General features: G+C 40.3%; 1 protein-coding gene across 2 annotated transcripts; it reads left to right on the top strand.

The window, feature by feature from the left end:
* Window positions 1–20,308: 20,308 nt before the first annotated feature.
* Window positions 20,309–54,981, top strand: kitlga (kit ligand a). 2 transcript variants are annotated; one of them, XM_061916992.1, is made up of 11 exons: window positions 20,313–20,699; window positions 20,818–21,006; window positions 29,866–29,976; window positions 35,573–35,629; window positions 38,367–38,519; window positions 41,188–41,365; window positions 43,405–43,464; window positions 48,709–48,806; window positions 48,917–49,017; window positions 52,299–52,342; window positions 52,428–54,981. In XM_061916992.1, the coding sequence occupies exons 1-10, from the start codon at window positions 20,445–20,447 to the stop codon at window positions 52,327–52,329; spliced, it is 1,233 nt and encodes a 410-aa protein (XP_061772976.1). In that variant the 5' UTR covers window positions 20,313–20,444; the 3' UTR covers window positions 52,330–52,342; window positions 52,428–54,981. The 2 variants fall into 2 exon arrangements, with proteins under 2 accessions (XP_061772977.1, XP_061772976.1); XM_061916993.1 differs by lacking the exon at window positions 43,405–43,464 and having other exon boundaries at window positions 20,309–20,699; window positions 52,299–54,979.
* The last annotated feature ends 2,176 nt before the right edge of the window (window positions 54,982–57,157 follow it).

Genomic DNA, 57,157 nt, shown 5'->3' with positions numbered 1-57,157 from the left:
CACATCCATGGTGTTAATATCCACATCCATGGTGTTAATATCCACATCCATGGTGATAAAATCCACATCCATGCTGTTAATATCCACATCCATGGTGTTAATATCCACATCAATGATGTTAATATCCACATCCATTGTGTTAAAATCCACATCCATGGTGTTAAAATTCACATCCATGGTGTTGATATCCACATCCATGGTGTTAATATCCACATCAATGATGTTGATATCCACATCCATGGTGTTAATATCCACATCCATGGTGTTAATATCCACATCCATGGTGTTAATATCCACATCCATGGTGTTAATATCCACGTCCATGGTGTTAATATCCACATCCATGGTGTTAATATCCACATCCATGGTGTTAATATCCACGTCCATGGTGTTAATATCCACATCCATGGTGTTAATATCCACATCCATGGTGTCAATATCCACATCCATGATGTTAATATCCACATCCATGGTGTCAATATCCACATCCATGATGTTAATATCCACATCCGTGGTGTTAATATCCACATCCATGGTGTTAATATCCTTATCCATGGTGTTAATATCCACATCCATGGTGTTAATATCCACATCCATGGTGTCAATATCCACATCCATGATGTCAATATCCACATCCATGGTGTTAATATCCACATCCATGGTGTCAATATCCACATCCATGATGTCAATATCCACATCCATGGTGTTAAAATCCACATCCATGGTGTTAATATCCACATCCATGGTGTTACTATCCACATCCATGGTGTCAATATCCACATCCATGGTGTTAAAATCCATCTCCATGGTGTTAATATCCACATCCATGGTGTTAATATCCACATCAATGATGTTGATATCCACATCCATGGTATTAATATCCACATCCATGGTGTTAATATCCACATCCATGGTGTTAATATCCACATCCATGGTGTTAATATCCACGTCCATGGTGTTAATATCCACATCCATGGTGTTAATATCCACATCCATGGTGTCAATATCCACATCCATGATGTTAATATCCACATCCATGGTGTCAATATCCACATCCATGATGTTAATATCCACATCCGTGGTGTTAATATCCACATCCATGGTGTTAATATCCTTATCCATGGTGTTAATATCCACATCCATGGTGTTAATATCCACATCCATGGTGTCAATATCCACATCCATGATGTCAATATCCACATCCATGGTGTTAATATCCACATCCATGGTGTCAATATCCACATCCATGATGTCAATATCCACATCCATGGTGTTAAAATCCACATCCATGGTGTTAATATCCACATCCATGGTGTTACTATCCACATCCATGGTGTCAATATCCACATCCATGGTGTTAAAATCCATCTCCATGGTGTTCATATCCACATCCATGGTGTTAATATCCACATCCATGGTGTTAATATCCACATCCATGGTGTTAATATCCACATCCATCGTGTTAATATCCTTATCCATGGTGTTAATATCCACATCCATGGTGTTAATATCCACATCCATGGTGTTAATATCCACATCCATCATGTTAATATCCACATCCATGGTGTTAATATCCACATCCATGGTGTTAATATCCACATCCATGGTGTTAAAATCCACATCCATGGTGTTAATATCCACATCCATGATGTTAATATCCATATCCATGGTGTTAATATCCACATCCATGGTGTTAAAATCCACATCCATGGTGTTAATATCCACATCCATGGTGTTAATATCCCCATCCATGGTGTTAATATCCACATCCATGGTGTTAATATCCACATCCATGGTGGTAATATCCACATCCATGGTGTTGATATCCACATCCATGGTGTTAATATCCACATCCATGGTGTTAATATCCACATCCATGGGGTTAAAATCCACATCCATGGTGTTAATATCCACATCCATGGTGTTGATATCCACATCCATGGTGTTAATATCCACATCCATGGTGTTAATATCCACATCCATGGTGATAAAATCCACATCCATGCTGTTAATATCCACATCCATGGTGTTAATATCCACATCAATGATGTTAATATCCACATCCATTGTGTTAAAATCCACATCCATGGTGTTAAAATTCACATCCATGGTGTTGATATCCACATCCATGGTGTTAATATCCACATCAATGATGTTGATATCCACATCCATGGTGTTAATATCCACATCCATGGTGTTAATATCCACATCCATGGTGTTAAAATCCTCATCCATGGTGTTAATATCCACATCCATGGTGTCAATATCCACATCCATGGTGTTGATATCCACATCCAGGGTGTCAATATCCACATCCATGGTGTCAATATCCACATCCATGGTGTTAATATCCACATCCATGGTGTTGATATCCACATCCATGGTGTTGATATCCACATCCATGGTGTTGATATCCACATCCATGGTGTTAATATCCACATCAATGATGTTGATATCCACATCCATGGTGTCAATATCCACATCCATGGTGTTAATATCCACATCCATGGTGTTAATATCCACATCCATGGTGTTAATATCCACATCCATGGTGTTAATATCCACATCCATGGTGTCAATATCCACATCCATGATGTTAATATCCACATCCATGGTGTCAATATCCACATCCATGATGTCAATATCCACATCCGTGGTGTTAATATCCACATCCATGGTGTTAATATCCTTATCCATGGTGTTAATATCCACATCCATGGTGTTAATATCCACATCCATAGTGTTAATATCCACATCCATGGTGTCAATATCCACATCCATGATGTCAATATCCACATCCATGGTGTTAATATCCACATCCATGGTGTCAATATCCACATCCATGATGTCAATATCCACATCCATGGTGTTAAAATCCACATCCATGGTGTTAATATCCACATCCATGGTGTTACTATCCACATCCATGGTGTCAATATCCACATCCATGGTGTTAAAATCCATCTCCATGGTGTTAATATCCACATCCATGGTGTTAATATCCACATCCATGGTGTTAATATCCACATCCATGGTGTTAATATCCACATCCATCGTGTTAATATCCTTATCCATGGTGTTAATATCCACATCCATGGTGTTAATATCCACATCCATCATGTTAATATCCACATCCATGGTGTTAATATCCACATCCATGGTGTTAATATCCACATCCATCATGTTAATATCCACATCCATGGTGTTAATATCCACATCCATGGTGTTAATATCCACATCCATGGTGTTAAAATCCACATCCATGGTGTTAATATCCACATCCATGGTGTTAATATCCACATCCATGGTGTTAATATCCACATCCATGGTGTTAATATCCACATCCATGGTGTTAATATCCACATCCATGGTGTTAAAATCCACATCAATTCCCTTTGAGTGCAGAAAGTTGAGCACTTGTTGCAGCAGCATCCATGTTCTCTGGTTCTCTTCTGCTCTTGCACAGGATGGAGGAGAGACTGCAATGATGATGTCATCGTGTCGTGTAAACTGATCCATTTCCTCTTTGATGTTTTCCATAAGAGTGATACTCCCCAGCTTGGTGATATCACTGGGCTGCTGTCGCTCCACAATTCTGCTCTTGTCCCAAAGTCACAGCTTCTCCACCTGCTCTTCACTTCTTCTCTCAACACATTCAATCCCTCTTTTCTAACATATTCTTTTTTCTCTCTGATTATTCGTTGTTGGATCTTTCCCATGTCTTTTTATGCTAAAGATCTGCTGTGTTAAAGATCTGTTGTGGTCAAGATCTGCTGTGCTAAAAATGTGGTTTGCTAAATATTTGTTTTGCTACATATCGACTTTGGTAAAGATCTGCTTTGATAAAGATTTGTTAAGGTAAAGATATGTTGTGGTAAAGATCTGCTGTGGTAACGATCTGCTGTGGTAAAGATCAACTGTGGTAAAGATTAGCTATAAAAAACATCTGTTGTGGTAAAGATCTATCCAGTAAAAAAATAGTTACGGTAAAGATCTGATGTGGTAAAAATCTGCTGTGGCAAAGATCTGTTGTAGTAGAGATGTACTGTGGTAAATATTTGTTGTGGCAAAGCTCTGTTTTGGTAAATATCTGCTATGATAAAGATTTTGTTGTGGTAAAGATCTGCTGTGCTCAAGATCTGTTGTGGTAAATATTTGTTATTATAAAGATCTGATGTGGCAAAATTGGCTGTGGTAAAAATCTGCTGTGGTAAAGATCGGCTTTGTTAAAGATCAACTGTGCTAAAGATCGGCTGTGGTAAAGATATGTTGTTCTAAAGTCATGTTGTGTTAAAGATCTGTTGTGATAAAGATCTGCTGTGGTAAAGATCTGCTGTGCTAAATATGTGCTTTGGTAATTTTTTGTTTTGCTAAAGATCAATTTTGGTAAAGATCTGCTGTAGCAAAGATTTGTTGTGGTAAAGATCTGCTGTGGCAAAGATTTGTTGTGGTAAAGATCAGCTGTGCTAAAGATCTGTTGTGATGGAGAACTGTTGTGGTAAATATCTGTTGTGGTAAAGATCTGCCAGGGTAAAGATCACCTGTGGTAAAGCTCAGCTGTGGTAAAGATTTGTTGTGCTAATTACTAATTGTGGTAAAGATTCATCGTGGTAAAGATCTGCTGTGATACAAATATGTTGTTGTAAATATTTGTTATGTTAAAGATCTGCTGTGGTAAAGATCTGTTGTGGTAAAGATCAACTGTGATAAAGATCTGCTGTGGTAAAGATCTGCTTTGCTAAACATCTGCTGTGCTGAAGATATGTTGTGCTAAAGTCATGTTGTGTTAAAGATCTGTTTTGGTCAATATCTGCTGTGGTAAAGATCTGCTCTGCTAAAGATGTGCTTTGGTAAATATTTGTTTTGCTAAAGATCAATTTTGGTAAAGATCTACTGTGGTAAAAAAAATAGTTGGGATAAATATCTGTTTTGGTAAAGTTCTGCTGTTTTAAAGATCTGCTGTGCCAGAGATCTGTTGGGATAAAGTATTTTATTGGTAAAAATCTGTTGTGGTAAAGATCTGTCATAAAGATCTTCTGTGGTAAAGATCTGCTTTTGTAAAGATTTGTTGTGGTAAAGATCAGTTTTGGTAAAAAAGAATTGTTATGGTAAAGATCTGATTTGGCAAATATTTACTTTGGTAAAATCTGCTGTGGTAAAGATCAACTGTGGTAAATATTTGTTGTGGCAAAGATCATTTGTGGTAAAGATTTGTTATGGTAAAGATTTGATGCGCCAAAGCTCTGATGTGCAAATAATTTATTGTGGTAAAGATCTGCTGTAGTAAATATCTGTTGTGGTAAAATCTGTTGTGATAAAGAACAGCTTTGGAAAAATTCTGCTTTGCTAAATGTTTGTTGTGTTAAAGATCTGCCGTGGTAAAGATCCGCTGTGGTAAATATCTGCTATGGTTAAAATATGTTCTGGTAATAATGTGTTGTGGTAAAGATGATGTGTGGTAAAGATTTCCTGGGGTAAGGATTTGTTGTGGGAAACATCTGCTTTAGTAAAGATCTTTTGTGGTAAAGAATGGCTGTGGTAATGATCGGTTGTGATAAAGACCTGCTGTGGTAAAGATCTGCTGCTGTAAAGATCTGCTGTGGTAAAAATCTGCTTTGGTAAAGATTGACTGTGGTAAAGATCAACTGTGGTAATGATCACATGTGTTAAAAAGCTGCTATACTAAAGATTTATTGTGGTAAAGATCTGTTGTGGTGAATATTGGCTGTGGTAAAGATCTATTTGGTAAAGATCAGCTTTGCTAAAGGTCTGTTGAGTTGAATATCTTTTATGATAACGATTGGCTGTGGTAAAGATCTGTTGTGCTAAATATCGACTGTGGTAAAGTTCTGCTGTGGTAAAGATCTGCTTTGGTAAAGATCTGTTTTGGTTAATATATGTTGTGGTAAAGTTACGCTGTGGTAAATATAATCTGTGGTGAAGATCTTATGTGATAAAGATCTGCTGTGGTAAAGATCTGTTCTGATAAAGAACTGTTGTGGTAAAGATCTGTTCTGATAAAGAACTGTTGTGGTAAAAATCTGCTCGTTTAAATATATGTTCTGCTAAAGATCGGCTGTGGTAAAGATTAACTAGAGTAAAGAACAGCGGTGGTAAAGATCTGCTGTGCCAAAGATGTGTTGTGGTAAAGATATGTTGTGGTAAAGAACTGCTGTAGTAAGGATTAGCTGTGGTAAAGATCTGTCGTGGTAAAGATCTGCTGTAGTAAGGATTAACTGTGGTAAAGATCCGTCGTGGTTAAGATCGGCTGTGGAAAAGATCGGCCGTGGAAAAGATCGGCTTTGGTAATGTGTCTGCTTTGCTGAAGATCTGCTGTGCTGATTGGCTGTGGTAAAGATCTGCTGTGCTAAAGTTATGTTGTGGTAAAGAGCTGATTTGGTTAAGATCTGTTTGGTAAAGACTTGCTGTGGTAAATATCGACTGTGGTAAAGATCAGCTGTAGTAAAAATTGGTTGTGCTTAAGATCTGCTGTTATAAATCTCGGCTGTGGCAAAGATCTGCTGTTTTAAAGTTCTGATGTGGTAAAGATCTGCTGTGGTAATATTTGCTGTGGTAAAGATCAGCTGTGGTAAAAATCTGTTGTGGTAATATCTGCTGTGGTAAAGATCAACTGTGTAAAAATCTGGTGTGGTAAAGATATGCTGTGGTAAAGATCAGCTGTGGTAAAGATCTGTTGTGGTCATATCTACTGTGGTAAAGATCAGCTGTTGTAAAGATCTGCTGTGGTAAAGATCTGTTGTGCTAAAGTTCTGGTGTGGTAAAGATCTGTTAAAATCTGCTGTGGTAAAGATTTGCTGTGATAAAGATAAACTGTGGTAAAGATCTGGTGTGGTAAAGATTAGTTGTGCTAATGATTGAATGTGGGAAAGATTAGCTGTGGTAAAGATCTGTTTTGGTGAAGATCTGCTGTGCCAAAGTTATGTTGTGTTAAAGATCTGTTGTAGTAAAGATTGGCTGTATTAAAGATCTGCTCTGGTAAAGCTCTGTGGTGCTAAAGATTTGTTATAAAGATCTGCTGTGGTAAATATCTGCTGTAGTAAAGACTTGTTGTGGTTATGATTGGCTGTGGTAAAAATCTGCTATGGTAAAGATTTAATGTGGTAAAGATCTGTTGTGGTAAAGATATGTTATGGTAAATATTTGATAGGGTATATTTTGCCTCTGTTGTGGTATGGATCTGATGTGGTAAAGGACTGTTGTGGTAAAGCAGTGGTTCTCAACCTTTTTTCAGGTATGTACCCCCTGTCAACATTGTTTTAAGTCAGGTACCCCCTTATCATATGTTCTACGTTTAAGTACAGTCAAGGAACATATACATTATATTATTATGAACTTACATTCATATTTTGTTGAAGTATTATTCAATAAATATATTTCTAAAGGATTTGTTGCTATTTTTAAAATATTTTTAAAAAAATCTCACGTACCCCTTGGCATACCTTCAAGTACCCCCAGGGGTACGCAAACCCCCATTTGAGAACCACTGTGGTAAAGGACTGTTGTAAGGAAGAACTGTTTTGGTGGAGAGAAACTCTGGTAAAGATTGGTTGTGGTGAATATGAGTTTTGGTAAAGATCTGCTGTGCCAAAGTCCAGATGGGGTAAAGATCTGTTGTGCTAAAGATTGTCTGTGGTAAAGATCTGATGTGGTGAAGATCAGTTGTGGTAAAGATCTCTTGTACTAAAGATCTGTTGTGCTAAAGATTGGCTGTGGTAAAGTTCTGCTGTGTTAAAGTTCTGATCTGGTTAAAATCTGTTGTGGTAAAGCTCTGCTGTACTAAAGACCAACTGTGGTAAAGATCAGTTTTGGTAAAGATCAAATGTGTTAAAGATCAGTTGTGGTAAAGATCGAATGTGTTAAAGATCAGTTGTGGTAAAGATCAAATGTGGTAAAGATCTGTTGTGGTAAATATGTGCTTTGGTGAAGATCTACTGTGGTAAACATCATTTGCCTAAGATTTGTTATGGTACATATCTCTTGTGGTAAAGATCTTCTGTTGTAAAGATGTCGTGTTAAAGATCTGTTGTGCTAAAGATCTGTTGTGGTAACGATCTGTTGTGGTAAGGATCAGTTGTGTTAAAGATCGTCTGTGGTAAGGATCTGTTGTGGTAAAGTTCTGTTGTGATGAAGATTTCCTGTGGTAAATATTTTCCTGTGGTAAATATCGACTGTGGTATAGATAAACTGTGGTAAAGTTCAGCTCTGGTAAAGATCAGCTGTGGTAAAGGTTTGTTGTGGCAATGATTGGCTGTGGTAAAGATATGCTGGGCTTACAATCTCCCGTGGTAAAGATATGTTATGGTAAATATCTGTTGTGGTAAAAAATTGTTGTGGTAAAAATCTATTTTAGTTAAGATTGGCTGTGGTAAAGATCTGCTGTGCTAAAGTTCTGTTGTGTTAAAGAGCTCTTTTGGTATAGATTGGGTGTGGTAAAGAGCAGCTGTGATAAAGATCAGCTGTGTTAAAAATCTGTTGTGGTAAAGATCTGCTGTGGTAAAGATCTGCTGTGGTAAAGATCGAATGTGTAAAGATCGAATGTGTAAAGATTGAATGTGGTAAAGATCGGCTATGGTAAAGATCTACCATTGTAAACATTTGTTGTGATAAGGATCTATTGTAGTAAGGATTGGCTGTGCTAAAGATATGTTTTGGTAAAAATCTGCAGTGGTAAATCTCAGCTGTGGTAAAGATCAGCTGTGGTAAAGATCACCTGTGGTAAAGATCCGCTGTAGTAAAGATCTGTTGTGTTAAAGATCAACTGTGCTAAAGTAGTAAAGTTATGTTGTGCTAAACATCTGCTGTCTTAAAGATCTGTTTTGCTGAAGAGCGGCTGTGGTAAAGATCACCTGCGGTAAAGATATGTTGTGGTAAAGATTTGTTGGGGTAAAATCTGCTGTGGTAAATATCTGCTATGTTAAACATGTACTGTGGTAAATATTTGATAGCCAAAGATTGACTCTGGTAAAGTTCTGCAGTGGTACAGATTTCTTGTGATGAAGATCAATTGTGGTAAAGATCTGCTGTGTTTAAGATGTGTTATGGTAAAGATCTGTTGTCGTAAAGATCTGTTGTGTTAAATATATGTTCTGGTAAAGATCGGCTGATGTAAAGATCTGTTTTGGTGAAGATTTGCTGTGCCAAAGTTATGTTGTGGTAAAGATCTGGTGTGGTAAGAATATGTTGAGGTAAAGATCTGTCGTATTAAATATGTGCTGTGGTAAATATTTGATGTGCCAAAGATCGACTCTGGTAAAGATCCGCAGTGGTAAAGATCTTTTAGGGTAAATATCTGTTGTGGTAAAGATCTACTGTGCTCAAGATTTGTTGCAGTAAAGATCAGTTGTGGTAAAGATTTGCTGTAGTAAAGATGTGTTGTGGTAATTATTCGCTGTGGTAAAGATCTATTGAAGTAAATATCTATTGTGGTAGTTATTGGCTGATCTAACAATCTATTAAGGTAAAGATCTTTTGTGCTAAAGATCTGCTGTGGTAAAAAAAAAATGCTTTGTAAATATCTGCTGTTTTAAAGATCTGCTGTGGGAAAGACCGTCTTTGGTAAAGATTGAATGTGGTAAAGATCAGCTGTGGTAAATATCTGTTGTTGTGAAGATCTAATCTGGTAAAGATCTGTTGTGGTAAAGACCTGTTGTGGTAAACATCGACTGTGGTAAAGATCTACTGTGCTAAAGATCTGCTGTAGTAAAGATTTCTTGTGGTAAAGATCTGTTGTGGTAAGGATCGTCTTTGGTGAAGATTGAATGTGGTAAAGATCAGCTGTGGTAAAGATCTGTTGTATTAATATTGGTTGTGTTAAAGATCTGCTTTAGTGAAGATCTTGTGTGCTAAAGTTCTGTTGTGGTATATATCTGTTGTTGTGAAGATCTAATCTGGTAAAGATCTGTTGTGCTAAACATTGACTGTGCTGAAGTTCTGTTGTGCTAAAGATTTGTTTTGGTAAAGATCTGCTTTGGTAAAGATCTGCATTGGTAAAAAATGTGCTGTGGTAAAGACTGTTGTAGTAAAGATTGGTTGTTGTAAAGATCTGCTGTGCTCAAGTTCTGCTTTGGTAAAGATCGGTTGTTGTAAAGGTCTAGTGTGGTAAAGATCTGTTGGGCTGAATATCTAGCAAAGTGTCCGTATCGCTGCACATGAGCGGCGATGCAAGTGTCTGTATCGGTGCAGAGGAGCGGCGTTGCAAGTGTCCGTATCGCTGCACTGGAGTGAGTTTAAGAAACCTGAGGGAGGTTGAACACAAGTTGACACTTCACGACCTTCATCCTGTCATTGACCAAAGTCTTCTGAGCTGCCGTTGTGCCCTTGAGCAAGAAGGATGGTCAGTAGGGAGGCCACGCCCCCTGCACGCTGCCAGGCCAGACATGGACGCAGGACGGTCTGATAGTTTTGGCTGCTGCGTTACCTTCATGTCGGAACCGCCGCTTTCCTGCCACAACTTAGACTCGCTGCTTCCTGTCAGACTCATGAGACAGGAAGTAGACCCAGAATCTGACTGGGATGGCCGCCATGTTGGATACCACAGTTGCTGTTTACACTTTCAGAAATAATAGACATTTATGTGAGAAATAATAGACATTTATGTGAGAAATAATAGACATTTATGTGAGAAATAATAGACGTTTATGTGAGAAATAATACAGAATTATGTGAGAAATAAAATACATTAATGTGAGAAATAATGAACATTTATGTGAAAAATAATAGACATTTATTTGAGGAATGATAGACATTTATGTGAGAAATAATAGACATTTATGTGAGAAATAATAGACATTTATGTGAGAAATAATAGACATTTATGTGAGAGATAAAAGACATTAATGTGAGAAATAATGAACATTTATGTGAAAAATAATAGACATTTATGTGAGGAATGATAGACATTTATGTGAGAAATAATATACATTTATGTGAGAAATAATAGACATTTATGTGAGAAATAATAGACATTTATGTGAGAAATAATAGACAATTATATGAGAAATAAAAGACATTAATGTGAGAAACAATGAACATTTATGTGAGAAATAATAGACATTTATGTGAGGAATGATAGACATTTATGTGAGAAATAATAGACATTTATGTGAGAAATAATAGACATTTATGTGAGAAATAATGAACATTTATGTGAGAAATAATAGACATTTATGTGAGAAATAATAGAAATTTATGTGAGGAATAATGAACATTTGAGTGAGAAATAATAGACATTTATGTGAGGACTAATAGACATTTATGTGAGGACTAATAGACATTTATGTGAGAAATAATATAAATTTATGTGAGGAATAATGAACATTTATGTGAGAAATAATAGACATTTATGTGAGAAAAAATAGACATTTATGTGAGAAATAATAGACATTTATGTGAGAAATAATAGAAATTTATGTGAGGAATAATGAACATTTGAGTGAGAAATAATAGACATTTATGTGAGGACTAATTGACATTTATGTGAGAAATAATATAAATTTATGTGAGGAATAATGAACATTTATGTGAGAAATAATAGACAATTATGTGAGAAATAATAGACATTTATGTGAGAAATAATAGACATTTATGTGAGAAATAATAGACATTTATGTGAGAAATAATATGCATTTATGTGAGAAATAATAGATATTTATGTGAGATAGAAAAAACATTTATGTAAGAAATAATAGACATTTATGTGAGGAATAATAGACATTTATGTGAGAAATAATAGACAATTATGTGAGGAATAATAGACATTTATGTGAGAAATAATAGACAATTATATGAGAAATAATAGACATTTATGTGACGAATAATAGACATTTATGTGAGAAATAATAGACAATTATGTGAGGAATAATAGACAATTACGTGAGAAATAATAGACATTTATGTAAGAAATAATAGACATTTATGTGAGGAATAATAGACATTTATGTGAAAAATAATAGACATTTATGTGAGAAATAACAGACATTTATGTGAGAAATAATAGACAATTATGTGAGAAATAATAGCCATTTATGTAAGAAATAATAGACATTTATGTGAGAAATAAAATACATTTATGTGAGAAATAATAGACATTTATGTGATAAATAATGAACATTTATGTGAGAAATAATAGACATTTATGTGAGGAATAAGGAACATTTATGTGAGAAATAATGAACATTTATGTGATAAATAATAGACATTTATTAGAGAAAGAATAAACAAATATTGAATGTCATAGTAGTTGATCCTCCACGTAAATGTTGACGTGTTGGGCGGCGTGTCAAACCGCGAGACCCGGTTGAAAATAAAACCTGGATTAATCTTGTTTGTTGTCGTGGACTTGAGTGGAACTACCTCGGGCCATCTGATAGTTCTGTCCACCATAGTGAGGAGATGAGTTCACCCATGAGAGGAGGGCAGTTGAGCCACCAGGTCCACATGCACATGGTCAAACCTCCTGGTAGTGTTCCAGCGCTGCCTTGATGTGCTGGTGGACCTTGGACACAGATGCGGCTGCCCACTCCCTGACATCCTTCTGCATGCCTGGCCAGACAAATTTGGTGCTAAGCAGCCTCACAGAGGCCTTCACGCCGGGGTGAGAGAGAGCATATGCGGCATCAAACACCCGCCGGCACCAAGCTGCAAGAACCATTGGACGAGGTGGACCAGTAGAAATGTCACAGAGCAATGTGGAACCATTGCCATGGCAGGGAACATCCACAAACTGTAAACTGGTTACCGTTGTGCGCCAGGCCTGAATATCTTGATCCTTGCTCTGATCCTCAAAGAGGAGACCCAGGTGCACACCACTGACAAGCACCCGTGACACACAGTCCGCTAATCCATTGTGCTTTCCGGCCACATGCCCAATTTTCGTGGTGAACTCGGAGATGGATGCAAGCTGGCGAGCAGACCAGGAGTCTGAAGTTCAATCCATGGCAAAAGTCAGAGGTTTGTGGTTCACAAAAGTGGTGAAGTCGCGACCCTCCAACAGGAACCTGAAATGGCGGGTCGCCAGGAACAAGGCCAAAAAGCTCCTTGTCAAAAGTACTGGATTTCTTTTCAGTTGCCCGGTGTTGCCTGCTGAAAAAAGCGAAGGGCTGCCCTGTCCCTGCCACTAACTGCTCGCAAACTGCACCCTCGGCTACATTCCAGTCATCAGTAGTGAGAGCGAAAGGAGCAGTCGGGGGAGGGGTGTGCCCGGAAGGTTGCGCTGGCCAGAGAAGACTTTGTGTCTTCAAACGTTTGCAGCTTGTCAGGAGACCGGTTCACCTCCTGTGAGCCTTTCCTCCCCTTAAATGCCTCGTACATGAGATGAGCTCCACGTGGAATGAAACGGTTCTAAGGATTGACCATTCCGAGAAACTCCTGAAGCAGCTTGACAGTGAGTGGGCGTGGAAACTTGGAAATTGCCTCCACCCTGTGGGCAGAGAAACTGCACCTTGCGAGGACACCTGCTGGCCAAGAAAGTCCATGTCTGTTACTCCAAACTGGCCCTGAGCCGGGTCCAAAGTCAGGCCGTGTTCCTTCAACCGGCTAAACCGCAGCCGTGAATGTTTCAAATGTTCCACGGCTGATTGACTGGCCTCCGGGATATTGTCCAAATATCCATTCATCCATTTTCTAGCGCTTTTCCCTTTTTGGGGATGCGGGGGGGGGGGGGCTGGAGCCTATCTCAGTTGCATCCAGGAGGAAGGCGGGGGCCACCCTGGACAAGTCACCACCTCATCGCAGGGCCAACACAGATAGATGGACAACATTCACACTCACATTCACACACTAGGGACCATTCAGTGTTGCCAATCAACCTATCCCCAGGTGCATGATTTGGAGGTGGGAGGGGCCTATCCCCAGTTGCATGTCTTTGGAGGTGGGAGGGGCCTATCCCCAGTTGCATGTCTTTGGAGGTGGGAGGGGCCTATCCCCGGGTGCATGTCTTTGGACATGGGAGGAAGCCGGAGTCAAACATGGACTTGGACATGGGTTGTTTCTTCGACGCAAAAGATAGTTGACACGAGCGAGACGTGACTCTGAGTACATTTTAATTTATTACTCACAAAAACAAACTACAAAAAAAGGCAAACAAAGGGTGCTCACAAGGAGGTATGAATACTTGGCTACGAAAAAACAAAAGACTAGCATAAAGGCTACAAACTATAAACATGAACAAAAACACTTGCACTGTGTCATGAATAGCAAAACTTAAGTGGCGTGGAAAAAACAAACAGCATGAAATGGCATGAAGGAGTTGAGGTATACTTGGGTAAAATGCCAGGCCGACTACCTGGTAACTCTGGCTTAAATAATAGGTTATGAAAATTAACAAACAGGTGTCAGGGCTGAGGACAGGGGCGTGACATGAGGGCCAGGTGAATTGTTGTGAATTGATGAGTTGTCATGGTAGCAACACAAACCAGGAAGTGCAAAACAGGAGCTGAGTGTCCAAAAAACAAAACATAACATGACCAAAACAAAACATGATTTCCTGGGCGTGACACCCGGAGGAAACCCACTCAGTCACGGGGAGAACATGAAAACTCCACACAGAAAGATCCCGAGCCCGGGATTGAACTCTGGACTAAACAAACAGAAATGGTAAATCCCGTAAAACAGAATCCATGAGCCACTGAAAAGTCTGTGCTGCCCCCCGCAGGCCATATGGCATCCTCAAAAAATCTAATAATCCAAAAGGAGTTATTATGGCAGTCTTAGGTATGTCCAATTTATGTGCAGGTACCTGGTGGTAGCCACGCACCTAATCTATTTTAAAGAAAACTATGAACGCTGAACTAGCGAGCAGCTAGAAGAATCCTGTCTGCCTCCTCAGCCAAACCTTTGTAATCCTTCGTGGCCACTAACGGCAAGTTGGCGAACAGGAACGATGCATCCCTGGAACCGGGCAACGCTAGCATATTCTCCATCAGCTCAGTAGGCCTGCTCTCCCCCAGGCTGTTGAGAGACAAAAGGCGGTCAGCTCGCTCGGCGTCAGACATCTGGTACAACCGCAGCAATAAAGACTTTAACACACCGGAGTTGTCTGCCGCCGGAGGATCCCTCAGCACGCCCATAACTCTCCACGTCGTTTGAGCGTCCAGACGGCCGACAACATGGTAGTACTGTATCTGTCGTACTCTGGACTAAACAAACAAAAATGGTAAATCCCGTAAAACAGAATCCCTGAGCCACTGAAAAGTATGCACTGACCCCCGCAGGCCATATGGCATCCTCAAAAGTTCTAATAATCCAAAAAGAAGTTATCATGGCAGTCTTAGGTATGTCCAATTTATGTGCAGGTACCTGGTGGTAGCCATGCACCAAATCTACCTTTAAGAAAACTATGAACGCTGAACTGGCGAGCAGCTAGAAGAATCCTGTCTGCCTCCTCAGCCAAACCTTTGTAATCCTTCGTGGCCACTAACGGCAAGTTGGCGAACAGGAACGATGCATCCCTGGAACCGGTCAATGCTAGCATATTCTTCATCAGCTCAGTAGGCCTGCTCTCCCCCAGGCTGTTGAGAGACAAAAGGCGGTCAGCTCGCCCGGCGTCAGACATCTAGTACAGCCGCAGCAATAAAATCTTTAACACGCCGGACTTGTCTGCCGCCGGAGGATCCCTCAGCACGCCCATAACTCTCCACGTCGTTTGAGCATTCAGACGTACTGTGTATCATCTGTCATAATCCCTCAAAGCCGAAACGGAGTTTTCACACGCAGGAGTTACCAGGGCTCGGGATCGTGCTGCCAGAACTCCGGGAGTTTCACTGTTGTAATGTTGCCGAGTCGTCGACGAGACCTGCAGTGTTAAACATGTCCTATAAACGTCAGGGTCACCAACATACCTACCAACCTTGAGACCTCCGAATTTGGGAGATGGGGGGTGGTCAGGGCTGAGATGGGGCGGGGTTTGGTGGTAGCGGGGGGTGTACATTGTAGAGTCCCGGAAGAGTTAGTGCTGCAAAGGGTTTTGGGTATTTGTTCTGTTGTGTTACGGTGCGGATGTTCTCCCGAAATGTGTCATGATTGTTTGGTGTAGGTTCATAGTGTGGCGCATATTTGTAACAGTGATAAAGTTGTTTATACGGTCACCCTCAGTGTGTGTATTCACCTATGTGTGTGTAAAAGCCGCATGTATTTGTTACGATCCACTACATGGATCGTTTGTTGGTTGCTTTTCTGTATGTTTTGATCACGTTTTGGACTCTGCCGATCCCAGTATTTGAGCACTACCTTGTTTACATTCGTCACCATGGTTTCTTCATCTGTTTCACCTGCACTGGTGCCAGGCGCACACCTGTACGTTATTATGATTTTGTATTTAAGCCCGCCTGCTACCTTTGTTCTGCCTGGACGCTTTGTTTGCTACCCGCAACAGTTACGTGAGTTTGGTCTGTTTGTATTCTGTCTGCTAAGTGTAGCTTAGTCTCTGCGCGCTCGGCTCGCGCTTTATGGACTTTTTGAACTCTGCCTTTTGCTAATGTTTTGTATTCTGCTTCCCATGCATTGGCACACTTTTATTTTACCGTTTGTACAAGTGTTCTTTTGTATTGTTATATTAAAACCTGTTCCTACCTTCATTCCTGCTAGTTATGCTCCCGTGCATCGAGAGGCGACACTCCCCACGCATCCACAATGGGGCGCTCGCGTAACAGTATTATGTGACTGGGCCGGCACGCTGTCTGCATGGAGGAAAAGCGAACGTGAGGACAGGTTGTAGAGGATGCCAAAGGCAGTGCCTTTAAGGCACACCCCCAATAATATTGACCGGGTGGAAATCGGGAGAAATTTGGGGGAATAGTTTCCCTGGGAGATTTTCGGGAGTTTTGGGGTAGTCTCCCGGGAAAAGGGTCAGGGTTGGCAAGTATGGTCACCAAGGTGGGAGTGGAGACAACGAGGCCAGAGAGCAGTACTTCTGAGCCTGTGAGTTTATTATCAGACTTATTTCCACAACAACAACCTTTTTCACCCGGAAGTGTGTCCCCTTATATTTGGTCACACCCCACCTATCCACCAATCCCCAATCTGGTGACGAGAACATTTAATGCCCTGCTACAATAATCTGTTTTTGTCAAAGCATCTTTTTAATGTGTTCATTAGAGACCGATGTCCCATTGGGACAGAGGACCCTTTTGAATTCCTAAGGTTTTATTATTATTATTTTCTATTATTATACCGGTGCCTCTTTGAGCTGTAATTTGACCCCCTTAACATGCTTCAAAACTCACCAAATTTGACACACACATCAGGACTTTGCGAAAATTGCGATCTCATCAAAAAACCAAATTGCGCTCTATCGCCCCCTAGGAAGAAAACACAGACAAACTGTCTGTAACTTCCAGTAGGAATGTCGTAGAAACATGAAACAAAACACCACTACGTAGGTCTCAGTTAGACCTATATTTCATCCACTGTGACCCCCCGGCTAAAATCAACAGGAAGTTTGCTATTCTCACTTCAATTACAAAAAAAATGTTGCTTTCTTTCAAACGTTATCTCCTCTGAGGCCGTTTGTCGTTTCGGCTTCAAATAAGCACAGAAGAGAGATTGAACCCTTCTGATTAAAAGTTAAAGAGAGTTTAATTACTACCCCGGTTTGGATTTTATGAGCCTGCAAAGAACCATTGCGCTGCTGCTGTTGTCACAAAAGGCGACTTTCTGCTCAGACAAAACTGTAGGACTTTCATACACACATGAAACAAAAACCTCAATATAGGTCTCACTGAGACCTATATATCCTACACTGACCGCCCCCAACTAAAATCAACAGGAAGTTTGCTATTCCCACTTCAATACAACAACTGCATTACATTCACCATGCATTAGAGTCTCAAAATGGCGTCACCAAGGCGTCCTTATAAAATGTCCAAGCCACTTTACAACTGTTATTACTATGAGACTGATGTATAACACATGTGTATACAACTTTTTCTCTGTGTAATAATCCATCCATCCGTCTTCTACCACTTATCTGGGCTTGGGTCGCGGGGGCAGCAGCCAAAGCGGTCCAGTCCATCGCTGCTTGCAGGTTTAATTTCTTCTGTTATTCATTTGTATGATCTTCTGTGTGTTCTCTCCTGAACAAAAGTTTTGTCATCTGCTAATAAAATTAACTTTAAGTCCTTTGTAACTTTACAAATGTTGGTTATATAAAGATTGAACATTTGGGGTCCCAGTGTTGATCCCTGAGGTACGCCACAAGATGGTTTCAGCTCTGCAGAACTCTGTGTTCACCTATCTTCACCTACTACTTCCTGTTGGTTCAGTGACTTCTAATCCAGTTCAAGACCAACCCTCTAATTGCATACCATTGTAATTAGTTGATTAAGATGCACATGTTTTAACATCCATCACATTGGTGATCTCTTCTGTTATTTCCATGACTGCCATTGATGTTGAGATGTGGGCTCCGTATCCATATTGGTTGTCTGTGATTTGGATTTATGAATTTGTCTAATCTGTTGTTGTATCATTTTTCAATAATAGTATAAAATGGTGACTGTAGAGAAACAGGTGTGTAGTTTGTAGACTTGGTGTTTGTCTCCAGTCTTACAAATCTGTATGACTTTTGCTATTTTCATTTTATCTGGGAATGTGCCTGTTTGAAATCATAGGTTGCTGATATCTGTTAAAGGTTCTGAAATCTCTTCAATAACCTTTTTTTATCGTTTCCATATCAGTTTCGTTGCAATTAGTTGAGGTCTTGGATTGACCTTTTCTCACAATATTGATTATTTCCTCTGTTGTCTCGGACAGGGGTCGGCAACCCGCGGCTCTGGAGCCGCATGCGGCTCTTTAGCGCCGCCCAAGTGGCTCTCTGGAGCTTTTTCAAAAATATATGAAAAATGGAAATGATGAGGGGAAAAAAAACATATTTTTTGTTTTAATTTGGTTTCTGTAGGAGGACAAAAATGACACAAACCTCCCTATTTGCTATAAAGCACACTGTTTACATTAAACATGAATCTACAATGAATAGATTAACGTGGACCCAGTGTCAGAGATTGTTTGCGACGAACCCCAAGATGCAGAGAAGGAGGCAGGCATTGAGTACGAAAACATGGTTTATCAAAACACTAAGACAAAACCAAACAAAAGGGGTACGAACTAAAAGAGCTAGCATGGGAGCTAGAAAACAAAAGGAGCTTAGCATGCAAGCGAGCAAAAACAAAAGGAGCTTAGCATGGAAGCTAGTAAAAACAAAAGGGCCTAGCGTGGAAGCTAGCAGGTAGCGAGCAGAAAAACAGAAGTCGTTACGTGTAGTACAAAGACAAATTGAAAACGGGGAACAAAAGACAATAAGCTACAAACTGCTACCAAAATATGGCTTACCGCTACGCTGCAATGGCACGACACAACACAACAATACAGAAGTGACAATAATCCAGCACTGACTGGATGGGAATACAGGTCTAAATAGGAGTGGGTTGATTGACACCAGGTGTGGTCAGGTGCGAATCAGCCGCAGGGAGGGACACAGCACTCAGGGACACAAACAGGAAACTGAACCAAAATAAGAGTGCTGACAGGAACTAAAGACAGGAAATACTACACACACAAAGGGGAAAAAGTAAAACACAACCAAACTGTCAGGGGCGAGCCTGACACCCCGACTTAAACAAGTTGAAAAACTTATTGGGGTGTGTGGAGAAGGGCGTGTTCCACGCTTCCCCTGCGGGCGGTGTGTGTGCAGGGGCCGGCCATGAAGCAGCCAACAGGTGAGTGGATACCTCAGCTGGAACGAGTTATCTAATCACCTGTTCCCTGTTATTAGCAGCGCTGGAGACCATGAGAGAGGGGGAGCAAGAGAAACGAGCAAGGGAGACGTGCAAGAGAGTCAAGAGCTGAAAAGCTGGAGAGTTTTTTAGAGAACTTTTTGATGTGTAAAGAAAATAAAAACTGACAAACCTGCATCCTGCATCTGTGTGGTACTGCTGGCCGAGGAGCACGGGGAAGATGACAGAAACTTCCACAACTGGCGCCCAACTCAAACAGACCACAAAAATGTCCACCGCAACACCCCTGGAGGCGCTCGGGCAAGTGCTGGCCGAGGTGTCGGCAGAAAGCCAGCAGCAGACGCAGCTAATACAGCAGCTAATGGACTGAGCCACGGTAGGGGCGGGAGCAACAGCCACAATGCAGCGAATAGGGGAGGCAGAAGACCCCCATACATTCCTGGACATCTTCGAGGCCACGGCGACCTCATGCAGACGGCTGGAGGCAGAGTGGGGAGTGAAGCTACTGACGCTTCTGGTGGGGGAGGCACAGTGGGCGGCGTTGAGTGTCCCGGCGGCCGCCAGGATGCAGTCTGGTTGGCAGCAGCCCGGAGGATCACCGAAGGAAATTCCGAACGATGAAATTGGGCCAAGAGGACCTCTCATTCATCCTGGCGCAGCAAATGCAGGACGCGGCAATTCGGTGGCTCCAGCCGAATGGTCAAGATCCTCATGGAGCAATTTATCGACGCCCTTCCGCCCAGGACCGCAGCATGGGTGAGGTATCACCATCCTGCCGATGTAAAGACAGCAGTGATACTGGCCGAGGACCACCCAGCGGTCCACAGGGAAGCGATGGCAAAAGCGACCGAAAGGCCCATCCCAGCACCACGCCGACGACTCACGCCACCAGACGGAATGGCACTGGAGCGGCGCCCTCACCTGGCCGGAGGACCTGGAAGCATGGAGCAGGTCACTCCTCGAACGATCAACACGCACACATACACACACGCACCCAGTCACAACACACATACACATCCAACAAGGGGGGGGCCGGGGATATAATCGTCTGTCTCCATGTCCGTTGCAGGCTACCAGCGCTGTCCAGAGAGGGCTTCCCTCACTTATGGCGCCGCAGACACCCGGGCCGGTGTGCTGGGGTTGCGGTCAACCCGGTCACGTTCGCCGGGAGTGCTCCTTGATGGAGGTGGGGCAGGTGATGCGGGTTGGCGGGGCACCAGCACCCGGCCCCGATCCGGGGGAGACGTACTGTGTCCCGGTAAGAATACAAGGGAGTACATACCGGGCGATGGCGGATTTGGGCTGTAAACAGTCTATGATTCACCAAAACGTGGTTCGACCCGGGGTGTTGAGGCAGGCGACACGGGGAAGAATCAGGTGTATTCATGGGGATGTGCACGAGTATCCGATTGTGCCAGTAGAAATTTGGTATGAGGGTCAAAAGCATCGTGTCAAGTTTGCTGCAAGCGCGCACCTTACGCATCCCAATATTTTAGGAACGAATTGGCCCGGGTTTAACCAGTTAGTGACACAATGTGTGGAGATGCGTTCACGGACTGTAGGACAGGGGAGCCTCCGCGCAGTACTCGCTGGCGACGCGGATTTATCCGGCGCTGCCAAGCAGGAACCGGCGGGGGCTTAGCTGGAGGCCCCACCGGCCCTCCGTTGGCAACCACGAAGGATTTTCCCCTTGAGCAGTTCCGCGATGAAACTTTGCGTGCGGCCTGGGACCAGGTGGATTGCATAGACCAGGGGTCACCAACGCGGTGCCAGATGAGTCGCCCGCTGGCCTGTTCTAAAAATAGCTCAAATAGCAGAACTTACCAGTGAGCTGCCTCTATTTTTTTAATTGTATTTATTTACTAGCAAGCTGGTCTCGATTTGCTCGACATTTTTAATTCTAAGAGAGACAAAACTCAAATAGAATTTGAAAATCCAAGAAAATATTTTTAAAGACTGTCTTCAATTGTTTAAATAAATTCATTTATTTTTTTACTTTGCTTCTCATAACTTTCAGAAAGACAATTTTAGAGAAAAAATACAACCTTAAAAATTATTTTAGGATTTTCAAACATATACTTTTTTACCTTTTAAATTCCTTCCTCTTCTTTCCTGACAATTTAAATCATTGTTCAAGCATTTTTTGGGGGGAAAGAATATTAAATACATTTTAATTTAATTCTTCATTTTAGCTTCTGTGTTTTTTCGACAAAGAATATTTGTTAAATATTTCTTCAAACTTATTATGACTAAAATTCAAAAAATTACTAAGGCAAATCTAGAAAATCTTCAGAATCAAATTGAAATCTAATTTCAAAGTCTTTTGAATTTCTTTTAAGATTTTTTTTCTGGAAAATGTAAAATAAATGATTTGTCTTTTCTAGAAATATAGCTTGGTCCAATTTGTTATATATTCTAACAAAGTGCAGATTGTATTTTAACCTATTTAAAACATGTCATCAAAATTCTAAAATTAATCTTAGTCAGGAAAAATGACTACTGATGTTCCGTAAATTATTTTTGTATTTTTTCAAAAAGATTAGAATTAGCTAGTTTTTCTCTTCTTTTGTTTTGGTTGAATTTGGAATTTTAAAGAGTCGAAATTGAAGATAAACTGTGTTTCAAAATTTAATTTTAATTTTTTTCCTGTTTTCTTCTCTTTTAAACCGTTCAATTAAGTGTTTTTTTAATAATTTATTCTCTACAAAAAAGCTTTCCGTAAAAGGAAATAAAATGTACGACGGAATGACAGACAGAAATACCCATTTATATATATATATATATATATATATATATATATATATATATATATATATATATATATATATATATATATATATATATATATATATATATACATATACATATGTGTATTTATTAAAGGTAAATTGAGCAAATTGGCTATTTCTGGCAATTTATTTAAGTGTGTATCAAACTGGTAGCCCTTCGCATTAATCAGTACCCAAAAAGTAGCTCTTGGTTTCAAAAAGGTTGGTGACCCCTGGCATAGACGGTCAGCTGGTGCGCCGGGGAAAACGCGAGTATTCTCCCACTTTGTGATTATCAGAGATAGGTTATATAGAGCGAGCCGTGACGCCCAAACAGGTGAGAAGTCCACCCAGTTGTTGGTGCCAAAACCCCGCCGGGAAATGGCTTTCCAGGCGGGGCACTGCAATCCCCTCGCTGGCCACTTGGGGTACGAGAAAACACTCAATCGGGTCATGGTCCATTTCTATTGGCCAGGCATCCGGGTGGACGTACGCCGGTGGTGTGCGGCTTGCCCGGACTGCCAGCTGGTTAACCCGGCGGCTATCCCGAAGGCCCCTTTGCGCCCATTGCCACTTATGGAGGTCCCATTCGAAAGAATTGGGATGGACCTCATCGGACCATTTCACCCGAGCACACGGGGATATCGTTTTGTGTTAGTCCTGGTGGATTACGCAACAAGCTATCCCGAAGCAGTGCCACCGCGCTCCATCTCTGCCAAGAGAGTAGCACAAGCACTGTTTCAGGTCATCTCCCGAGTCGGAATCCCGAAAGAGATTCTGACAGACCAAGGCACGTCCTTTGCAACGCACGGCAAAGGAACTGTATGAGTTATTGGGGATTAAAGCGATCCGCACCAGTGTATACCACCCACAAACTGACGGGGTGTTGGAACGGTTTGATAAAACGCTAAAAACCATGATCCGTAAATTCACGCACGAGGACAAACCTAATTGGGATAAATGTCTGGATCCCCTAATGTTTGCGATGCGGGAGGCACCCCAGACCTCAACCGGTTTTGCACTGTTCGAGTTGTTATACGGCACGAAGCCGCGCAGCGTATTTGGACCTTATTAAAGAAAGCTGGGAGGAGGGTTCAAGCCGCAGTAAAAATGAAATACAATAAGTTATGGACCTGCGAGCAAAACTCCACCAGGTGGGGCACTTGTCACGCGAAAATTTGCTCCGCGCCCAGCAACGGCAGCAGCGCACGTATAAAAAGGGAACCAACCTTAGAACATTTTCACCGGGAGAAAAAGTACTTGTACTACTCCCAACTTCCAGTTCAAAATTACTAGCCAAGTGGCAAGGACCTTTTGTGGTCACACGGCAGGTAAATAATGTGGATCACGAGGTTCGGCGCTGGGACCGAGATGGAGGCTTACAAATTTAGCATGTAAACTTACTGAAAGCATGGAGGGAGGCGGTGCCTGTGTCCATAGTGACGGTAGTGACAGAGGAGGAGGAGTTGGGGCCAGAGATCCCGCGCTCCGCCTATTCTTCTCCTCTTCCCTGTGATGACCAGCTCACATTGGCTCAGAGAGCGCAGTTTGCTGAGTTACAGCGCCGCTACTCAGTTTTCTCCTCGCGGCCCGGGCGCACGGATCCCATCCGACATAATATTGAGACCAGCCCGGGGATTACGGTGTGGTCTCGGCCATACAGGCTTCCCGAGCACAAATGCAAAATAGTTCGGGACAAATTAAAAACCATGCTGGAGTTGGGAGTAATAGAAGAATCCCACAGTGCGTGGTGCAGCCCTATTGTTCTTGTAGGGAAGAAGGATGGATCTGTGCGGTTCTGTGTGGATTCCCGCAAGGTGAATGAGGTGTCACGTTTTCACGCGTACCCAATGCCTCGGGTCGACGAGCTTCTGGATCGGCTGGGCACTGCTCGTTTTTTCACGACACTGGATTTAACCAAGAGCTACTGGCAGATTCCCTTATCACCAGAGTCCCGGGAAAAAACGGCCTTCTCCACTCCGGAAGGTTTATACCAGTTGGTGACACTCCCGTTTGGGTTGTTCGGTGCGCCTGCCTCGTTCCAGCGTCTCATGGACCGGGTGCTGCGACCCCACGCTGCATACGTGGCTGCCTACCTGGATGATGTTATCATCCAGAGTAGCAGCTGGGAAGATGACCTGCGGCGGGTGGGGGCGGTGCTCGAGTCCTTGAGGCGGGCGAGGCTCACCACCAACTGGTGCCCGGCCTGAGTCTGGCGGGGGAGGCATGTGGAGAGGGGCATGTTCCACACGTCCCCTGCGGGCGGGGTGTGTGCAGGGGCACATGAAGCAGCCAACAGGTGAGTGGATACCTCAGCTGGAACGAGTTTTCTAATCACCTGTTCCCTTTATTAGCAGCGCTGGAGACCATGAGAGTGGGGGAGCAAAAGAAACGAGCAAGAGAGACGAGAGCTGAAAAGCTGGAGAGTTTTTGAGAGAACTTTTTGATGTGTAAAGAAAATAAAAACTGACAAACCTGCATCCTGCATCTGTGTGGTACTGCTGGCCGAAGAGCACGGGGAAAGACGACGGAATCTTCCACAGGGTGTTACCGTTTAATGGTCAATTGTACGGAATATGCACTGTACTGTGCAATCTACTAAAAAAAGTTTCAATCAATCAATCAAAAAACAAGCTTCACTGATTCGAGTATTTGGCGAGCGCCGTTTTTGTCCTACTCATTTTGGCGGTCCTTGAACTCACCGGAATTTGTTTAACTTTCTCCGACCTTCTAAGACGTGAGTTATGCCACTTCTTTTTCTGTCTCATTTTGTCCACCAAACTTTTAATGTTGTGCATGAATGCACAAATGTGAGTTTTGTTGATGTTATTGACTTGTGTGGAGTGCTACTCAGACATATTTGGTCACTGCAAGCTAATCGATGCTAACATGCTCTTTAGGCTAGCTATATGTACATATTGCATCATTATGCCTCATTTGTGGCTATATTTGAGCTCATTTAGTTTCCTTTGAATCCTCATAATTCAATTTATATCTCATGACACACTATCTGTATGTAATATGGCTTTTAAATTTTTTCACCTCCAGACGGATTTGTTTGTGTATTTTTGGTCCAATATGGCTCCTTCAACGTTTTGGGTTGCCGACCCCTGTTCTAGGAACATAGAGTTGGGGTTTCTATCTATGGTGTCATTCAAGTCCTACAATGATCTGGAACCTTTTCCTCCACATTTGGTCCAATGTTCACAAAGTACTTCTTGAAGCTTTCAACTACTTCCTTCATTTTGTCATGTTTTACATTTCCATCTAAGAAGTATTTAAGATAGTCCTTTTTAGCACCATTTTTATTAATGCTCTTTAGGATGGCCCATGTTGCTCTCATACTGTTTTTGTTCCGGTCTAAGAATTGACTGTAATATTATTGTCTACTTGTTCATAGTATACCAGTTATATGTTTTGTACTTGTTTTCTGCTTCTGTAGATCTTTGTGTTATAAATGTTCTATAAAACATGTTCTTCTTCTTGCAAGCATTTTTCAGTCGTTTTGTCATCCATGGTTGATTGTTTATCTTCTGCTTCTTACTAAGTTGCTTCAATGGACAGTGTTTGTCATAAAGCATCTCCAAGGTATTAATAAAGTAAACACTATAAGCCATTGTGTATTTACATAATAAAGTAAACAATATAAGCCATTGCGATTGTGTAAATCCAGACGATACTTTGATTGGTAACATGTGCATGTGAAAACACAAACCAAGACAATCGCTACATGAAAGTATGAATGCCAGGAATGCGTTTGGTAGCGTCATGTGTTGGTGTTGTGGTATCAGGATGTTGGTAGTGTCATGTGCTGGTATTGTTGTGGTATCAGTATGTTGGTAGCGTCATGTGTTGGTGTTGTGGTATCAGGATGTTGGTAGTGTCATGTGCTGGTATTGTTGTGGTATCAGTATGTTGGTAGCGTCATGTGTTGGTGTTGTTGTGGTATCAGGAGGTTGGTAGCGCCATGTGCTGGTGTTGTTGTGGTATCAGGATGTTGGTAGCGTCATGTGCTGGTGTTGTTGTGGTATCAGGATGTTGGTAGCGTCATGTGTTGGTGTTGTTGTGGTATCAGGATGTTGGTAGCGTCATGTGTTGGTGTTGTTGTGGTATCAGGATGTTGGTAGCGTCATGTGTTGGTGTTGTTGTGGTATCAGGATGTTGGTAGCATCATGTGTTGGTGATGCTGTGGTATCAGGATGTTGGTAGTGTCATGTGTTGGTGTTGTGATATCAGGATGTTTGTAGCGTCATGTGCTGGTGTTGTTGTGGTATCAGGATGTTGGTAGCATCATGTGTTGGTGTTGTTGTGGTATCAAGATGTTGGAAGTGTCATGTGCTGGTGTTGTTGTGGTATCAAGATGTTGGTAGCATCATGTGTTGGTGTTGTTGTGGTATCAAGATGTTGGTAGTGTCATGTGTTGGTGTGATATCAGGATGTTTGTAGCGTCATGTGCTGGTGTTGTTGTGGTATCAGGATGTTGGTAGCATCATGTGTTGGTGTTGTTGTGGTATCAAGATGTTGGTAGTGTCATGTGCTGTTGTTGTTGTGGTATCAGGATGTTGGTAGTGTCGTGTGCTGGTCTTGTTGTGGTATCAGGATGTTGGTAGCGTCATGTGCTGGTGTTGTTGTGGTATCAGGATGTTGGTAGTGTGATGTTCTGGTGTTGTTGTGGTATCAGGATGTTGGTAGCGTCATGTGTTGGTGTTGTTGTGGTATCAGGATTTTGGTAGCGTCTTGTGCTGGTGTTGGTGTGGTATCAGGATGTTGGTAGTGTCATGTGCTGGGGTTGTGGTATCAGGATGTTGGTAGCGTCATGTGTTGGTGTTGTGATATCAGGATGTTTGTAGCGTCATGTGCTGGTGTTGTTGTGGTATCAGGATGTTGGTAGTGTCATGTGCTGTTGTTGTTGTGGTATCAGGATGTTGGTAGTGTCGTGTGCTGGTCTTGTTGTGGTATCAGGATGTTGGTAGCGTCATGTGCTGGTGTTGTTGTGGTATCAGGATGTTGGTAGTGTCATGTGCTGGTGTTGTTGTAGTATCAGTATGTTGGTAGTGTGATGTTCTGGTGTTGTTGTGGTATCAGGATGTTGGTAGCGTCATGTGTTGGTGTTGTTGTGGTATCAGGATGTTGGTAGCGTCTTGTGCTGGTGTTGGTGTGGTATCAGGATGTTGGTAGTGTCATGTGTTGGTGTTGTGATATCAGGATGTTTGTAGCGTCATGTGCTGGTGTTGTTGTGGTATCAGGATGTTGGTAGCATCATGTGTTGGTGTTGTTGTGGTATCAAGATGTTGGTAGTGTCATGTGCTAGTGTTGTTGTGGTATCAAGATGTTGGTAGTGTCATGTGCTGGTGTTGTTGTGGTATCAGGATGTTGATAGCGTCATGTGCTGGTGTTGTTGTGGTATCAGGATGTTGTTAGAGTCATGTGTTGGTGTTGTGGTATCAGGATGTTGGTAGCGTCATGTGTTGGTGTTGTTGTGGTATCAGAATGTTGGTAGTGTCATGTGCTGGTGTTGTTGTGGTATCAGGATGTTGGTAGCATCATGTGCTGGTGTTGTTGTGGTATCAGGATGTTGGTAGTGTCATGTGCTGGTGTTGTTGTGGTATCAGGATGTTGGTAGTGTCATGTGCTGGTGTTGTTGTGGTATCAGGATGTTGGTAGCGTAATGTGTTGGTGTTGTTGTGGTATCAGGATGTTGGTAGCGTCATGTGCTGGGGTTGTTGTGGTATCAGTATGTTGGTAGCGTCATGTGTTGGCATTGTTGTGGTATCAGGATGTTGGTAGCGTCATGTCTTGGTGTTGTTGTGGTATCAGGATGTTGGTAGCGTCATGTGTTGGTGTTGTTGTGGTATCAGGATGTTGGTAGCATCATGTGTTGGTGACGCTGTGGTATCAGGATGTTGGTAGTGTCATGTGTTGGTGTTGTGATATCAGGATGTTTGTAGCGTCATGTGTTGGTGTTGTTGTGGTATCAGGATGTTGGTAGCGTCATGTGTTGGTGTTGTTGTGGTATCAAGATGTTGGTAGTGTCATGTGCTAGTGTTGTTGTGGTATCAAGATGTTGGTGTTGTCATGTGCTGGTGTTGTTGTGGTATCAGGATGTTGATAGCGTCATGTGCTGGTGTTGTTGTGGTATCAAGATGTTGGTAGTGTCATGTGCTGGTGTTGTTGTGGTATCAGGATGTTGATAGCGTCATGTGCTGGTGTTGTTGTGGTATCAGGATGTTGTTCGAGTCTTGTGTTGGTGTTGTTGTGGTATCAGGATGTTGGTAGCGTCATGTGTTGGTGTTGTTGTGGTATCAGAATGTTGGTAGTGTCATGTGCTGTTGTTGTTGTGGTATCAGGATGTTGGTAGCGTCATGTGCTGGTGTTGTTGTGGTATCAGGATGTTGTTAGAGTCTTGTGTTGGTGTTGTTGTGGTATCAGGATGTTGGTAGCGTCATGTGTTGGTGTTGTTGTGGTATCAGAATGTTGGTAGTGTCATGTGCTGGTGTTGTTGTGGTATCAGGATGTTGGTAGCGTAATGTGTTGGTGTTGTTGTGGTATCAGGATGTTGGTAGTGTCATGTGCTGGTGTTGTTGTGGTATCAGGATGTTGGTAGCGTCATGTGTTGGTGTTGTTGTGGTATCAGGATGTTGGTAGCGTAATGTGTTGGTGTTGTTGTGGTATCAGGATGTTGGTAGCGTCTTGTGCTGCTGTTGTTGTGGTATCAAGATGTTGGTAGTGTCATGTGCTGGTGTTGTTGTAGTATCAGGATGTTGATAGCGTCATGTGCTGGTGTTGTTGTGGTATCAGGATGTTGGTAGCGTCATGTGCTGGTGTTGTTGTGGTATCAGGATGTTGGTAGTGTCATGTGCTAGTGTTGTTGTGGTATCAGGATGTTGGTAGCGTCATGTGCTGGTGTTGTTGTGGTATTAGGATGTTGGTAGCGTCATGTGTTGGTGTTGTTTTGGTATCAGGATGTTGGTAGTGTCATGTGTTGGTGTTGTGGTATCAGGATGTTGGTAGCGTCATGTGCTGGTGTTGTTGTGGTATCAGGATGTTTGTAGCGTCATGTGTTGGTGTTGTTGTGGTATCAGGATGTTGGTAGCGTCATGTGTTGGTGTTGTTGTGGTATCAGGATGTTGTTAGCGTCATGTGTTGGTGTTGTTGTGGTATCAGGATGTTGCTATGGCTGTGTCACATGTTAAGTGTCTACTAAGTGTTGTACTAAGTGTGTACTGAGTGTGGAGCAGGCTGCTAAATGACATTTCTGCTTGCGTGCTTCTTCAAACATCCACATGATTTGAAAAATGCCAAGCATTCGATGCGGCCAAACATCTGACAAATGATTTTTCTCTCTGCAGATTCGGATACTCATCTGTGTCCATTTACTGCTGCTGACCGCGCTCGGGGTACATTCAAGTAAATTTGAGGTCAACCCAGTGACAGATGACGTCTCCAGACTCTCAATTTTGGTAAGAAGGCTCTTTGTCACCTTTGGAGCATTATCCTGCAGCTCACTATTTGCCAGCCACACATAACGACAACATTTCCAGCCGGCATGTGTACTGAATACTTCTGGTTTTTGGTACATCTTCCTAATCGGGTGGACCCCCAAGATTGTTAAGATTCTGGACTAATGATACTGATGTCACTCGTTTTTATCTCGCTGGTCATGGTTGTTATGACACACTGTCACATTCACTTCTTGTGGCGCTACTAAATATATATTCATATATTTACTACTACGCACAACTAAATATATATTCATATATTTACTACTACGCACGGGTAGATATATAATCATATATTTACTACTACGTATGGGTAAATATATATTTATATATTTAGTACTACGCAATGGTAAATATATATTTATGTATCTACTACACAGGGGTAAATATTTTTTCTGCATATTTGCTACACACAGGAAAATCTATATTTATGTATCTACTTTGCACAAGTACATATCTACATATTTATTATGCACGGCCAAATATACATTTACATATTTACTACGCACAAGTAAATATATATATACAAATATACATATATATATATATATATATATATATATATATATATATATATATATATATATATATATATATATATATATATATATATATATATATATATTCACTACGTACAGGTCAATATGTATTTTTATTATTAGTACGCACAGTAAATATATATCAACTTATTTACTGGGCACGGGTAAATATATATTTTTATATTGACTACACAAGGGTAAATATATGTTTGTATATTTACTATGCATGGGCAAAGATATATATATATATATACATATATATATATATATATATATATACATATATATATATATATATATATAGATATATATATATTGACTACACAAGGGTAAATATATGTTTGTATATTTACTATGCATGGGCAAAGATATATATATATATGATATATATGTATATATATATATATATATATATATATAGATATATATATATATATATATGGGCTTCACGGTGGCAGAGGGGTTAGTGCGTCTGCCTCACAATACGAAGTTCCTGCAGTCCTGGGTTCAAATCCAGGCTCGGGATCTTTCTGTGTGGAGTTTGCATGTTCTCCCCGTGAATGCGTGGGTTCCCTCCGGGTACTCCGGCTTCCTCCCACTTCCAAAGACATGCACCTGGGGATAGGTTGATTGGCAACACTAAATTGGCCCTAGTGTGTGAATGTGAGTGTGAATGTTGTCTGTCTATCTGTGTTGGCCCTGTGATGAGGTGGCGACTTGTCCAGGGTGTACCCCGCCTTCCGCCCGATTGTAGCTGAGATAGGCGCCAGCGCCCCCCGCGACCCCGAAAGGGAATAAGCGGTAGAAAATGGATGGATGGATATTTATATATATATATATATTTATATCTTTACTACATACGGGAAAATATGTATTTTTATTATTAGTACACACAGTAAATATATATTTTTATATTGACTACGCAAGGGTAAATATATGTTTATATATTAACTATCTACATATTTACTACGCACTGGTAAATATATATCTACATATTTACTACACGCGGGTAAATATATTTCTACATATTTACCATGCAAGGGTAAATATATATATTTTTTGTTTACTATTAGGCACAAATAAATATATATGTACATTTTTACTAAGCACAGGAAATTCTACATTTATATATTTACCACGTACAGGTAAATATGTATTTTTATATTTAATACACAGGTAAAAATATATATACATATTCACTATCCTTGGTTAAATATAGAGTTTTATATTTACTACACAAGGGTAAATATATATTTATGTATTTACTATACACGGGTTGACTTGTTTAGGACTTAAAAAGCAGCTGTTGATAAAAAAATCCTTCCCTGCTGTGAGATGTCACATGATGTTGCTGGTGTGCAATCTCTTGTGCTAATAAAAGTGTGTTTTTTTTAGGGCTGGCAGCGTTAACGCAATAATAAAAAGTCCCTTTATGGGCACTCATATTTTACGAGGTGCAATTAACGGGTTCTGACTCCTGTTTGACCCCACCCCCTAGCGTGGGGAAATGTGGCTGATTTGACTATTTACTGTTGAGCCACAAGCGGGAAAATAGCGATCAGAAATGCACACGCCTAGCTTCACTGCCTTGTTTACATTAGTTTATTGCATTTATATATACAAACCCCGTTTCCATATGAGTTGGGAAATTGTGTTAGATGTAAATATAAACGGAATACAATGATTTGCAAATCATTTTCAACCCATATTCAGTTGAATATGCTACAAAGACAACATATTTGATGTTCAAACTCATCAAGTTTTTGTTTTTTTTGCAAATAATAATTAACTTAGAATTTTATGGCTGCAACACGTGTCTAAGTAGTTGGGAAAGGGCATGTTCACCACTGTGTTGCATCACATTTTCTTTTAACAACACTCAATAAACGTTTGGGAACTGAGGAAACTAATTGTTGAAGATTTGAAAGTGGAATTCTTTCCCATTCTTGTTTTATGTAGAGCTTCAGTCGTTCAACAGTCCGGGGTCTCCGCTGTCGTATTTCACGCTTAATAATGCACCACACATTTTCCATGGGAGACAGGTCTGGACTGCAGGCGGGTCAGGAAAGTACCCGCACTCTTTTTTTATGAAGCCACGCTGTTGTAACACATGCTGAATGTAGCTTGGCATTATCTTGCAGAAATAAACAGGGGCGTCCACGAAAAAGACAGCTCTTAGCTGGCAGCATATGTGGTTCCAAAACCTGTATGTACCTTCCAGCATTAATGGTGCCTTCATAGATGTGTAAGTTACCCATGCCTTGGGCACTAATGCACCCCCATACCATCACTGTCAATAACAGTCTGGATGGTTTGCTTCCCCTTTCGTCCGGAGGACAAGATGTCGAATATTTCCAAAAACAATTTGAAATGTGGACTTGTCAGACCACAGAACACTTTTGCACTTTGCATCAGTCCATCTTAGATGATCTCGGGCCCAGAGAAGCCGGCGGCGTTTCTGGATGTTGATGACAAATGGCTTTTGCTTTGCATAGTAGAGCTTTAACTTGCACTTACAGATGTAGCGACCAACTGTATTTAGTGACAGTGGTTTTCTGAAGTGTTCCTGAGCCCATGTGGTGATATCCGTTAGAGATTGATGTCGGTTTTTGACACAGTTTCCGGCCATGTCGCTTACGTGGAGTGATTTCTCCAGATTCTCTGAACCTTTTGATGACATTATGGAGCGTAGATGTTGAAATCCCTAAATTTCTTGCAATTGCACTTTGAGAAACGTTGTTCTTAAACTGTTTGACTATTTGCTCACGCAGTTGTGGACAAAGGGGTGTACCTCGCCCCATCCTTTCTTGTGAAAGACTGAGCATTGTTTGGGAAGCTGTTTTTATAGCCAATCATGGCACCCACCTGTTCCCAATTAGCCTGCACACCTGTGGGATGTTCCAAATAAGTGTTTGATGAGCATTCCTCAACTTTATCAGTATTTATTGCCACCTTTCCCAATTTTTTTGTCATGTGTTGCTGGCATCAAATTCTAAAGTTAATGATTATTTGCAAAAAAAAAAAAATGTTTTTCAGTTTGAACATCAAATATGTTGTCTTTGTAGCATATTCAACTGAATATGGCTTGAAAAGGATTTGCAAATCATTGTATTCTGTTTATATTTACATTTAACACAATTTCCCAACTCATATGGAAACAGGGTTTGTAGATTGTTACTCTTAACGGTTTTAGTAAACTGACATAAAAGCTCAGCAAAATGAAAGACTGTAGGCAGGAAGTTTTGAGTGACTTTTTTATCAGAGACTTTCACCACTTTCTCAAACCGATCACACGACAAAAGCGCTACACGTTACATCCGTCTAATTACACAACAGAATGGGAATGTCTTATGTTATGCTTTGTCAAATAATTTACTTTTTGGTATTTGTACCTAAATACAAAATGCTAAACCGTCAATTAAAGAATAGGAACAAGACATTTTCTGGCAGATGGAAAGAAGCGTATATCATGTTACGACATGTTCTAATTGATAGTCCTCGATTACAGAATGTTTCGAGGGCTGAATGTTACATGTTGATGAATAGAGAAGATTAAAAACTGCCATGCAGCGATATGAAATGAAATTAACTTGTACAACATGTAATCTACGGAATATTTACTCAGGTAGAAATATCACAGATGATGTACATTAACAAACAAAGCATGATCGTAACGATCCACATGTTGTGAAACTGCTATCTAAACATGAGGGTGTAGCTCCTCCTCTCAATGCAAGTGCTCCTACAGCAGGAATACTAATTCTGTATTCCCACAAAATACAAAATACACTGCAGTTTTTTTTTTTATTATTGTCAATCAAAATATGTCGGTGTCATTTTTGTGTCGAGCTGTTCAAAGAAAGCATAAAGTTTTAATTGTCAGGCTTTCCCCTGACAGTTTGTCTATGTTTTAATTTTCCTCTGCATTTGTCTGTTTCCTCTGTTTAGTATTCTGTCTTTAGTTCCTGTCTAGTGCTCTTATTTTGTCAGCTTCCTGTCTTGTTCCCTGAGTGCTGTGTTCCTCCTCAGCTGCGGCTGATTGGCACCTGGTCACACCTGTTGCCAATCAGCCCGCTCCTATTTGTACCCTCTTCGTCTTATGTCAGTTGCTGGATCATTGCATTTTATTGCATTGTCGTTGCCACATGTCTCTCCTGTCATTGCTATAGTGTCGTTTTATTGCAGCGTAGCGGTAAGCTACATTCGTTTGTTTGTAACTTACTGTCTTTTGTTCCCTGCTTCTGTTTTGTTTTCACTCTACAAGTAACGACTTCTGTTTTCCTGTTTGCTACCCGCTAGCTTCCACGCAAGGCCCTTTTTTGTTTCTTGCTAGCTTCTATGCTAAAGACCCTTAGTTTGATATCTGCCTTGTGTGCGCTTTGTGTTAGTACCCTCTTGTTTGATTTTGTCTTAGTATCTTTATTAAATCATGTTTTATCACTCCATGCCTACCTCCATCTCTGCATCTTGGGGTTCGTCAACAAATAACTCTGACATTAATAACATTTCATTAAAGCAAATTAAAACATTTATTTGTCCTGGGCACACTTACTAATGATGAAAAATGATATCTATTTTCCATTATACAGAATACTTTGAGTTAACTATGAATACAATATCATTAATTGTGATTAAATATTTGTAATTGTTTGACAGACCTAATATTTTCACATCTTTATTTACACAAATGACATCCAGGTATCGTAGAGATACGAGTACCGATGCATGCAGGAATATCGATATTGGTATCTTATTTGATAAAGTCCTAACGCTCCCTTGCTGACATCTTCGAAATACTACAATTTCTAAAGAAACATGTTGTGCTCAAACACAATTTGGAGTTCTGCACATTTTAGGGGCGGCAGCTGGATTTTCTTTTCTGGTTGCTAGGAAACTTGCCAGGCTACTAAAAGTTGATAAAACTTTCATTTGTTTCACTTTGTGTTGTTTTGTCCTCCCACAGAAACATAATATTTATTTTTATTTGTTTCACTTTGTATTGTCTTGTCCTCCCACAGAAACATAATATTCCCAAAGACTACAAAATTCCTGTACAATACGTTCCAAAAGAAGAGGTAAGACTTTCCTCAATTGATGGAACCTTTGGTCAGCATGTTAGTGCCCAATGTTTGTGTGGCGTGTTCAGTCATCACAATGTTTGTGTGGCGTGTTCAGTCATGACAATGTTTGTGTGGCGTGCTCAGTCATCACAATGTTTGTGTGGCATGTTTAGTCATGACAATGTTTGTGTGGCTTGCTCAGTCATCACAATGTTTGTGTGGCGTGTTCAGTCATGACAATGTTTGTGTGGCGTGTTCAGTCATGAAAATGTTTGTGTGGCGTGTTCAGTCATGAAAATGTTTGTGTGGCGTGCTCAGTCATAACAATGTTTGTGTGGCATGCTCAGTCATCACAATGTTTGTGTGGCATGCTCAGTCATAACAATGTTTGTGTGGCATGCTCGGTCATAACAAGGTTTGTGTGGCATGCTCAGTCATCGCAATGTTTGTGTGGCGTACTCAGTCATAACAATGTTTGTGTGGCAGACTCAGTCATAACAATGTTTGTGTGGCGTGCTCAGTCGGCTCAATGTTTGTGTGGCATGCCCAGTCCTCACAATGTTTGTGTGGCGTGCTCAGTCGGCTCAATGTTTGTGTGGCATACTCAGTCATCACAATATTTTTGTGGTATGCTCAGTCATGACAATGTTTGTGTGGCATGCTCAGTCATAACAATGTTTGTGTGGCGTGTTCAGTCATGACAATGTTTGTGTGGCGTGCTCAGTCATCACAATGTTTGTGTGGCATGTTTAGTCATGACAATGTTTGTGTGGCTTGCTCAGTCATCACAATGTTTGTGTGGCGTGTTCAGTCATGACAATGTTTGTGTGGCGTGTTCAGTCATGAAAATGTTTGTGTGGCGTGTTCAGTCATGAAAATGTTTGTGTGGCGTGCTCAGTCATAACAATGTTTGTGTGGCATGCTCAGTCATCACAATGTTTGTATGGCATGCTCAGTCATAACAATGTTTGTGTGGCATGCTCGGTCATAACAAGGTTTGTGTGGCATGCTCAGTCATCGCAATGTTTGTGTGGCGTACTCAGTCATAACAATGTTTGTGTGGCAGACTCAGTCATAACAATGTTTGTGTGGCGTGCTCAGTCGGCTCAATGTTTGTGTGGCATGCCCAGTCCTCACAATGTTTGTGTGGCGTGCTCAGTCGGCTCAATGTTTGTGTGGCATACTCAGTCATCACAATATTTTTGTGGTATGCTCAGTCATGACAATGTTTGTGTGGCATGCTCAGTCATAACAATGTTTGTGTGGCATACTCAGTCATAACAATGTTTGTGTGGCGTGTTCAGTCATGACAATGTTTGTGTGGCATACTCAGTCATCACAATGTTTGTGTGGCATGCTCAGTCCTCACACTGTTTGTGTGGCATGTTCAGTCCTCACAATGTTTGTGTGGCGTGTTCAGTCATCACAATATTTTTGTGGTATGCTCAGTCCTCACACTGTTTGTGTGGCATGTTCAGTCCTCACAATGTTTGTGTGGCGTGTTCAGTCATCCCAATATTTTTGTGGTATGCTCAGTCATGACAATGTTTGTGTGGCATGCTCAGTCCTCACAATGTTTGTGTGGCGTGCTCAGTCATGACAATGTTTGTGTGGCGTACTCAGTCATCACAATGTTTGTGTGGTATGCTCAGTCATCACAATGTTTGTGTGGCATGCTCAGTCATAACAATGTTTGTGCGGCATGCTCAGTCATTACAATGTTTGTGTGGCATGCTCAGTCATCACAATGTTTGTGTGAAATACTCAGTCATAACAATGTTTGTGTGGCATGCTCAGTCATAACAATGTTTGTGTGGCATGCTCAGTCCTCACAATGTTTGTGTGGCATGTTCAGTCCTCATAATGTTTGTGTGGCGTGTTCAGTCATGACAATGTTTGTGTGGCATACTCAGTCATAACAATGTTTGTGTGGCATGCTCAGTCCTCACACTGTTTGTGTGGCATGTTCAGTCCTCACAATGTTTGTGTGGCGTGTTCAGTCATCACAATATTTTTGTGGTATGCTCAGTCATGACAATGTTTGTGTGGCATGCTCAGTCCTCACAATGTTTGTGTGGCGGGCTCAGTCATGACAATGTTTGTGTGGCGTACTCAGTCATCACAATGTTTGTGTGGCATGCTCAGTCATCACAATGTTTGTGTGGCATGCTCAGTCATAACAATGTTTGTGCGGCATGCTCAGTCATTACAATGTTTGTGTGGCATGCTCAGTCCTCACAATGTTTGTGTGGCGTGCTCAGTCATGACAATGTTTGTGTGGCGTGCTCAGTCATGACGATGTTTGTGTGGCATGCTCAGTCATGACAATGTTTGTGTGGCATACTCAGTCATGACAATGTTTGTGTGGCATGCTCAGTCATAACAATGTTTGTGTGGCATGTTCAGTCCTCACAATGTTTGTGTGGCATGCTCAGTCATGACAATGTTTGTGTGGCATACTCAGGCATAACAATGTTTGTGTGGCATGCTCAGTCATAACAATGTTTGTGTGGCATGCTCAGTCCTCACAATGTTTGTGTTGCATGCTCAGTCTTCACAGTTGTTGTGTGGCGTGCTCAGTTATCACACAAGAAACACAACCTCTGGAAGACTAGCCTGACCCTTGCCTTCGTGTCACATTTACACCGAACGTTGTCTGACCTTAGACTGTTGTCCAGTCCGGCCCGGCTAAGGGCAGCTGGGGCGAGGTCTAAGTAACTCAGATGGTTTGTGTCTGCTCCTTGTCTTCCAGGCCGCCATGTGCTGGGTAAAACTCAACGTCTTCTACTTGGAGCAGAGTTTGCAGGATTTAGCGGACAAGTTCGGGAACATTTCATCCAACAGAAAAGATATTAGCATATTTATACAAATGCTCCAAGAACTGCGGCTCAACATGGGCAATGTGGTAAGTTCCTCCAGGAGAAAACGTCCCAACTTAATAATAATAATCCCTCTTTGGCCGGAAGGGATTTCCTTTACTTAATCAAAGGCATCAGCCAGACTCCTCGCATCCTTTTTTGGACAATAAATCTTATTCCAGACTTAAGTACAGAAGAACTTTGATCCACCAACTTCATTGGTTCTTGAACAGGGTTTGTAAATGGAAAAAGTTTGTATTGTGAAGCATTTTTCTCCATAAGAAACAATCACAATCAATCAATGTTTATTTATATAGCCCAAAATTACCAGTGTCTCAAAGGGCTGCACAAGCCAGAAGGACATCCTCGGCTCAGATCCCACATCAGGGCAAGGAAAAACTCAACCCAATGGGACAATGAGAAACCTTGGAGGGTACTGCAGATGTGGGGACCTCCCACTGGGCGACCGGTGCAATGGACATGGACTGGATCTAACATAATAGTGTGAGAGTCCAGTCCATAGTGGATCTAACATAATAGTGTGAGAGTCCAGTCCATAGTGGATCTAACATAATAGTGAGAGTCCAGTCCATAGTGGATCTAACATAATTGTGAGAGTCCAGTCCATAGTGGATCTAACAAAATAGTGAGAGTCCAGTCCATAGTGGATCTAACATAATAGTGTGAGAGTCCAGTCCATAGTGGATCTAACATAATAGTGTGAGAGTCCAGTCAATAGTGGATCTAACATAATAGTGTGAGAGTCCAGTCCATAGTGGATCTAACATAATAGTGTGAGAGTCCAGTCCATAGTGGACCTAACATAATAGTGTGAGAGTCCAGTCCATAGTGGATCTAACATAATAGTGTGAGAGTCCAGTCCATAGTGGATCTAACATAATAGTGTGAGAGTCCAGTCCATAGTGGATCTAACATAATAGTGTGAGAGTCCAGTCCATAGTGGATCTAAAATAAAAGTGTGAGAGTCCAGTCCATAGTGGATCTAACATAAAAGTGTGAGAGTCCAGTCCATAGTGGGTCTAACACAATAGTGTGAGAGTCCAGTCCATAGTGGATCTAACATAATAGTGAGAGTCCAGTCCATAGTGGATCTAACATAATAGTGTGAGAGTCCAGTCCATAGTGGATCTAACATAATAGTGTGAGAGTCCAGTCCATAGTGGATCTAACATAATAGTGTGAGAGTCCAGTCCATAGTGGATCTAACATAAAAGTGTGAGAGTCCAGTCCATAGTGGGTCTAACACAATAGTGTGAGAGTCCAGTCCATAGTGAATCTAACATAATAGTGAGAGTCCAGTCCATTGTGGATCTAACATAATAGTGTGAGAGTCCAGGTCATAGTGGATCTAACATAATAGTGAAAGTCCAGTCGATAGTGGATCCAACATAATAGTGTGAGAGTCCAGTTCATAATGGATCTAACATAATAGTGTGAGAGTCCAGTCCATAGTGGATCTAACATAACAGTGAGAGTCCAGTTCATAGTGGATCTAACATAATAGTGAGAGTCCAATCCATAGTGGATCTGACATTATAGTGTGAGAGTCCAGTCCATAGTGGATCTAACATAATAGTGTGAGAGTCCAGTCCATAGTGGATCTAACATAATAGTGAGAGTCCAGTCCATTATGGATCTAACATAATAGTGTGAGAGTCCAGTCCATAGTGGATCTAACATAATAGTGTGAGAGTCCAGTCCATAGTGGATCTAACATAATAGTGTGAGAGTCCAGTCCATTGTGGATCTAACATAATAGTGTGAGAGACTAGTCCATAGTGGATCTAACATAATAGTGAGAGTCTATAGTCCATAATAGGGCCAGCAGTAGACCATCCCGAGTGGAGACAGGTCAGCAGTGCAGAGATGTCCCCAACCGGTGCACAGATGAGCGGTCCACCCTGAGTCCCGACCCTGGACAGCCAGCGCTTCATCCGTGGCCACTGAACCTGTGTCCCCCCCTCCCCTCCACGAAAGAGAAGGGGACAGAGCAGAAATGAAATGGCAGATCAACTGGTCTAAAAGGGGGGTCTATTTAAAGGCTAGAGTATACAAATGAGTTTTAAGATGGGACTTAAATGCTTCTACTGAGGTAGCATCTCCAACTGCTACCTGTAGAACATTCCAGAGTACTGGAGCCCCAATAGAAAACACTCTATAGCCCGCAGACTTTTTGGGCTCTGGGAATCACTATTAAGCCGGAGTTCTTTGAAGGCAGTATCCACTTCCTGGCAACAAAGTCACATTCAGGTCACATTGTGTTCAGACTGAAGTCACATTTGAAAAGATCCGGTCCCAATCAGACCCCGCCTTCCGCCAGTGTGCAGCTGGGATGGACTCCATCACCCCCCCACGACCCTGTCAGGGAAAAGCGGTAGAAAATAGATGGGACGGGATGGATTCCTATCAAATTCAGGACTACAGTCTCATTAGGTCTGAATCTGATGCCAAAAGATCAGATCTGAAGCACTCTGGAGCGTTCAGACTGGCAACCAAAATCCGAGCCAGGTCACTTGAGGGCCAAAAGATCAGAATTGGTGTGCAGTGTAAATGTGGTCTTAGTTCCTGACCTGGGTCAACAGCAGGTCTGGCAAGTAGCGTCTCTTCTTCTTCACCATCAGAAAGAACATAGCAACAATTCTGTCTTTGTCCCATCTTCTCTCAAGGGGACTTTTGTCTCCTTGTGGTCTGCAGGAGCCCGTCATGTACGACTTTGAGTGTCACTACCGGCAAGAAAGATGGCCCACGGAGAAATACTTTGACTTTGTTACTGACTTCCTTACAAGTGCACAGCATCCAGACCTCCCTGATTACTGCGAGCCTCCCCCCTGTCCCACCACGCCAAACACCCCCACAGAAGAATATTTCAAAGGTGAGTTCCTTCTCCGTCTTTAGGGATCCTCAGGTGGGAATCGACTGGTGGAATCCACAGGTAGGATCCTCAGGTGGGAATTACCGGTGGGATCCTCAGATGGGATCCTCAGGTGGGATCCTGGTGGAATCCACAGGTGGGATCATCCCGTGATCCACAGATGGGATCCACAGGTGGGATCTGCCTGATCCGCCTTCCTTGTCCAGAGTATTTCCCTCGTTTCTTTTGCAGTGTGGGATCCTCAGATGGGATCCACGGGTGGGATCCACCTGATCCACCTTTCTTGTCCAGGAACACTGTTGTTGTTTTTGTTGTTGTTGTTTGTGTTAATATTGTCATAATTTTTTATGTTTTTGGTGACGTTATTGATGTTTTTAATGTTGTTCTTGATGTTGATGATGTTTTTGATAATGTTGTTGATGTTGTTAATGTTGTTGTTTTTGGTTGACGTTGTTTTTGATGCTACTGTTGTTTTTGTTGATGTTGTTTTTGATGCTGTGGTTGTTTGTGATGTTGTTTTTGTTTTTGGTAATGCTTTTGTTGTTGTTAATGTTGTCATTGTTTTATAATGTTGATGTTGATTATGTTGTTTTTGATGTGAATGTTATTGTTGTTGTTTTGGTTTTTGAGTTGGTTGTTGATTATGTTGTTTTTGTTGTTGTTTTTTATGATGATTGTGTTGTTGATGGTATTGATTTTGTTTTTAAAGTTTTTGTTGATGTTTTGATAATGTTGTTAATGTTAATATTGTTTTTATGTTGATTATATTGTTGTTGATGTTATTGATATTGCTGTTGATGTTATTGATGTCGTTTTTGATATTATTAATGTTGTTTTTGATGTTGTCGTTAATGTTTTTGATAATGTTGTTGATGTTGTTATTGTTGTTGTTTTTTGTTTCTGATGTTGGTTATGTTGTTTTTGAAGTTGCTGTTATTGATGTTGTTGTTGTTGATGTTAGTGTTGTTTTTGATCTTACGGTTGTTTTTGTTAATGTTGTTTTTTATGTTGTTGGTGTTGTAGTTGTTTGTGATGTTTTTGTTTTTGTTAATATTGTTGTTATTTTATCACTTTAATGTTGATTTTGTTGTTTTTGATGTGAATGTTTTTATTATTGTTTTAGTTGTTATTTTGTCATTTTGATGTTGATTATGTTGTTTTTGACAAAACTCATAATTTTTCATGCAGCCACTAAGTACTGTAGTATCCACTTATACTACATACTATACAATACTCATCTATCCACTAAGTACTGTAATCGCTACTTATACTACATACTATATGATACTCATATCTCCACTAAGTACTGTAATCTCTATTTATACTACATACTGTACATTACTCAAATATCCACTAAGTACTATAGTCTTTACTTATACTAGATACAACACAATACTCATGTTACTCGTATATCCACCAAGTACTGTAGTCTATACTTATACTACATTCTACACAATACTCATCTATCCACTAAGTACTGTAATCTCTATTTATACTACATACTATACATTACTCATACATCCACTAAGTACTATAGTCTTTACTTATACTAGATACAACACAATACTCATACTTACTCGTATATCCACTAAGTACTGTAGTCTATACTTATACTACATGCTATACAATATTCATATATCCACTAATTACTGTAGTCTATACTTATACTACATACTATACTATATTCATATATCCACTAAGTACTGTAGTCTTCACTTATACTACATACTATACAATATTCATACATCCACTAAGTACTGTAGTCTTCACTTATACTACATGCTATACAATATTTATATATCCACTAAGTACTGTAGTCTTCACTTATACTACATACTATACAATATTTGTATATCCACTAAGTACTGTAGTCTCTACTTATACTACATACTACACAATACTTAAAATTGCTCATATATCTACTAAGTACAGTAGTCTCTCCGTATACTTCATACTATGAAATACTCAAATCTTCCCTAAGTACTATAGTACTACATGTTTCTGCTTTTACTGACATTTTTATCTTGGCTCATTTTCAGTACCGTCAGGGTCCAGCAGTCCCAGCTCAGCGTGTGATTGGTCGACAAGTTGCCAATCACGTACGTTTGTGCTTGTTGTTTGCAAGATTGTTGATCATTTGGATTGTCGTACACCTTCTTGTTACACACCTTGTTACACATCTTCTTGTTACACACCCTGTTACACATCTTCTTGTTACTCACTTTCTTGTTACACATCTTCTTGTTACACACCTTTTTACACATCTTCTTGTTACACACCTTGTTACACATCTTCTTGCTACACACTTTCTTGTTACACATCTTCTTGTTACACACCTTGCTACACATCTTGTTACACACTTTCTTGTTACATACTTCCTTCTTACACACTTCCTTCTTACACATTTCCTTCTTACACACCTTGTTACACACTTTCTTGTTACACCCATTTTTGTTACACACCTTGTTACACACCTTCATGTTACACAATTTCTTGTTACATACCTTCTTGTTACATACTTTCTTGTTACACATCTACTTGTTACACACCTTGTCACACATATTGTTACACACTTTCTTGTTACATGTTTTATTGTTACGCTTTTTCTTGTTACACACCTTGTTACACACTTTCTTGTTGCACACTTTCTTGTTACACAATTTCTTGTTACACACCCTCTTGTTACACACTTTCTTGTTACACACCTTCTTGTTACACACCTTCTTGTTGCGCAAATTCTTGTTACACACCTTCTTTGTTACACATTCTTCCCTGTTGCACACCTTATTGTTACACACCTTGTTACATACCTTATTTTTACACATTATTTCTTGTTACACACATTCTTGTTACACAAGTTCTTGTTACACACCGTCTTGTTACACATTATTTCTTGTTACACACTTTCTTGTTACACACCTTTTTTACACACACTTTTGTGTTAGACACTCTCTTGTTACACACCTTGTTGCACACATTCTTGTTACACATCCTTTCTTGTTACACACCTGGTTACACATCCTTTCTTGTTACACACCTTGTTACACACTTTCTTGTTACACACACTTTTGTGTCAGACACACTTTTGTGTTATACACTCTTTTGTTACATAAATTCTTCTTAGACAAACTTTTGTGTTACACGCATTATTGTTACACACACTTTCTTGTCACACTCTTGTTACACTTTCTTGTAACACATACTTTCTTGTTAGACACATGTTGTTTTATAAACTCTCTTGTTACACACATTCTTGTTACACACACTTCCGTGTTACACACACTTTTTTCTGACACTCTTGTTACACACACTTTCATGTTATACACTGTTGTTACACACATTCTTTTTACACACACGTTTGTATTACACACTCTTTTGTCAAATACTCTCTTGTCACACACTTTCTTGTTACACACTATTTTATTACACACACTTTTGTGTTACACACTCTCTTGTTACACATTTTCTTGTTACACACTTTCTTGTGTGTGTAGGAGTGCATGTGTGCAGGAGTGTAAGTATGTTAGTGTATTTGTGTGTAGGTGTGAATGTGTGAAGGTGTGTAATTATGTATGTGTATATTATTGTGTAGGTGTTTACATGTGTTTGTTCACACACTTCTTAGTCTATATACGTTAGTATAGTCCATATATGTTGGTCTATATATGTTAGTCCATATAGTTTATATACGTCAGTCTAAATACAGTCTGTATATGTTAGTCCATATATGTTAGTCTGTATATGTTAGTCCGTATATGTTAGTCTGTATATGTTAGTCCGTATATGTTAGTCCAAATACGTTAGTCTGTATATGTTAGTCCATATATGTTAGTCTGTATGTGTTAGTCTGTATATGTTAGTCCGTACATGTTAGTCCAAATATGTTAGTCTGTATATGTTAGTCCATATATGTTAGTCTGTATATGTTAGTCTGTATATGTTAGTCCGTACATGTTGGTCTGTATATGTTAGTCTGTATATGTTAGTCCATATATGTTAGTCTGTATATGTCAGTCCATATATGTTGGTCTGTATATGTTAGTCCATATATGTTAGTCTGTATATGTTAGTCTGTATATGTTAGTCTATATATGTTAGTCCATATATGTTAGTCTGTATATGTTAGTCTGTATATGTTAGTCCATATATGTTAGTCCATATATGTTAGTCTGTAAATGTTAGTCCATATATGTTAGTCTGTATATGTTAGTCCATATATGTTAGTCTGTATATGTTAGTCCATATATGTTAGTCTGTATATGTTAGTCCGTATATGTTAGTCCATATATGTTAGTCTGTATATGTTAGTCCATATATGATAGTCTGTATATGTTAGTCTGTATATATTAGTCCGTATATGTTAGTCTGTATATGTTAGTCCATATATGTTAGTCCATATATGTTAGTCTGTAAATGTTAGTCCATATATGTTAGTCTGTATATGTTAGTCCATATATGTTAGTCTGTATATGTTAGTCCATATATGTTAGTCTGTATATGTTAGTCCGTATATGTTAGTCCATATATGTTAGTCTGTATATGTTAGTCCATATATGATAGTCTGTATATGTTAGTCTGTATATATTAGTCCGTATATGTTAGTCTGTATATGTTAGTCTGTATATGTTAGTCCATATATGTTAGTCCATATATGTTAGTCTGTATATGTTGGTCTGTATATGTTAGTCTGTATATGTTAGTCCATATATGTTAGTCCATATATGTTAGTCTGTATATGTTAGTCCATATATGTTAGTCCATATATGTTAGTCTGTATATGTTGGTCCATATATGTCAGTCTGTATATGTTAGTCCATATATGTTAGTTTGTATATGTTAGTCTGTATATGTTAGTCCGTTTATGTTAGTCTATATATGTTAGTCTGTATATGTTAGTCCGTATATGTTAGTCCATATATGTTAGTCTGTATATGTTAGTCCATATATGTTAGTCCATATATGTTGGTCCATATATGTTAGTCCATATATGATAGTCTGTATATGTTAGTCTGTATATATTAGTCCGTATATGTTAGTCTGTATATGTTAGTCTGTATATGTTAGTCCATATATGTTAGTCCATATATGATAGTCTGTATATGTTAGTCTGTATATATTAGTCCGTATATGTTAGTCTGTATATGTTAGTCCATATATGTTAGTCCATATATGTTAGTCTGTAAATGTTAGTCCATATATGTTAGTCTGTATATGTTAGTCCATATATGTTAGTCTGTATATGTTAGTCCATATATGTTAGTCTGTATATGTTAGTCCATATATGTTAGTCCATATATGATAGTCTGTATATGTTAGTCTGTATATATTAGTCCGTATATGTTAGTCTGTATATGTTAGTCCATATATGTTAGTCCATATATGTTAGTCTGTAAATGTTAGTCCATATATGTTAGTCTGTATATGTTAGTCCATATATGTTAGTCTGTATATGTTAGTCCATATATGTTAGTCTGTATATGTTAGTCCGTATATGTTAGTCCATATATGTTAGTCCATATATGTTAGTCCATATATGTTAGTCTGTATATGTTAGTCCATATATGTCAGTCTGTATATGTTAGTCCATATATGTTAGTTTGTATATGTTAGTCTGTATATGTTAGTCCGTTTATGTTAGTCTATATATGTTAGTCTGTATATGTTAGTCCGTATATGTTAGTCCATATATGTTAGTCTGTATATGTTAGTCCATATATGTTAGTCCATATATGTTGGTCCATATATGTTAGTCCATATATGATAGTCTGTATATGTTAGTCTGTATATATTAGTCCGTATATGTTAGTCTGTATATGTTAGTCTGTATATGTTAGTCCATATATGTTAGTCTGTATATGTTGGTCTGTATATGTTAGTCCATATATGTTAGTCCATATATGTTAGTCTGTATATGTTAGTCCATATATGTTAGTCCATATATGTTAGTCTGTATATGTTAGTCCATATATGTCAGTCTGTATATGTTAGTCCATATATGTTTGTTTGTATATGTTAGTCTGTATATGTTAGTCTGTTTATGTTAGTCTATATATGTTAGTCTGTATATGTTAGTCCGTATATGTTAGTCCATATATGTTAGTCTGTATATGTTAGTCCATATATGTTAGTCCATATACGTTGGTCCATATATGTTAGTCTGTATATGTTAGTCCGTATATGTTAGTCCATATATGTTGGTCCATATATGTTAGTCTGTATATGTTAGTCCGTATATGTTAGTCTGTATATGTTAGTCCATATATGTTAGTCCATATATGTTGGTCTATATATGTTAGTCTGTATTCGTAGTCTGTATATGTTAGTCCATATATGTTAGTCCATATATGTTAGTCCATATATGTTGGTCTGTATATTTTAGTCTGTATATGTTAGTCCATATATGTTAGTCTGTATATGTTAGTCCATATATGTTACTCTGTATATGTTAGTCCATATATGTTAGTCCATATATGTTAGTCCGTATATGTTAGTCTGTATATGTTAGTCTGTATATGTTAGTCTGTATATGTTAGTCCATATATGTTAGTCTGTATATGTTAGTCTGTATATGTTAGTCCATATATGTTAGTCCATACATGTTAGTTTGTATATGTTAGTCCGTATATGTTAGTCCGTTTATGTTAGTCTATATATGTTAGTCTGTATATGTTAGTCTGTATATGTTAGTCCATATATGTCAGTCTGTATATGTTAGTCCATATATGTTAGTTTGTATATGTTAGTCTGTATATGTTAGTCCGTTTATGTTAGTCTATATATGTTAGTCTGTATATGTTAGTCCGTATATGTTAGTCTGTATATGGTAGTCCATATATGTTAGTCTGTATATGTTATTTGTTTATTTTAGTCTGTATATGTTACTCAGTATATCTTAATTCATATATGTTAGCCCGCATATGTTAGTCCATATATGTTAGTCTGTATATGTTAGTCCATATATGTTATTTGTTTATTTTAGTCTGTATATGTTACTCCGTATATTTCTATTCATATATGTTAGTCTGTATATGATATTTTGTTTGTTAGTCTGTATATTTTAGCCCATTTATGTTCGTCCGTATATTTTAGTCCATGTGTTAGTTTGTATATTTTAGTCTGTATATGTTAGTCCATATCTGTTATTGCAGTAATGTTAATCCGTATGTGTTAGTTTGTGTATGTTATTTTGTTTATGTTAGTCCGTATATGTTAGTCCATATAGGTTAATCCGCATATGTTAGTTGGTGTATGTTATTTTCTTTGTTAGTCCGTATATGTTAGTGCACATAGTGCAGGAGTGCAGAAGAAGAGTGAAATTGAAGAAGAAGAATGTTTGTTTGCAGATCAACAATCCCGACTGCTTCCTGAGGCTGTTGAGCGCAGTCTTTTGTCCCTGCTGCTTATTCCCTTCCTAGCACTAATATTCCTGCTGGTATGGAAGGTGAGTCCACTATTCCTTGCCCACATTTTAGTGCTTGGACTTCATGGCACACCTTTTGTTGCTGCGATGTGTCACTGCAACTTCTGAAAGGCTTCCTTTCCTCCAAGCAGCTCAGAAGCAAAAGGAATATCCCGCAGAATCTTGCAGAAGGAGAACTCTTCACGGGAGTGCAAGACACTGCAGCCACACCACATGCTGACGTGACAGAAAAGTAAGTCCACACTGCAACCTCCAATGTCAAACACTTTTCACGGGATTCTCACCGCAACCTCCAATGTCAAACACTTTTCACTGGCTTCTCACTGCAACCTCTAATGTCAAACATGTTTCACTGGATTCTCACTGCAACCTCCAAATTCAAACACTATTCACTGTCTTCTCAGTGCAACCTCCAAAGTCAAACACTATTCAGTGGCTTCTCACTGCGACCTCCAATGTCAAACACTTTTCACTGGCTTCTCACTGCAACCTCCAAAGTCAAACACTATTCACTGGCTTCTCACTGCAACCTCCAAAGTCAAACACTATTCACTGGCTTCTCACTGCGACCTCCAATGTCAAACACTTTTCACTGGCTTCTCACTGCAACCTCCAATGTCAAACACTTTTCACTGGCTTGTCACTGCAACCTCCAATGTCAAACACTTTTCACTGGCTGGCTTTTCACTGCAACCTCCAATGTCAAACACGTTTCACTGGATTCTCACTGCAACCTCCAATGTCAAACACTTTTCACTGGCTTCTCACTGCAACCTCCAATGTCAAACACTTTTAACTGGCTTCTCACTGCAACCTCCAATGTCAAACACTTCTCACTGGCTTTTCACTGCAACCTTCAATGTCAAACACTTTTCACTGGCTTCTCACTGCGACCTCCAATGTCAAACACTTTTCACTGGCTTCTCACTGCGACCTCCAATGTCAAACACTTTTCACTGGATTTTCACTGCGACCTCCAATGTGAAACACTTTTCACTGGCTTCTCACTGCGACCTCCAATGTCAAACACTTTTCACTGGCTTTTCACTGCAACCTCCAATGTCAAACACTTTTCACTGGCTTCTCACTGCAACCTCCAATGTCAAACACGTTTCACTGGATTTTCACTGCGACCTCCAATGTCAAACACTTTTCACTGGGTTCTCACTGCGACCTCCAATGTCAAACACATTTCACTAGATTTTCTCTGCGACCTCTAATGTCAAACACTTTTCACTGGCTTCTCACTGCGACCTCCAATGTCAAACACTTTTCACTGGCTTTTCACTGCAACCTCCAATGTCAAACACTTTTCACTGGCTTTTCACTGCAACCTCCAATGCCGAACACTTTTCACTGGATTCTCACTGCGACCTCCAATGTCAAACACATTTCACTGGATTTTCACTGCGACCTCCGATGTCAAACACTTTTCACTGGCCTCTCACTGCGACCTCCAATGTCAAACACATTTCACTGGATTTTCACTGCGACCTCCGATGTCAAACACTTTTCACTGGCCTCTCACTGCGACCTCCGATGTCAAACACTTTTCACTGGCTTCTCACTGCAACTTCCAATGTCAAACATATTTCACTGGATTCTCACTGCGACCTCCAATATCAAACACTTTTCACTGGCTTTTCACTGCAACCTCCAATGTCAAACAGGTTTCACTGGATTCTCACTGCAACCTCCAAAGTCAAACACTTCAGTGTTAGTCCTCCACCATCTTAGTCTCTGTGGGTGGAGGCGGGGTTGCTAGCATACACATGCAGAGATGTTTAGCTCTAGTGTGAAATGAGAGAACGTCGTACAAACGATTCTGATCGGCCCCAAAACCTCGTCAATTGTTCCTCATCCCGTTTCTGACGTTTCCTGAAAGTTTCATCCAAATCCACCCAATACTTTTTGTGACTCACTTGCACGAGTTTTAGTACGGGCAGACCTTCAGTAGGTCAGATTGTCGGTGTCGTCTTCATGGTCCAAGACTCCACCAGTCTGGTTGACCACCAACCGTTGAACCTTCCTGATTGTTCCTCATGTCTTGAAATATTACTCCAATATTCTGTGTAGTATAAAATGGTATTCGTAGAATAAGAGGTGTGTACTTTCTGCTTGGTGACTGCAGACTGCAGACCTCCTCCAAGCGCTGGTTGGTTCGTCTGAGAAGATCTGGCTGTGTGTTAGAAACTTCAGAACACAAGGACTTGGACTAACATTTTACCCATAGTGAAGTGACCATGTTCCTACAACGTGAGGCTCATGGTCAGACATGACTCTGGTCTACCCATTCTACCGGTCCAAACCCTCCGGCGACACCGGTAGGACTTGCTGTAAATTGGATCCAGCTCAGGTTTTCCCCCAAAAGTATAATTCTCCTCTGGTAAAGGTAATGATCTTTTTAGGTCAGGGGTCGGCAACCCAAAATGTTGAAAGAGCCATAATGGACCAAAAATACAAAAACAAATCTGTCTGGAGCCGCAAAAAATTAAAAGCCATATTACATACAAATAGTGTGTCATGATATATAAATTAAATTAAGAGGACTTAAAGGAAACTAAATGAGGTTAAATATAGCTACAAATGAGGCATAATGATGCAATATGTACTTACAGCTAGCCTAAATAGCATGTTAGCTTCGATTAGCTTGCAGTCACCAAATATGTCTGATTAGTACTCCACAGGAGTCAATAACATCAACAAAACTCAACTTTGTGCATTCATGCACGTTAAAAGTTTGGTGAACAAAATGAGACAGAAAAAGAAGTGGCATAAATCACGTCTCAGAAGGTCAGAGAAAGTTATAAATGTAAACAAACTAGGGTGAGTTCAAGAACCGCAAAAATGAGTAGGACACAACGGCGCTCGCCAAATACTCGAGTCAGTGAAGCATGTTTAATATAAACAGTGTGCTTTATAAGAATTAGGGAGGTTTGTGTCCTCCTACAGAAACCAAATTAAAACAAAAATGTATTTTTTTCCCCCTCATCTTTTTCCATTTTTCATATATTTTTGAAAAAGCTCCAGAGAGCCACCAGGGCGGCGCTAAAGAGCCGCATGCGGCACCAGAGCTGCGGGTTGTCGACCCCTGTTTTAGGGGGAGCAGCTTTTACTTCTCCGATGTCTTTTCCACGCCGCGCCAAAGACCAGGACCTCACAACATTTTCTGATGTCTTTCTTCCAAATGTGTTGTCAGAGTGGAAGAAGGACCTCAGACCTAGGTCACGTGACCAGTCAGTGATCTAGGAGACGTGACCTGTCAGTGACCTAGGTCACATGACCAGTCAGTGATCTAGGAGACGTGACCAGTCAGTGATCTAGGTCACATGACCAGTCAGTGCTACTCGCACCACAATCAGCTTATGCACCAAATCTAAAGAATCATGTTTTTTGCATGACTCAACATTTTCAACAACCCTACATGATATTTGCCAAGAACTGAACACTTGCACCACATGTCGGGGTTTTGTTTTCCTTCCACTGACTTCCTGTGTTGTTTGTTGCTTCCAGAAACCGGCTGACCGTGACTGAAACGGTTTAACCAGCTTCAGCCGGTGAGACGCCGCTCCCACACGGTCACGGCTTCTCAGTCCCCCGGCTTGGCTTTTTCTGACGGCCGTCCGCACAAATGTTCTCCAGGTGACCCAACTGGAACTCCGCAGAGGCTTTGGACTTTTTCTCCAGACGGACGACGGCTCGGTTCCGACTGCCACGAGCAAGACCTGACTGGTTAAACCTTCTACTGTCTGGACCAGCTTGCCTTTGCTTTAAGACTGCGTTCACTTCCTGCTTTTGACAAAACCACCGAGGTTCATATTCCTGAGTCCGAATACCCTCCCCCACCCCGGACTGCAGAGATTGACGACAGAGTATCCCCTTGATCTCCAGCGCCCAGCCGGTCTCCTGGAAGCTTGCTCCAATCTTCTTATTTATTGACAGCGCCACTGAGCTGCTACACTTGTCGGAGTTGGAGCACCTTCGGCAACGGCTTTCCTTTATCATACCGACTGAAGAACATTCCAGAACAAGTGACACTTCCTGGGGCAATGCCAAGTGACCATGGGGGTGTGGCTTGGTTGGGTTTGCGGATCAAGGATGAAGACAGGATGACGAGGACCAACCGGGACATTATTGACTTGGACCAGTGGAACCTCTGAGGCCAAACACAAAGCATCATGGGAGTAGGAAGTCACGTGTTGACTTTCTTCATGGTGTGGAAGGCTTAGTATTTGTAGTCCATCTGTATTTGGTGCTGCTGGAGTCTTCGGAAGGAAGTCATCCAAGTACCCGTCAGAAAAGGCTCCCCAGAAAGTAGCCAAACAAGCTCAGGTGATACAACTTTTTTGTGACCTTTTATCCATGGTGTTCCACCTCAGAGGTTCCGCTGTCTGAAACATGAGGTCACAGCTTTGCAACAGAGTTGAAATGTTTATTTTATTTTTTTTAAACCAGGGGTCCCCAAACATTTTGGACTCGGGGGGGCGACGTTGGGTTGAAAGAGTATGGCCTTGGGCCAGGCTATCTTTGTGTGTGTGTGTGTGTGTGTGTGTGTGTGTGTGTGTGTGTGTGTGTGTGTGTATATATATATATATATACACACACACATATATATATTTATATATGTAGGTATATATACACATATATTTATATATAAACATTTATACATCTATATATACATGTATGTATACATAAATATATATATATACCGTATTTCCTTGAATTGCCGCCGGGGCGCTAATTAATTTAAAACCTCTTCTCACTCAGGCGTTTACCAAAGACATGCGGTAAATTTAGGCCTGCGCTTATAAATTTGAGTGTGATGTAAGGATACCATCATGAAAAGCACATTTAATGAAAAAAAAAACGTATTATGGTCTTACCTTTACTTATAAATGAAGTCCATGTGCAGCTCCTTCTGATCAAAAGCATCGATAACTTGTTTATAGAAGTCTTCCTTATCTTTCTTCAGTTTTAAAAGTCTCTCTGTCTCGATGGAGATCTTCCTTTATTAACTCCTGCTTCGATTGAAAGTCCAGTTTAGAAAACTGTTTTATTTTAGATATGTAATCCTCCATGTTAAAAGTGCAAGCGAGAGGAAAAAATAAACGATCGCTGCTCACTCTTGCTACTTGCTGTCACTTCTTCTGCAGCCGAGTAGTCGCAAGAAGGATCACTAGCGCCCTCCACCACCAGGAGGCGGGAGTCATTTAATGACTCATATTTGACACACACAGCTACGATATATTAATAAAACATAGCTGCTTACTGTTCTTTTTAGCATATTCAATAGCTTGGACCTTAAATCCTACTGAATAGCTCTTAATCTTCTTCCCTTTATGCGATTTCAAATGATTGAAATCAGCCTCCTCCATTTTGAAAATAATGACAGGTGAAGTGTCACTCGTGACGTGACGAGTTTGACCCGGCGGAAATTCTAGGCATATGCTAATTATTTTGCGAAACGAGTTTGACTTGGCAGTAATTCTAGGCAGGCGCATACTATATACCTGGCAGAAATTCAAGGAGATACAGTATATATATATATATATATATATATATATATATATATATATATATATATATATATATATATATATACATATAAAAAACTCTGGACGTCCGTGGGCCAGATTGTGGACGCTGGCGGGCCGCATCCAGCCTGCGGGTTGTAGTTTGGGGACCCCTGCTTGAAAGCATCACAAGGTTCGGACACATTTGCACCGTACAAGAAAAAATTCACCTTTATTAGCTCAAGTCCAATATTAAAAACTCGTTTAGCCCAGTCAGTACTTTTGAATATAACAAATGGCCGATAAATACAAATGGAACATCTTCACATGATGAACGTTGCCTCAAAAACCAGCCGAAGATCAACGCAAAAAAGACCAAAAGTGTCCGACTGACGTTCCAAACAATCCCAACATTTAGGTCAGCCGTCAGTTGGCGCCTGAAACTTTCGTCATAAAACGTCGTACACCTTGAAGACTTTAAGGCACTTTTTTTGGAATGTTGCCTATCATTCACAATCAACACGAGAGACAACAACACATGTATTTTTTAGGATTCTAAAGATTAAAAAAACAGCTGCAAGAGGCAACTAATGGAAGTCCACTATTCTGCCTTCAAAACCCGCAAAAAAAACTTTAAAACCCTCCATATATATGTATGTGTATATATATATATATATATATATATATATATATATATATATATATATATATATATATATATATATAATGTTTATACTGTGTGTATATATATATATATATATATATATATATATATATATATATATATATATATATATATAATGTTTATACTGTGTGTATATATATATATATATATATATATATATATATATATATATATATATATATACAGTAAGTATGAGGATTCAAAACAATATCTTTTTGAAGCTGAACTGCTGCTTAGAGGCTGAAAGGTTGGAGCAGATGGAAGCGGAGAGACTGATGTCGGCGTGACGTGACGCGGTAAATGTGGAGCTTGAAGCTAAACTGTGCCAACAGAAATGGAGTACTTCTGCTGCAAACTGGCTAGCACCAAATGTTGTTATGTATGAAAAAGCTTATTGTATCTGGCGAGGAGGACACAGCTCAAAGAAACTGCTTTACAAACTCTTTGTCATTATACAGCTTACAGAACGTAAATGAAGTACTGGTGACACTTTCTGAATGCATTTTTAAAGTGATTTAGAGGTGGAACTGATTGCTAACATTAGTTGCCTTGCTAACCACCTAGAATGAGCACATTATTATAAAATTAGAATGCTAAAAAAAAACATATGTGTTCTTGTCTCTCATAAGGGTTGTGAACCATAGGCCTGTAAAACTGCCATGGAGACGCTGGCTTGTGTTGCTTCGGATAAGCTGCAACAATGTGAACCAATGAGTGAGTGAGTGAGTGAGTGAGTGAGTGAGTGGATACATAAGTTGATGAAGTGGATACATAAATTGATGAATGAACAAACAAATGAATTCATAAATGAATGGATATGTTTGTGAATGAGTGAATGCATAAATAAACAAATGAATGAGTAAATAAATACATGAATGTATGAGTGAGTGAGTGAGGTGATACATAAATTGATGAATGAACAAACTAATTCTTGAATCAACAAATGTGTGAATGAATAAATGAGTGAATGCATTAACAAAGAAATTAATGAGTAAATAAATAAATGAGTGAGTGAGTGAGTGATACATAAATTGATGAATGAACAAACAAATAAAGTCATGAGTGAACAAATGAATGAGTGAATGCATGAAAAACAAATGAATGAGGAAATAAATACATGAATGTGTGAGTGAGCAAATCAATGACATGAGCGAATAAATGAGTGAATGCATGAATAGATAAATGAGTGAATGCCTTTAAAACAATGAATGGATGAGTGCATAAGTATGTGAATGAATGTACAAACAAATGAATGCACGAGTGAATATATATGTGTGAAGGAATAAATGAGCCAATGCATGAACAAACAAATGAATGAGTTAATAAATAAATGAGTGAATGAAAGAGTGAGTGAGCAAACAATCAAATGCATGAGCGAACAAATGAATGATTACGTGAATGGATGAGTGAACGCACGAACACTAAAACGAATGAATGAGTGAATGGATGACCACGCGGCCGAGTCCTGAAATACTGTCCCCCCTGCCCAGCCGCACGTGAACCCGACGTGAGGGCAGAGACATTAATGTGTTCACTGCGGGACACTTTAAGGCAGACATTGAGGTGATGGTGAATATTATTATAATGATGGCCCAGCTGGGTCCCAACTCTACTGTATTGTGTATTTTTGTATAAATGTAAACAAACATACCTACCCTATGAATAAAGTCCATTTATCCCAGCGGCGGGCGCTGCTCTTTTCTTCTGCGCAAAAATTCCACTCACGCACCGACTGCAAACATTTGCTGCCGGCAAAAATACTTCTGTTGTGCGGACGCCAACTTACAGGAGCTGCCAGCTCGCTGCCAGCCAGCCGCCAGCCTCTGGCAACCTCAGGTCCTTGGTTGCCAGTCAGGCTGCTTCATAGGCCAGCACTGCTCTTTACTTCACTGATTCGTGGCTGCGCTACTGACACGGGTGTTTGTTGCTACCTGAGCCAGTGGAATGTCTCGTGCACTCCCGAGCTGCTCTAGTGAATGTGGAATCATTTCCTGTAACTATGATTCCGTTCCACTCTGAATTTTTACATCTAAACATCCACCCATCCATCTTCTTACGCTTATCCGAGGTCGGGTCGCGGAGGCACCAGCCTAAGCAGAGAAGCCCAGACTTGGTCCAGCTCCTCCCGGGGGATCCCGAGGCGTTCCCAGGCCAGCCGGGAGACATAGTCTTCT

This window comes from Nerophis ophidion, linkage group LG12 (assembly GCF_033978795.1).
Source record: "Nerophis ophidion isolate RoL-2023_Sa linkage group LG12, RoL_Noph_v1.0, whole genome shotgun sequence".
Lineage (NCBI taxonomy): Eukaryota > Metazoa > Chordata > Actinopteri > Syngnathiformes > Syngnathidae > Nerophis > Nerophis ophidion.
This window is presented reverse-complemented; position numbering and strand designations above follow the sequence as displayed.

Bases quoted from the DNA above. Each gene is read 5' to 3' on its own strand.
- kitlga (XM_061916992.1), top strand. From the start codon at position 20,445: ATGGTCAAGATCCTCATGGAGCAATTTATCGACGCCCTTCCGCCCAGG. The intron at 41,366-43,404 runs GTGAGTTCCTTC...GCTCATTTTCAG, and splicing joins CACAGAAGAATATTTCAAAG to TACCGTCAGGGTCCAGCAGT. The intron at 49,018-52,298 runs GTAAGTCCACAC...TGTTGCTTCCAG, and splicing joins CATGCTGACGTGACAGAAAA to AAACCGGCTGACCGTGACTG.